Consider the following 72,089-nt stretch of genomic DNA (forward strand, 5'->3'; position numbering starts at 1 on the left):
AAATTTCATTCTAACTGACTGTTGAGACTAGAGTAAAACCTTAACGAATTAAGCTAGCATGTTTTTAATTATTTTCTACTTGATTGTATGTTTTTATCTTACTTGGGACGAGCAAGAATTAAGTTGAGGGTGTTTGTTAGCTCTAAAAAAGAGTTAATATTCCTAGCTTAATTCGGGCACATTAGTGAATTTTATGTGTTTGTTGCCCTATTTTGTAGGTACGAAGCGATCAAGAGGTAGAACTAATCATTTGGTGAAGAACAGGGTTAATTTGAAGCAATTCAGAATTAAATCCGGGCTTCAAACGAGTTCAAAAGTCCAAAATGCCATCGAGTTCCACCAAGTATGAGGCAGCCATCGAGCATCATCGAGTAAAAGGCTGTCGAGTAATCAAGAAAATGCTATCTAGCGAACGAGGATCAAGTATCGAGTTGTCGAGCAAAGAGTAGCGAGATCTGGAAATGGATGCAACGTTGCAACGCTACTCCAAGCGTCGCGACACTCTGAGTTGCACCACCACCAATGTTCTAATACATCCTGACGCTTCACTCCAATGCTTAAAAGCAGAAGCATCATCGTTGAAACGCTTCGAAGAATGACAAACATGAAGCTGAGCACGTGCGCAAGTGAGCGTTGGACTTCTTGTCTGACACTTACCTCACGCCGCATCAGTGTTGCAACGCTACTCCAAGCGTTGCAATGCTGCATTGATAATTATAAATTTCTCTTCTCGGCCGTAGGTTGAAATATGCTGAATTTTAAGGTATAGGCCGATTCTTGGAGCTGAATGCATAGAGGCCAAAGTTAGGCTTCCTTCTTCTTCTATTCTCTTCAATTTTTAGTGTCCTTAGGTTAGATTTATTTTATTTTTGGATTATGAACATGTACTGGAACGTATCCCGTCGATTTGTGGATGAATCAATGAGGAAATTTTTTGTTTAGTTCTTAGATCAATGTTCTTTGTATTTTGATGAGTTTCCAGTTCAATTTTTATGCTTTAATCTAGAATTATCTTTTCTTTAAATCTTGTTTAATTTAGACTTGATTTTATGTGTTGGATTGATGCCCATATCATGATCGCATGTCTTAGCTAGCTAAATTTAAGCTCGCACGCTTCCTTGTAATCGTCCATGCCTGAATTTACCCTTGTAGCACCGGTTAGATGAGCATGCTTAGGTTCTTAGGTTGTCCATGAATCTTTGCATCACACGTTGAAGCTAGATTTAAGAATAAATTGATTATTTGAACATGGTTTTCCTGACACTTAATTAACATTATTGAATCCTGAATCTTAATGTATGTGTTTCTAGTTTTTTATGGTCGCTTAGGACCCAATTGCATCTAGAAGCATGTGGGTTAGTTAGGGCATGACTTTCCAACCTTAATTACGAATTAGGACGCTCGATGGGTTTGGATTAATTGATTTTTAGGCTTATAGGGATTAGTTAATTCGCATCGATTGGGTAGCTATGTGTCACACCCCCTCCCAGATTACCCTTTTTAATTCAGAAGTGAATGTGACAACAGTGGTTACCAATTCTTTTGTGGCACTTACTGCCTAACTAACATCTTTAACCTGCTTAAATCCCTGGAATACATATATAACATTCACCAAACTAATGAAACTTTAAAAATTACCTCAGAACACTAGAGATCAACAACAACATAATTACATCATATTAACACATACAGAGTTCAGCAGTCCCAATATATTTTACTAGTCCCTAATATGAGCACACATATGTACAGACATTTACAGAGTAAATACCTAAAACTTCTTTCTAGACTTTGGACTTTTAACTAGAGTCCTTGAGTGGTAGAGCAGGATGACAACTAACCTCTGGGGAGATAACCACTACCTAGGAAAAGAAAAATATTTGAAAAAATGAGTTACGTGCCCAGTGAGTGACTTAATAAAAACATAAATTTCATGCTTAAATTGAAAGCTAGAAAACATAATACTGGAACTAAAACATGCCAAGCAACGTGTATATAAAACATTTAAAACCATTGTATTTGAAAACATAACTAAACTGATTCCCGGTTGAGAGAGAACTCTTTTGCTCGATCTCTCAACGTCAGATATCATGTTTAAGAGAGAACCCTTTTGTTCAACACCTGAGAGAGAACCCTTTTGTTCAATCTCTCAAACATTAACCTGGTCTGGAGTGAGAACTCTTTTGTTCAGCACCTTACATCCAATGCTAGGAAAGAACCCTTTTGTTCAATCCCACTGAACTGATTAACTGTCATACGTGCACGTAGAGCAAACTGGATCCTAATGTCAAGGATCATAACTGAAGCAGGGTACCACTTTTTATCACTGAATTGAGTGAATTATTCTGATACCTTCTCTAAGTACTTTAGTACCAGAATCATAACATAACTGAAACTAGGTAGTACAGCTTGGATACTTTCTCCTTGTACTTCAGTATTGAGCTGAAAATACTTGATAAGAAAACATTTACATAAAATATACTTACTGAAATCTTGATCTCATAAATCATAGTTTTCACAAGAACATCATTTGCTAACGCATGCTCAACAACATTAAGAGCACATATGCTTTAAAACATAATACAAATACTTGTAACATAAACATGTCATAGAATCTCCTTTTGAAAACTACCATGGTTCAACCATTGTACCAAAGCATATTTCATAAACTTTGTAACTAGCATGCATTTATAAACTTTAGATAAATGCGTTGCTTGGAACTTCTTGTAAAATAACCAACATAAAAGTAACTGTCAAAAGCATGAATTATTAAAATATTTATAAACCATTTATAAATCATTTATAGTCACTCACAAATCCTTCAAGTTTGCTTCCTTAAGGTTTGATAGGCTTTTCCAATGGGAGTTGAACCTACACATATAAGCATACTACTTAGTGTTTACATTAGCCTTCCCTTTAGGCCTATTCAATAAATCAAGCTCACATGCCAAACCATCATATTGTGCCTCCTACCATTCACTTTGAGGGGTAGAAACTTAGCTAATTTGGAGGGATTGGGTGTCAAAAGAATACACCATTTGATCGCCCACACTCCCCACACTTAGAAAAATTTTGGAGCATCAAACTGCAGATTCAATTCCAACAATTCATAACTAAATTTCCAAAATCGATCTCAAGGAAATTCCTTCTACGAACTTGCTTAGAATCAAGTTAGAAACATTACCTTAAAATTTCAGCTCGAAGTTTCTCATCGTTTTATCTGGAGATTCAAAACTTCATCATTGGCCCCAATTCAAGCAGCTGCCTGTTTGTTCAACAATTTCCAGTTCAAATTTCAAAAATATATAACTAGATTTCTAGGCCTCATCTTAAAAAGTTTCATTCTAAAAAGTTGTTTATAACTTAGTTAACAATATTACCTCAAAAGTTTAGCTAAAAAATCTTCTTGATTCATCCTAGAGCTTCAATTCTTCACCGATGGCCTAGATTCACTCGAGAAACAAACCCTTCGTCTTTATTTTGCTCCTTCGCCTTTATTCTGGCGAGTTTTCCCTCCAGCAGTACAGCCACAGAAAATAAACACACAGAGCTTTCGAATGCCACTAGAATTACACGAATATCCTAAGTAATTTATTCAAACCAATTAAATGAATTTGGCCTTTCTGCTTACCACCGCCCAAAATCCTACATGAAATCTCCTTGGGCCACTTAGCCCACTAATGAAGATTAATGGCTGAGATTTGATTAAGCCATTTTCTTCCCACTCCATCACAACACAATTCAACATTAAATCTCATAGGATAGCATGGTTTCCTCTTGGTTTCCCATACTTAGCCAAAATTTGACCATTCTGAGTTCTCTTGTTCTTTAGTTTACTTTCTTTCTCTATCACTCCTAACCAAAACATAATCTCATTACAACTCATTGGAAGATATCACATAACTTACACTTACTTATTTAAGGTAATTAGGGTTCGGGTTTTACACTATATATGCATAATTCAAATATATGATATGTTAGCTAAATAATGATTTAAATTACATTGAATGGCTACTTGATCCGAGAACTAAATGAATCTGTTACCTTTTCATATATCTATTGCACTTTATTTCAATTTCACGCATTTATCCTTTCCACCTCAAAACCCACCATTTATTGCTCTAGTTAGAAAAATTCTTAACGAAACCAATCGCGCTTCTCTGCAAATCGACTCGGACTTATCACTGTTGCTACGTTTTAGTAGTGATGGGAATAGTTCGGTATTTACAAATTTTCTTTTGATCAGACTCAAAGCTTATTAATGACGTGAGTTTCGGCCTTGTCACTTGTGGTCATGCATGTGCTCTATTTAAATGTTGGCTCCATGAGGTGCCTTGAGATAAAGAGCAAGTTGACTTGAGATGAGCAGGATGTGCTTTGAGGTGAAGAACAAGTGACCTAAGGTGTGTTGGGTTGTATGCCCTAAAACTCATAGATAATAAATGAACATTAAAGGGTTATCAATGTTTATTACAATAAATAGTTATTGCTTATCTTGTATTTATCTTACATAAATAACCCTAATCCAATAAACTAACATCCTAGACTGTTGTATGAGTCTTGAATTTTATGTGGAGACATACGGGGATTGGTGTTCAAGATACAACATGAAGGGACTATAGTATATGGATAAGACTAGGTACCTTATCCTAGTTACACTATGGATGCAAACCACTTTGTATTTATTACAAATGAAATAATCCAACGCGTTCATGTAGGGGACATACAAGTGGAGGTATCCTATGCAAAGAGTTTGTATAAGACCGGACCACGAAATAGTAACCTCTAGATGTAACTCCATGGATTAGTTAGGTTTCTATTTTACTAGGATGGCCTAGGTAACTTAGTCTTAACCCTGAGTGGATTATAGACTCCTGTTCACGAGAGATCGTCCTTTGATTTGTATGGGTGAGAGTGGCTAGTTTGTCGACTCAATAAGCCTACTATTTTAGGGACAAGACCGAGTGGGGAGTTGGAAACATCATTTCATGAGATGAAATTAATGCCTTCTCGACTTTAGGGTAAGTAGATGAGTGTTCCCTTAAGTGATATCTATCGAACTTGAACAAATGACTTTGCCCTCTCACTGGCCCGATAGAAGTTTCTGTTTAATGGTTGGACCGTAAACAGGTTAGTCATTAAAAGAGCACTGGTATTTAAGGATACAGAGGTAACCCAGGGCTAAAAGGTAATTTAACCCAGCTGGTGTTATGAATACCCGTAAAGGGCTAACTTGCTGTTATTGGTCGATATTCGTGGACATTGAAATATGTATGCAGTGAGAAGAGTGCAACTATGGTTATATATTAGTGTGTACCTACAATTAACGAATATTGATTAACTTGGTTAATGAGTTTAGCCAATTAATTTCATATCGTTGGAGCTTAGGTCCATTAGGTCCCACTAATAGCTCATAAAGGGTATTGAGGTAATTAAAGTAATTTGAAATGTTCAAATTTACTAAGGGAAAGAATATAATGTATGGTGATACATTATAATTAATTAAACTTTATAATATAAATTTATTTTGAATTTGATCCAAAATTAATTTATGGGAGAATTAAATATTAATTTAATATTTGAAGGAGTTCAAATATTAAATTTAATATGAATAGAATTCATATTAAAACTATAGGTTAAAAATTAATGTACATTAGATGACATTAACACTATAGGTAATATGAGAGAAAAATAATTTAATGTGATTGAATTATAAGGAGAAACTAAATATGTGATATTTAGTTTAATGATTGATTAATTATTTAATTAATTAAATTTAGGGACAATTGCAAATATAGACATTGGACCCAAAGTATTAACAGATATAATATAATGTAAAAAAATTTGCAAATATGACCAAATTTAAATAGACTATTAGTGATATACCATATTATTGGTAGGAGTCTATCAGTGATAGATCATATAACTAGTAAGAGTCTATCAACGATAGAAGTTTATCAGAAGTCTATCGCTGATAGAATTGTCTATATTTGTAATTTTTTAAAAATGATGTTATACACTTGGTTATTATTCCTAAAAATACTATCAATTACAATTACCCTTAAATTTAACTAAATTTGATTTAATTAAAACTATAGGTTATGGAGGAGGGATGTATTAAAATACGATTCTAATATACATTTAATTAAATATGAAATATTCAATTATTATTAATTAATTTGATTACATAATAATTATTTGATTTATTCTAATAAATTAAATTTTTATTTAATTTATTTTTTAAATTAAATGAATTTATTATTTTTTAATTAAATAAATTAAATTCGATTTAATTTATTAATTAAATAAATGAATTTAAATGAAAAAATTTAGTTATAACAAACTCCAATGTGGGGAGTTGGAGTGGGAGAGTTTTTTCTATACTTCCTCTTCTCTCTCAAAATAGCTCTTTCAATCATAGAATTCAATGTGGTCTTTCGAGATTTTGAGAATACTGGTGAAACCATTTTGGTAGTGTTCTTAATTTGTAGCAGAGAAATCAAGATCATATATCCAAAAAGTTGGTGAAGCCCTCTAGAGCCGTCAACAATAGTAAGAGTTTCTCAATTTTATTTTCTCTCTAAATTTGTTATTAAAATTTGAAAGTTGTTCGAAATTTTTTTTCGTTGTGCATGAGATTTTAACCCAGCAAGATGAACTAGAGAGGTGGCTTGGGATTTAGAGCAAGCTCTCATGGTTGGAAGTGGACGGATTTGTTCAGAGGCTCAAAGTGGTACTTTGTTCGAGAGAAGGATTCTTAGGAGTACAAACAAAGTCCCACATTGATTAGTTAAGAAACTGATCATTAGTATATAAGTAAGGACAATTATCTCCATTGGTATGCGACCTTTTGGAATGAAACCAAAGCAAACCATGAGAGTGTATGTTCATAGTTAATTATATCATACAATTATAGAGATATGATAGGGTCCATTGTCCTTATCAAAATCTAGAGCAAAAAGGAGTTTATTCTAAACTATTTTGCCCTTTGGGTTGGAAAGTTCATGAAACTCTTATGCACCTCTTATAGAAGTGCTCGGTGGTTAAGGTGCTTTGGCTCTCACTTCTTTTCTCTATTATTTGTTTGGTCTTTTTGGCGAGATGTTTTGGTTGGGCATCGATCATTTCAAGGGTTTCGGTTCGTGTGTGGACAAAGATGCTAAGGCGTACTTTCATGTGGTCAATGTGGATGCTTGCGAAATCAAGTTGTGCTTAACGGTGGGTGGTCTTTCTTCCAGTGTTAATTGAGTCTACACAGAAGTTTGTTAGACACTTGTCCTCCTCATGGGCGCTTTAGAAGGAGTCCGTGGAGACAGTTGGCTTAGGGGTGCACTTGGTGATTGACCTTACCTCATCTTTATCGCACTAGGTCCCACTACTCAAGGATTCAATGGTGTTATCCTCTGATATGGTTTGGTCAGAGTCGATTAGCAAAGGTAGCTTCGACTAGGTGTTTATAAGCACGTTCGCTACGTGGGGTTTAGTCCAATGTTGGGCTCTCTCTTCATTCTCCATTTGGAGTTGCTAGCTATAGTGGAGGGGCTTAGCCAATATAGCGCGTCCATGTACATGCTTTGGCGGATTCGGGCCATGAGGAGACTAATTTCACTGAGGTAGCTTCCATTTTTGCGAAGGAGTTGAGATTGGCATCTGGGTGGTGGCCAATATCTTTTTGACATATTAATCGGGAGCAGAACTTGTGTTGGCAGATGCTCCGTCTTTGTTGTTGATTAATGAATGGATTGGAGATATGATGATGGTGCTAAAGAGGTGTCAACCTAGTTGAGATATCCCGATACACCTACTAACTCCGGTTGTATCTTTTTAAAAAAAACATACAAATGTCAGGTCTATGTTGCAGAGCATGTCAAGAATAGGGCTTCTATATTATGGGGAAATGGGTACAACTGCCATTTACCTATAATCCGTATTAGAATTAAATCACCACACTTTATGGAAGGGATTTTGCAATAACAGAAACGTTCACATGATAGAGTAGCTTATAATTCATTTTCTAAGACACTAATATAATAACCATTTTCATTTAACTTTTCTTCCAACTTAATTGTTAATATTCCCATTTCATATATTTTGTTGCGAGAATTATTGTTTGCTTGATACATGTTAAGTCAATAAAACTTTGTATTTTAGGTTACAATTCAATTTTGAGAAACAAAATAACAAATGGATAATGATGATATTTTTTTCTTATTTCGTACGAGTGATGAAAATAATTGTGTAAAATTGTGATAAGTGTGCTAAGTTTAACGTTCATAATCATTGAGTTTTCATATAAAATATAGACAATTTTCTTTCCAAATAAGATTGTGATGCGTTCAATATATAATTGTCAGCTTTATATTGCAAAACATGTCAACAACTAAATGAAAAAAATAACTATAAAATAATGTTGAATGTTTTTCCTTATTTTGTGCGAGTGATAGAAAAAACCATGTAAAATTGTGACAAGTGTGTCGAATTCAGAGTTCATAATTATTGAGTTGTCATACAAAGTATAGATGAGACTGTTATTGGTTCATAAGAACTGTCTGTCCTATATTGCATAACCTATCAACAGCTAAAGAAGAAAATAACACCATTTAACCATCATTAAATGAAAATTCAGGTTCCTATATTACAGGATTACGAGTATAATTCCCATTTACTTTAAAATCCATATTAGCATTATTTAAGAATAATGTGAGATTTGATAAAGAAACGTAAAACAGTCAAAATACAAAAAGAGCCTATCCTAGAGCTTCAAACGTAAGAAGAAGACAAGCTAAAAGTCTAAGAGAGAATTTCCTCTTTAATATATTTTCAGTGTATTTTGTATAGTCGTGCAGGTATATATTTATACAAAAATAAGGGGAGCCTTAGGCTGCATAAAATTACAACAAAGAAGGGGACCACATACAATAACCAACTGTAATTTGTAACGGATTGTACAGAGGGGTATATTATACTATTGATTTGTTGGTGGAGTCCGTTCCTTTTTCTTTAAGGATGGGCAGGAGGTTTTGCTATTTTCCTTCACATCTCCCTGCAAACGAGCAGGTAATTCAGTTAGCCCGAGTTTGGAGCAAAGATAGGTAAACTGGGAGTGAGACAAAGGCTTGGTAAGGCTGTTTGCTGTTGGGAGTGTCCTAAAACTCGCAATTCGTGTTAAACATTCTATTATCAATAATAATTACTTGTTGATTTTGTATCTTATTATAGAAATCCAAAAAACATGTCCATGACTATAGTCTGGACATTGTAACTTTATGTAATGACATAAACAGGATCAAGTTGACAGTATATAACTTAAATGGTCTAATAAGTATATGGATGAAATTGGGTATTTCATCCTAGTAACACTATTGGATGTGGCCCACTCTATAGTTGTTGCAAAAAGTTGTAAAGTGCTACAAACGATGTGATCCATAAATCGTTCATGCTGAGACATGTGAGTGGGGACATCCTATGCAATGAGTTTGCATATAGACGAGACCACGAAAATAGTCACTTTTCTTTATAACGACCGTTTACTGTTAAAACTAACTATTTCTTTTATCAAATAACTTAGGTTAACTCGATCTTAATCTTGAGCTAGCTATGAACTCCTATTTATTCAGGATTATCCTTTGATCTGAAAACGGTGAGAGTGGTCTAACAGCATTGCTCAATAAGCTTTCCATTTTGGGGGTAAGACCGGATGAATAGCTGGGGACATAGCCTTGCAAGATGGAATTCATTCCTACCCGATTAAGGGTTAGCAGATAGGTTGTTCCCTTAAGTACTGATTCCAAGTCTTGAACAATCAGGGCCCCACCTACTCATGATAGAGAAAGGATTTGATTCATAGAGATTATGAATCAGAATTGTTCATTAGAGGGTCAGTAGAAACTTAAGGAACATGATGTATTCACAGGGGTAAAATGACAATTTTGACCTAACTGTGATTACGAACAACCTGTGAAGGATCAACTTACTGATTATGGTTATAAAGTGGACATAATATATCTACAGTGAAGGGAGTTCAGGGCTATAGTGGAGTGTCCCATTAGTTAACGAATGGGGGGTTAGATTGGACTAATGAGTTTAGCCGATTAATCTCGAATCATTGGAACCCATGATCTGTAGGTCCGCGAGGTCCTCCTACTAGCTCATAAATAGTTAAGCTTTATAGTAGCTTGAGAAATTAATTTGAAACGTTCAAATTAAACGAATAAGGAGAATATATATATGATTTAAATATATGAAAATGATCATTGTGCAAGAATTAATTTAATATTTGATATTAAATTAATTAATTTTTAAAAATTAATTTATGAAATTAATTTTAGAAAATGATTTTCAGTTATTAAAATCAAAATTGAATATTGAAATCCAGATTTTGTTTTAAAAGAAAAATGGGAAAAATCGATTTGCATGCACAAAATGGAAAAACTTGATTCTCCAATATCATCTTCTTCATGCTCACACAAAACCCACTTCCACCTCTTCATTAAAGCTCCAAGCATGAGCTGAAAGCCATGCATATCTTTTTTTGCATGTTCATTTGCAATAAATAATGAAGATTGGAGTGAATTGTAGGTAGGCAATACACAGAAAATTTTATAAAAAAATTTCAGTGGGAAGAAAGGGTTCTTCAAAGTGTGCTGCTGTGAGCTTTTCTCTGTTCTTCATCGTTTCAAGCTGTTCTTGAGTCCCACAACTCAGTCTAAAGCTCCAAGAGGATAGTGAGAAGATCTTGAGGTGGTTTACGGTGATCTTTGGTGAAGACAACTGCTGATTGATCAAGTTCTTGAAGAGTTCTACAAAAGGTATGATCTAAAACCCTCTTATTTAGATGAGCATGCTTTAGTTTCTGCCAAAGTTAGCGAATTTAAATGTTTATCGATCATTGATACTTCCGCTACATGTTTTCTTACTCTAATAATAACTTGGTCAGCAGAGGGGATGTAGCGGACTTCAAGGGCACCTTCAAGAACTTTTTCACGGACGAAGTGAACATCAATTTCTATGTGCTTTGTCTTTGCGTGAAAATATTGGATTTGTAGCTAGCACGCCGATATTGACATTGTCACACCATAGAATTGGCTTCGACGACAGGGAGACACCATGTTCATAAAGTAGTTGATTTAATCAGACTATCTCGGTAGAGGCATGGGCTAGAGCCCGGTATTCTGACTTTATGCTTAACCTTGTAACGACTGTTTGCTTCTTGGAGGACTAGGAGACGAGAGTGTTTCCCAAATACACACAGCAGTCTGCTATTGATCGACGATCTTCAATATTGGATGCCCGGTCAACATCAGAGAAGGCTGTGATGGCAAGTTCTTCGGCTGGTGAAATTAAGATGCCAAGATGTTTGGTACCACTGAGATAACGAAGCACCCGTTTCACACCTTGCCAGTGAATGTCGATGGGCTGTTTCAGAAATTGGCTTAAATACAATGTAGGGAATGTTCAGGCGTGTGGTTGTTTCGTATTGGAATGCACCAATTATGCTGCGGTAGACGAAAGGATCAGACAATGGAGTTCCATCGGATATCGAGAAGTGCTTGCCCACAACAGAGGGAGTTGGTGCTAGCTTGAGAGAGCAAAGGTTCAACCGAGTTAGTAGGTCCTCAATGTATTTTGATTGGGTGAGCAACAATCTGGAGCAGATACACGAGGCCTAAATGCCCAAGAAATAGTTGAGATGTCCAAGGTTTTTTAAGGCAAACTTTGCATCCAGGAGAGTAATGAGACTTCTGATGGCTTTGGGATTATTACCTTTGATGATCACATCATCAATGTAGACCAACAGAAGCACAACAGATGAACCACGTCGAGAGAGAAACAGAGAGGTGTCAGCTCGATTGTTTACAAAGCCCCATAAAGTCAGAGTATTCTTTAGCATGGTGTTCCAAGTGCGGGGTGCCTACTTTAGTCCATAGATGGTCTTGCGTAGCTTACAAACATGGTTAGGAAGGGAAGTATTTACATACCTGGGAGGTTGAGCCATGTATACATCTTCTTCTAGATTTTCATTGAGGAACGCATTGTTGAAGTCGAGTTGACGAACTTCCCAGCCATAGGATACTGCAACTGTGAGAACAACACGAATCGTGGAGGCTTTGACTACTGGGCTAAACGTCTCAAAGAAGGAGACACCTGGACTTTGGTGAAATCCCTTCGCTACAACCCAAGTTTTGTAATGCTGTATGGACCCATCAGAGTTTCATTTGATTCTGAAGACCCACCGACAACCAAAAATGTTCTTTTTGTATGGTGTAGGCACTAAATCCCATGTGTGATTTCGAGCGAGAGCTTGAATTTCAAGGTCCCTGGCTTTCTTCTAGGCCGGAGTAGCCAAGGCATCAGCTACATGAGTTGGCTCTGTGAGCGTAGAGTCATGACCCTCTGATGATGCTAGCCAAGCTTTGGGCTTGAAGATGCCAGCCTTGGCATAGGCTACCATGGGATGGCCGGAGGTTGGGAGAGGAGGGGGTGTTGAATCAGCAGAAGGTTATGAGGAGAAACTGCCTGGGTTTGGAGTTGAGGAAGGGCTGGATGTTGGAGATGAGGTAGGTGTATCTGAAGCAGGAGAAGGACACAGATGAATGAGGGAAGGAATCGGTGAGCCAGGTGTTAATGGAGGGGTTGAGATGTGTATATTTGGGCTTGATATTGGGCTGGTGAAGGAAGGATTTTGATTTGGGTTTGTGCTTAGGTTTACCATCCATGAGGGCAGCCAAGTTAGCATAATCCTACATTCTTTGCCAGAGAGTTTCCTGCACTTTGTTAGTAATGTAATTCTTAACAAAGTAAAGTATAACCTTACAGCTCTCCTCAATGAGTTGCAGGCCTACCAATCATTACTGAAAAATAAGAAGAGGAAGAAAGGTGAGGCAAATGTTGCTTCATCCTCTAGGACGTTCCATAGAGGTTCGACTTCAGGAACGAAGTCTGCATCTTCTACTTTTAACTCCGCAAAGGGGAAGAAGAACAATGGTGGTAAGGGAAAAGGGAATGCACCTATTAACCCGCCGCTTGTCGCCCCACGAAGGTTTCCACCACCGGTTGAAAAGGAAAAGTGTTTCCACTGCAACCAGGATGGACACTGGAAGAGGAACTGTCCTCGCTGGCTGAAGGAAAGGAAGGCCGCTAAGGCTAAGGCTAAGGCAGATAAAGATAAATATGATTTACTTGTACTTGAAACTTGTTAGTGGAGAATGATGATTCCGCCTAGATAATTGATTCGGGCGCCACTAATCACGTTTTTTTTTTCTTTTCAGGGGATTAGAACCTGGCGACAGTTGGAGGCTGGTGAGCGATGCGAGTAGGCATCGGGCACGTCGTCTCAACTGTGGCAGTGGGAGGGCTCCAGTTAGCTTTACAGAATAGGTTTCTAGTTTTGAATGATGTATATATTGTTCCCAAACTTAAGAGAAACCTCATTTCTGTAAAGTGCTTGTTACAATGTAAATACACCGTTTCTTTCAAATGTGGATAAAGCGTTTATTAATAAAGATGGTTTACTATTTGTATAGCTTATCTGGAAAATAATTTGTATGTGCTAAGGCCGTTAGCCATTAATTCCCTCCATAACACATAATTATTTAAAACTATCGTAGCTCAAACAAAATGTCAATGTATTTCTCCAAAAGAAAATGTCATCTTTGGTATCTTCGTTTAGAGCACATCAATCTCAATAGGATTGAGAGATTGGTGAAGAATGGACATCTAAGTGAGTTAGAAGAAAATTCTTTACTGATATGTGAATCTTACCTTGTAGGTAAGATGATTAAAAGACCTTTTACTGGAAAAGGTTATCGAGCCAAAGAGCCTTTTGAGTTAGTACATTCTGACCTTTATGGTCCTATGAATGTGCGAGCCTGAGGTGGCTATGAGTATTTTATCAGTTTCACTGATGATTACTCTAGGTATGGGTATGTTTATCTTATTTAATGGAAGTCTGAATCTTTTGAAAAGTTTAAAGAGTTCAAGGCTGAAGTTGAAAATGCATTGGATAAATGAATTAAAACACTTTGATGGACTTGGGATTCCAGGACTATTTGATAGGACATGGAATCGTTTTCCAACTCTTAGCACCAGGTACACCTCAACAAAATGGTGTAGCGAAAAGGAGAAATAGAACCTTGTTGGACATGGTTCATTCGATGATGAGTTACGCTTCCTTACTGGACTCATTTTGGGGTTTTGCAGTGGAAACTACAATATATATACTCAACTGTGTTCCATCCAAGAGTGTTGCGAGAATACCTCTGAAGTTGTGGAACGGGCGTAAAGCTAGTTTATGTCACTTCCACATGTGGGGTTGTCCTACACATGTGCTTGAGGCTAATCCCAAGAATCTGGAACCACGGTCGAGGTTATGCCTCTTTGTAGGCTACCCCAAAGGTACACGAGGGGGTTATCAGAAAATATGGTGTTTGTTTCCATGAACGCTACTTTCCTAGAAGATGATCATATAAGGGAGCACAGCCCACGAAATAAAGTCGTGTTGCGTGATCTTTCGAATGAAACTACTGAAACTTCAGCAAGAGTTGTTGAAGAGCCTGCTACATCAGCAAGAGTTGTTGATGGGAGTTCATCTAGTAGGTCAGTTTCACCTCAAGAGTTAAAGGAACCTCGAAGCAGTGGGAGGGTTATGAACTTGCCTGTTCGCTATATGGGTTTCACGGAAATGCTTGCTATGGTAGCAGATGGCGACGTTGAGGATTCGTTGTCTTATCAGAAGGCCATGGAGGATGTAGACCGGGATGAATGGATCTACAAGTGGAAACGGGGTGCTGATGGGAATGTGCAAACCTTCAAGGCTTGACTTGTGGCAAAGGGTTATACCCAAGTAGAGGGAGTCGACTATGGGGAGACTTTCTCTCCTGTTGCCATGCTAAAGTCGATCCGCATCCTCCTGTCCATTGCAGCTTATTATAATTATGAGATCTGAAAATGGACGTCAAGATGGCCTTTTTGAATGGCAATCTTGAGGAGACCATTTATATGGTGCAACTCGAGAGATTCATAGCCCAAGGTCAAGAGCAAAAGATTTGCAAGCTAAATCGGTCCATTTATGGGCTAAAATAGGCGTCTTGATCTTGGAACATACGGTTTGATACTGCGATCAAGTCGTATGGCTTTGACCAGAATGTTGATGAACCTTGTGTCTACAAGAAGATCATCAACGCTTCAATAGTATTCTTAGTGTTGTACGTAGATGATATACTACTCATTGGGAATGATGTAGGTCTACTGACTGTAGTTAAGAACTAACTAGCGACCCAATTTCAAATGAAAGATTTGGGAAAGGCTCAGTTTGTTCTGGGTATATAGATCTTTTGGGATCGTAAGAACAAAGTGCTAGCACTGTCTCAGGCATCGTACATTTACAAGATGTTGCTCAAGTACTCGATGCAGGATTCCAAGAGGGGCCTCTGCCGTTTAGGCATGGAGTCACTTTGTCTAAGGATATGTGTCCTAAGACGCCTCAAGAGGTTGAGGAGATGAGACGGGTCCCATATGCATTTGTCGTTGAATAAGAGATGCTATTGGCGATCGTTTTATTGTCGGGAAAGCTTTTACCGACGGTGTTTTAAACTTTAGCCGACGGTTTTGGTCGGCGAAAATATCCAAATTCTTGCAGTGACTTCTCTTACATGCATCTTTTGGTATTATTATTATTATTATATATAAAGTTAAATGATAAGGAGGGATGAAAAGGTAAATTGGACCAGACGTTTGTGTAAAATAATAGTCCATTAAACTATTAATATACAAAATAGAAAAGTTTAGATAGTTGCGTAATGAGATCTATCTATTTAGGCCATATGTGTAGAAGGTCCCTTTAGTTTCCTTTAAATTATGACAATCGTTTGAAAAGATAATTGTTGTATAAAAATTATAATGAACAAGTTTTATTCCAATATAAATAAAACAAAATGTAAGAAAAAAATTAATGTTATATGTTTCATTCTTATCAAATTTGTTGAATTTGCAACGTGGTTTGAAATGTAAAAACAAGTATTTGATAGGGGTGTTGAAAAAACTCGATGGCATGAAAATTTGATCAACCCAACCCAACCCGTGCAGTTTGGATTGAGTTATCAACTCATTTGGGTTGGGTTGGGTTCAAATAAATGAAAATTTTATGGGTTGGGTTGGTCATGGGTTCACCTAATATAACCCAAACTATCCTGAACCAACCCGAATTTATTATTAGTTTAATTTTTTTTGTTACTTATAACACAATTATTTATACATATATTGATTTTAATTTTATTTAATTTCAATATTTTCTAATAATTTATTCTTCAACAACTCTTAAAAGTAGTTTCTTTGCATTTTTGAAATTTTTTTTTTACATATAAATTGAAGTTGAGTAGTTAATCTTAATTTAATATATGAAAATAATTAAATTAGATTTTTACATATTTACGTTTTGATTCTTTTTAAAATAAAATTTTAAATAAATAACCCGATTAACCCCAACAAACCCAACCCAAGGGTTTATTTTTTAATAAGGGTCATTTGGGTTAAAGAAATTTACAACCCGAACAATTAGATTGGGTCTAAAAATTCTTTCAATCTAACCCAACCCAATCCATGAACACCCACTATTTGATAACCTTCTTTATATACAAAACATATTTATGCAATGTTTGCGGAAGAATTCTCAAAATATAATACCAACATTCAAAAACAAAGAAATAAAGATATGAGAGAAGAGGGAAGAAGATAGAACACGTGTGTTTATAGTGGTTCGGTCTTAGTTGACCTACATCCACCATGAAGAGCAATTTAAAGACTTTATTTCTCGAGGAAGAAACTCAATTACAATTCTAATTCTCATATTCACTCTATTAATGAACACTATTATATGATTTACTGACTTTTTCATGATTACAGGGTATTTATAGAAACAACAATCTAACTAACTAATTGTTTTAGAGAGACTTTTACCGATGTAATTCACCTTATTTACAGAGTGAAAATAACCTAAAATAATAGCCATTAGGCTATTCATATAAAAAATAAAGAAAATTAGACAATTGTGTAATCAGACATATCTATTTAGACCAAATGCGTAGAAAATGCTTTTAGTTTCCTTTAATTATATGACAAAAGTCTGAAAAAATTAATTGTGGTATAAAATTGCAAAGAACATATTTTATTTTAATATGAGTACAACAAAATGTAAGAAAAAGAAACATAATTATGTATGTGACTTACTTCAGAAACCTTGATATGACGCTTCTCCATTTACTCATTTAATTTAAATCTGATCTGGATGTCTCATGTTCTTTCTCTGCACAATTTTTTTTTTTTTCAAATTCAATGATGTTATAATCATGTAATTCTATAGAAGCTTCGTGGCAAGATCAAAATGATTTAAAAAACAAAAAGAAAATGCTAAAATAGGAAAAAATTGACATATTATTCGAGAATTTATAATCAAAAGCAATTATTAGGAGATTTGAAAATCAAAATATTTATCAAGTAATTTTGTGCAAATTTTTTTGAATAATCTATATTACCAAACATCTAGAACATTTAAGATTTTGTATATACTCCCAAGAAAATCCCAATCGAAACCTTAACAACTTCACGTTTAATAATTCTCTATACACCAAACCCAAAATTCTTTAACTTAAACTAAACATCCTCTATACTTCACATACAAATTTTTTAACTTTATCGACTTCATAATTACCTCAAAGAAACCCTTAAAATAAATAATGGTGTGTATAATATAAAAGAAAGGAAAAAGAAAACGTTAAAAGTTATGAAAATCACGAGCCTACAGTAAGAGAGGTACTCTTGGAAGGGTGGAGTTATTGTAACCATGCAAATCACACAAACCTAAGATCAAAACAAAAAAACAATATTGACGAGAACAATAAAGTACATCAAATAAAAGCAAGGTCCACAATATTAGGGTGAGGAGAAAAAGGCTCCCATGCCTGAATCTTTTCTTTATTCCACCCTTGTTTTTTGCCTAACCCTACCTTTCCAAAGGTTCAATTATGCAAATATACAACTCTTAAGCTTTAAGAGGATTAATATTGTTAATCATCAGGGTTGTGATCGATTTCAATTGAGTAGCCTGAGGTCCCGATGGGGGAGATTACCTCTTTATTTGAGGTCGTCCAGGTCGTGTCTTTTGTTTAGTGTCTGAGAAGGGTAAATGAGATGGTGCAATGGTTTGTGGTAATTTTTGTATTAGTTTTGTAAATCTCTCTTTTTCCTTCTCTGAAGAAGTTGATAAGGATTCTTTTAGGCTTCTTGATTGGTTCTCCTCTACTACTCATGAAGAGTTTCGGGTTTCTGACTATGTATAATTCGGTTTTCATTATTTACCTTAAAAAAATGAATTTCAATAATGCTCTTGAACTTAAAAAACAAATTAATTTCGGTTTTGAACTTTAAAATTGTTACTTCAATCATTTTTTTTCATTAAAATGAAAAAGAAAAAGACACGTGCGAAAAAAAGTACTAATTTCCATTATACTTTTATAATTTAAAATTTTAATTTTAACCATTATCTATTGAAATTGTTTCAAGACAACAATTTTCCCAACTTTTTCTCTGACTTTTTTTTTTTTAATGTTTTATTTATTTGTCATAACCAAAGAGGTTGTTGATTTTAGCCCCTGCATGACTTTTGTTACAATTTGTGGCCCACCTATTTCAACGAAACCTCCCTCTTTAATTTAATTCCCCAATTAATCAAGACCATTTTCTTTTAAGTTTGATTAAAATCCATCAATATAATATTTTTTTTATAGATGGACAATAAACCCATGTGAAACCTTTATTTTTTTAAAAGATAATATTAAAGTAAACTTAGTTTAGTAGTATTGACATGCACTTCAATCCAAGAGATCGAAGGTTCAATCCCCTATCCGATAATTATTGTATAAAAAAAAAAAAGGAAAAAAACTAATGAAATGGTTGGTTTGAAGCAATTTCGAAGCTTAAAATTATAAATGAAACTTTTTGATTGATAAAAGCGTAATTGATCAAATGTTACCTAAAGTTAAGAGATATAATTGAAGCCTATCACTTATATTATATGTATCAATGTTAATCCAAGTCATCACACCTGATTCGACACATCGTTTTCAGTTTCTTTATACAAGTTACATTTCTAACCACGTGGCATAAAATATCCTTCTTTTTAATGAGACACTATTTTTACTTTAATTTTGCTAGTTATTAAATATTATATTTTTATATAATATTAGCAAAAATTATCTGTCAGAATAAAAGCAAAAATGAAAGTAAAAGTATATTATACTTTTATCCTTTCAAAATAATAATAATAATAATAATAATAAAGAATTATACTTTTCATCAATTATTTGTACTTAAAAGGTTTGTTATCTTTCATTTACCCCCTGAGTTGGATACATTTTCTTTAAATAATAATAATTAAAAAAAAAGGAACAGTTTTTTAAAAGTGAAATATTTAATTTTATAAATATTTTTAGTGCACTTTCTATGAACGTTTGCGCTTTTTTTATCACTCAATCTTAAAAGAATTTTGTAATAAATTATGAAATTTAAAAGCATCTAATAAGCCATGTAACATTTAACTTTTAGTTTAATAAGTTTCTAAAATTTCAAATTCCGATATACTTCTTAGATTTATTTAAAGTATTCAAGGAGTTGTATGAAGTAAAAATCTCATGTATGATATGTAATAACGATGAGAATAGTTATATTATTATCAACTATGATTATTTAGCAGTTCGAGTATTGTTGATATAGTTGAGACTCAATCAAAATGTGGTTTTTTTGGTGAAATTTGTGGCGTCAACCTATAGGGTTTATTATTTTTCTAATTTCTTCCTGAGCAGAATACAAGAAATTACCTTTTGATTTACCAGAAGAAGAAGAATTAATAGCGGATTATCAAACCAACTATTCGGGTAGCAAATTTTATGTTCTTAACCTATTCCACATTTAAATAAATTTGAAATGGAAAACTTACACTTGCATGAGACATAAAACGTAATTTTATATCTAATGAAAATGTCAAATCATTCGAATATTTGAGTGACCAATTAACAAAAAAAAATTTAAACTTGAAAGAGCTAATTACATATTTTTAAAGTTCATGAATCAAATACACAGACTTGAAAATGAAGGAACTAAGTTTGTAATTTAAACATATTTAATCATAACATTATATTTATAATATTAATATTAACTCAGTAGAAATTAAATAATTTAATAAAATAATTAGAAGTTCATAATAATTCATAATAAAGTCACATCAATTTATAAAACTAACCATTATTTTCATATATGAAATGAGCTAACTTATTTACAAATATAGCAACATGTTTTTGTCTATTAGTGATAGATAATGATATGATAAGAACAACAGACCTCCACATATCTCCACATGATATTGTCCACTTTGAGCATAAACCCTCATGATTTTACTTTTGATACTACCCAAAAAGTCTCATACCAATGAAGATAATTGTTCTCATTTATATTCACATGATAACTTCTTTCTCTAATTAATGTGAGACTTTGTTTACACTTCTAGCATAATAATCATCTGGCACTGATAGATTTCTATCAATTTCTATCACTGTCTATTAGACATTATGTTGTATTTGTAAATATTTTCAGTAGTTTTTTATTTAAAATAATTATAATAAATTAAATTTATTTATTTGTATTTTCTAAGTAAAATAATTTGAGAATAGAGATTTGAACTTGACTTCAATGGAGGCGATATAAAGAACTAATAGTGAGCATGTGGAAAAATTTCGACTAAAACTTTGTAATTTAGGACTAGATGGCTTGAACTAAACTCCAAATTAACTAAGGGTAAAAAGGTAAAATTTTGAAATCTAGAGACCAACTAGAAATTAAACTCAAAAGTATAATGAAACATTTTGAAACATAGAGTCTAAATAAAATCTAAACTAAAAAACTTAGAGATAAAAGTATAATTCTTTGAAACTTAAAAATTGAACGAAAAGTCCATCAAAAAGGTTTTATTTTCCTAATTCTATTTATCAAAACGAAATCAATTTTGATTCTAAAATTGTCGTAAGTATCAATTTACACCATAATCTCTTTCAATTCCATCAAATTGCACCTCAAAATTAGACAAATAAAAAAAAATTCTTATTTACATTTAATGAATTATAAAGCATACAATATGAAATTCATAGATTTTTAGAAAAATGACATTAAAGCTAAATTCTTTTACTAAAATGTATAAATTTGCCAATTTTGTTCAATAGTTCATTTCTATCTTGTTTAAACTTATTTTTGTGCTAATTTTTATTTTACTGTAATTAACGAGGTCTTGAAAGGATTTTACATTTTTTTTTTGGTTAAAATCAGTGAGTAATTTAGCAAAAATTATTTAAATTTTTAGAGTCAAATTTGACAACATTGAAAGTTTAGAATCTAAACTAATATAATCAGACCAAGCCTATATTTAAAATAGTGTTTTTTTCCTTCTTTATATCTATCTCCTAATTATTTTAATATTATTGGTTAAAATTAAAGGAAAATTTTTATAAATGGAAAAATTTTAAAAATATTTAGCAAAAAGTTTCGAAATTAATTTTGGAATTTTTTGCTATAAAGTATAAATATTTTAAAATAATTTTTATATTTAAAAAATGTCATTAACTAAAACTAAATCTTAAAAACCACAAAAATAGTAAAGAAAAAATATTTGAATATACTTTCATGATAAGGGTGAGTAAAGAGATTTGATTGATCCTTATGATCTTTCCAACACCTGAGCATCAGAAACATCCAACAAAATTTTGAACTAATCAGTACTATCTTTGTCCACTTTTTTGTTTTTTGTTTTTTTTTTTGATGTGACCTTTGCTTTCACCCCAAGAAAAAAAAGAAAAGAAAAGAAAAAAAAAAACAGACTTTGCCCTTTTTTCTTTTTTTTCTTTTTTTCCCCAACATTTCTTTCTTTGGCCTTATCACTATGGAGTTTTCTCTTGTCTGAGATCAACCCATATGACAATGACAGTGGAGACTGGAGAGAAAGAAAATGAAATTATAACAAACAAACAGACCTTTTAATCTCTCCTAACTCTTTTATTCTTTTTAACAATTTTATTTCTTTATTCTTTTTCTTTTTTCCCATCTCTATTATATAGTAATATTATAAAATAAGACAAATGAAAATGAAGACAGATGGTCAACAAGTATTGGCTGTTAGGTACAGGGAGATGTTGGTCAAATAAGCAGAGAGATTCGCAACCATTGGCAGTATGAAAATAATAAATTATAAAAAAGATTAAAAAAAAAAAAAGATTTGGGGTAATAATTGTTTTAAGAGAAATTATTTTAAAGAAAAAACTGTTGAAAATATTTACAAATAATAGTAAAATATCACAATTTATCTACGATAAACCTCAACAGACTACTATCTGTGTTCATCATGACACCGATAGATATGGATAGTAGTCTATTGCAATTTATCACAGATAGATAGTGAAATTTTGTTATATTTGTAAATATTTAGTTCATTTTTCTATATTTGAAAACATCTCTCGTTTTAAATGGTAAAACTGTTGAAAATATTTTTAAATATAACAATTTATCACAGTGATAAACATTGATAGATGTCTATCAGTGTGTCTATCACTGATAAAGAATGTACACTGATAGATAATGATATTTTGCTATATTTTTAAATAAGTTGGCTCATTTTTGTTTTATTTTTAAAAATATTTAAATAAAATAAAAAGTCACATCATATCTCTAAGGTTAAAATATCATTTCGGTTTCTCTACTTTAAAACTTGTTCAATTATAGTTATGTATTTTTAAATATCTAATTTTAATCCATGTACTTTTAATAAATATTAAATTTAATCTCTAAAAGTTAAATTTATCAAAATTGATTAAATAATGATAATAATTTCTATGCAAGATAATATAATATAATATTAATAAATAATAAAAAAAATGTTTTTGAAAAATTAACCATTAGGACTAAATTTAAGATTTCTTTAAATAATATAGACTAAAATTAGATATTTAAAAGTTTAAGAACCAAATTTGAAAAAAATATAAAATACAAAGACTAAAATGATATTTGAACCTATTATTAATATAAAAGTAGTTGGGATGTAGCCTATGTACTAAAGTGTTGATGACATTAATGCATGGGCAACAATATCCCCTAAACTGCGGCTGATGCTACTTTGCAAATCTTGGTACGGTATTTGTATAGTACAAATTATTGTACTACAAAAAGATAGAATTGACACTGATTTATACTTTAATAAAATAATATATATATATATATATTTTAATCCTATCATCTTTCATTCTTTAAAAAACGTTGGGAGTTATCTTCTTTGTAGGATCTTTTTTCTTGACAAGAATAGATCTTCTGACCTCAAAATTAGTAAAAACTTAAAGGGATATACATATATATAATAGTATAATATATAATTTTTTCTTTTGAACGACCATATCTGTGTTATTACTAATATTTTGCACACATCTTGATATTTGGATGATTTTTTAAGATATATTTTTCATATGAAGTGGTAAATATCGTGGAAAATAAGAAAGAATGGTTGATAGTGCACAAATATAATAGGTCGATAATGTTGTGATGTTATAAGAAAGGACTGTGATACTATCCCAAAATTTTGAGTATCTAACAACTCGAGTGACGATAATGCTATTCTCCACCTTCGAGCATCATGACACTATGTTTCTTTCCAACAATGTTGTGTAGTGTTGTGCATGATCGTTGTAATGCTAGTCCCAAGGGCATTTTAGTAATTTTGTCTTATATTAATTCAATTGCTGAATTAGGATTCCAAATGGTTTATTTTAGCTTATTTTTTGTGAAAATACCAGATCTATCTTTTTAACATTTGAAACCTACAAGACCATCAAAACAACACGTTAAACATTAAAATGAACTAGAATTAAACTAACTAATATTCGAGCATAATTGGAAGAATTCAAGTGATAAAGAAAAGTTGTTAGTATCTAAAAACCAAAGAGAACAACGATGAGACGCTATTTAGAGTCTCAAGACACTCAAAATACAACAATCAAGCCAAATGATTGAGACTACATTACGTCATATCGCTGCAATGTTTGATAGGAATATAAGGAGAAAACGTATGTGGAAATTGAAATCTAATTAGAGAATTTGGGGCATTGTCAATACGGTTTCTATAAACATTTCTTTTTCTTATCTGATTGGAGAGGTCAACTTTAGAGAGTTTAGCATACCTTAATTATATTTCTACATTCCTAGGGATCTCCTAAACCTAGAACGTGAGAGATTTTCAAGACTAAAAATGTAGAGATCGCAACGGAATCGTAGATTGATACATGATGCATTAATTTTTCTATTTCTCTTCTATTTTGTAGTTCTTATTTTGGACTTTTCCTATGGTTTAAAGGATATTTTAGTGATGTTGAGTTGCTAGACCTTTTACTTAGAGATCGATGGTAGCCATTGAACTTATGTTTTGGTTTTATTTGAGTCGATGAATATTTTTATTTAATAGCCATTTATGCTTTTGAGTTCTTAATGCTTGTAATCTTTTGGTCAAAGTGTACTTGTTCTTTTTGGTTTAAATTTTATCCTAATAAACCATGATTTAGATTTGATTATTTAATTGCATGACTAAAGGTTGTTTTGGCATGAGAATGATTAGGACTGGTTTTACACATCTTAAAAGAGTTTGAGGCAGAATTGATGGTTTTTTTTTTTTTATAATTTTTGCATGAGATTCAATTGAGATTGTGAAAGTCGGCTTACCTGAGAAAACTAAGGTTAACAATATGCAAATTTAGAGACGTACTTTTTTATCATTAAACACATTCATATATCACTTGAGCTATGCTCACCTTCTCAGTTTGAATCTTAGTTAGGTATATAGTTTATGTATGTTATTTATAATTTTGTTCATTTTTTATTGAAAAATACTTAAGTGCAACTTGGACTGCACTCATCTATTGTATATATTCTACTGCACCCAATTAAAAATTATCATATAACAATTTTTTTTTAAAATAATGATTAAAAGAATATTTTTTTTTTTTTTTTGTGTAGAGGAAGGGAGAACATGAGATAAAGTGCAGCATAGGCTGCACCTAATCATTGTTTTTTTTAAATTTTTTTTCACGTTCACACCCTCACCTCCCACTCTCTCTTTTATATATTTATTTTAATATTTATTTTAAGCATGTTTTCAAATAAAAGGAAATGAATCAATTATTTATTCACAAATATAACAAAATGTCACTGTCTATTAGTGATTAACCGCGATAGACTTCTATCATTGAGCGATAGACCTATAGTGATAGAAGTTTATTACGGTTTGTTACTTATAGATAAGTGACATTTTGCTATTTTTAAAAATATTTTGAGTAATTTTACCATTTAAAATAATTACCCTTTATTTTATTCTCACTGCTTTTTTCTTTTCATCTTTTTTTTTTTTTCTATGGTATAATTTCTATTTTTTTTTCCCTATCTTTAGTCCACAAAACCCACTCGTCCCTTCTCTCTCTCTTTTCTATCTACTTCTCTTCTTCCACTATTTTCCCTCTTATTCAAAAACTATTTTTATATATGTAAATTCATATTTTTGTTTCTGTTCTTATTCGGTTTTGTATTAATCATAATACAACACTTTTATTGTATTATTGTTTAATGATATGCTCCTTCATATTGACATTTCTATTAACTAACCTGTAAGACGTGCGATACGTATGAAATTTATAGTTTATTTCAATACATTAGAAATATATTTTTATACTTTATTTGACCTGAATAATTGTAACTATTTGAAGATTAAAATTTACATAAGAATTAATGATATTTTAAAAGGTAAAAGACGTGATTGCCCATTCAAACACATTTCCATCATTAAATCGTGATGCTTTATATCTATGGTCTAAATCACACCCATACATGAAAGGATACAACACTTCATTGTGCAACCACTTTAGCACGAATATGTTTAATGGGACAAATGACGTGATTGTTTGTCTAAACATATTTCCATAGTTAGATTGTGATTTTTTTATATCTATGGTCTACATCACATACATATACGAAAAGATTTACCACTTTGACCATAATCATTATAACAGAACAAATATACTTCATACATGAAAGAATATACCACTTCAAGTGTAACTGCCTTGATTCAAATAGTTGTAACAAAGATATGAATTATGAAAAATTGCAAGTACAAAATAGAAATATAAAGATTCTCCTCTCATAATCTTCTACATATAGTTTCGATTAATAAATTAATCAAATTTATTGACCTATATTACATTAGTTTGTTTAAGTTTTATGTTTCATGTTTAACATGTAAGATAATGTTCACTTTTTCATCATATCATTTAATCATCGGATAGAATATTTTTTATATCATCTTTGTAACGTCTGAGTTTAAGAGAGATATATGAATGAATCGATACCACATCTGAGTGAAAGGGATCCTATAGATATGAAAATATGACTAAGAAAAACTTAAAAGAATTGAAAGTTACTATCCATTCTAATAAGGTGAACCTTTCTCTTTGGTGGCTCAATTATAGGAAATTTAGTTTGGAGTAATTCTATGTTAGGTGATCTCTTGAGAATTTTCCTAAGAAGCATGTGAGTGAACACAAAACATGTTGAAAGGACTTGTGTTAGTTTGTGAGGATAGTCTTCACTCTTGGAATTAGTTTAAGACAAGTAGCTAGGTAACACGATCACCTCAGAGGATGTAGGGGAATGTCAGGGTTATCAGCTGCGGAAACCATGGACCTGGGGCATTACAATCCTATTATTAAATTATGAATCAGATACTCATGGAATACAAAATCTGTTATGTAAAACGTCATGATTTGATGGGAGACACGTACCTTGCCTTGGACCCTCCATAGATCGATCCTTAGTTATTAGCTAAAATAACGAAAACTAACCTAATTAAAATAACAGAAAACTGACCGTAAGGATAACAAGTGAATTCTCCAAATCGCATAAGCTAAAATATATCTTGTTTGAAAACTAAAAAACCTAGCAACTAAAATAAAACCAAAGGGGTCTGGTTCATGGCTGTTTGAGCACGAACATAAGTCTTAAAGAAATAGTGTGAGTTAGTTTGCTTCAGATTAATTGTTTTCAATGTTTCTTGTAATTTGTTCTGAAATTAATGAAACTATTTTCTTCTATTTTGTCAATATATTTATTTTTGTTACTTTCCTCATTTGATTTGCGATTAATCAATATTGATATTGTTCTATGAACATAAATTTTTACATAGAGTAAATAAAGATATAAGTTTATAGTTATATATATATTAGATGAAACATTAATATAGAGAACAAAAATCGAATTATCAAATATGTTTTATTTTTTGCTTTTCAATTTTTAAAACTGAGAAAACCAAAAATAATTATCAAATGTGGTTTTGGTTTTTTGTTTTAAAATAGAAAATTAAAAACAGTATCCAAACATGTCTGGTTTTTTTTTTTTTAAAAAATGTAAAGCCAAAAAACTAAAAATCAAATAGTTATTAAATGGGGCAAAAAAACATTTAATTTTATATTTATTTTACAGCTTATAATGCTATCTAGGATTTAAAGATGTCCAGGAATTAAGAATACCTGAGAATAAAAAGCCTAAGAATAAGATTGTTGTGAATCAAATATGATTATGTTTGGTTGTATATAACAATGTTGATGAATCCATATAATTATGATGTATTAATTAATAAAAGAATTAAAATCAGTTTGAAAAAATAAATATGATATTTTGTGATTTAAAAAATAATGCATTATAATTAATCAATGATAAACTAACTATAATTAACTCATTATAATGATTAAAAATAATCTCATAATATATTAATCATAATGATAAATAATTAACTACATAAATAATTTATTAGTGAACTAATAGTATTTATGCATCGGTTCTTTACGGTGTATTATATAATTAATTAATTTATGAATTTGGAGTAGTTAAATTCAAATATTATAATTTAAAATTTAAATATAATTTTCTGAATTATAAATTTAATATTAATATATTAAATAATTTTAATAATATAAAATAAAATAATAAATTCATGTATCAAAAGAGGAGAGAAAGTAGACATAAAAAAATCCCACACTTTTATATGGGTATAAGGAATGTATGAAAATGGCTTATTCTCATGTCTAAAACTTCAAAACTTGTACCAAACAAGAGGGGTGACTCTTCCTTGCCCATTCTCATCCTTGTTCCCATCTCATTTTTCTCGGTCCAAATATCCTTAATGCATTTTTTGGATTCTAATTAGAGTTATTTTTACTTTCAATATTAGTTTATGACGTAAATAAAAGTGTTCCAAATTCTTACAAAATAATTCAAAATATTTTCAAATATTTGCGACTTCCACAAATTTTTTTCCCATAATATTAGTTAATATATCCGTAAATTTGATATTGATGTTCGATGATTGATTTTTAAGATAAGAATACTAACTTTAAAAAAATGCCAAAACCCATGATATATATATTTACTTTTAAGATCTTCTTAAGGTGTAGTTACAAAAACTACCTCTTCTTTTTTATTTTACAAAATAAATTAATAAACAATATTATAATTAATTAAATAATATATAAATATCATTAATCATAAAATAAAATAATATATCAAATTATTGAAATAACAAAAATAAAATAAAAAATAAAAAATAAAATACTGATAGACACTGATTTTTATCGGCTTTTTATCACATAGTAGCAGTGATAGATTTCTAATAGACTTCTTTAAACTTCTATCAAAGAAGATTGTAAATAATCTTTTTCATTTTCTATTTTTGAAAATCGTTCTATATTTTAATCATTAATAACTTTCATATTCCACTCCCACGTTACTTTCAATATGGCATGGAAAACACAATAGTTTACAACAATTTGGTCATATTGTGCATATTTGGTAGGAAACTATTTTTTATAGCAATTTACTGTTAGCATCAAAGTGTATGTTTCTACTGAACAAATGATAGTTTAGATACACTTAGCATCTAAGTTGAGTCCACTAATGTACCTTGATATTTTATAAAACAATGATAACAAGATTTTCATCTGATATTTATTTACAATTTAAGAAGAATTGTGGAATTTTGTCACTTTTGATCATGGTATAATCTCATCTTTGATCCTAATCAAGGAATATTTTCTTTCAAGCAAATGCTCTCATATTATTATCCACTCTATATCATAAAAGTGTTCAAAATTAACTCATTTCATTTGGTCATAAAGTGATAAAAGTGATTACTGTCGGACATACTTTCAATTACTGATAGCTCCTGAATAAGATATTTTAGGCATTCTAATCTCGCCAATTTAGATTGTTTAATGTGCTTAAATCTTCAAAACGGAGTTTTTTCTGGAGTAAATTGAAGAAAATTACCAAAATACTTTTAGAATAGCGTTGCAACTTTAGGCGGTGCTACAACTCAACACTCGAAGACAAAAGGTACCTTGCAACTTAATTTAGTTTCTAAAGAATACTGTTTCAGTGCTGGTGCTCATTTAGATAACTCAATTCTTATGATAAATTAATGAACTAATCTATAAATAGCTTAACGATCTCTTAATCAACAAAAGTTATCTCGTGTTATCCCCCTCTCTCTCACCCTTATCTTACATTTTTAGATTTTTTTTTTTCTGCATTTTAGTTTTGTCTATGAATCTAATCCCCCCACTTTACAGCTTTTCTTAGAGTAATTTACCTCAGAGAAATTATATGTAGGCTAGTTTCTTATGATTCGATTCGGTCTTCCTACTAATACTACTCAGTTTTAGTCGTTATAGATCGATTATTATAATTGTATTTGATTGATTGAAAGCCTCGATAATTATATATATTAAATATTTGGGTGCATGCATTATTAAGTACAAAATTTTATTTCATTATCGTAACGTCCTAGTTCATGAGGGGTACTTAAATGAACCAATATCACATTTAAATGAGAGAAATTCTGATGATATGAACATATGGTAAAGAAATACTTAAAAGAAATGAAAGTTACTACATATACCAACAAAATACACATTCCTTTTCGGTGGATGAATCATAGAAACTTAAGATTTAAGTGTGCTTTGTTTGTAGCAAGTCTAAGTTTTAGTGACCCCCTCAGAAAATACGTAGGAAACGTGCAAGTGAAAACAAAATATGTTAAAATGACCCATGTTGATTTGTTGGAATAGCTTCACTCTTAGAAGTAGTTTAAAACAAACAAGGATGACATCATCAACTCACAAGGAATACATAAGAATATTGGGACCATCAAATATCGAATCCTGGGATTAGGGCATTACAATTACTCGATTAAATATAACATGATTTGTTGAGAACTATATAGTAAGAACCTATAAGCTAAGAGAGAGTGTGGATAGAAAAGAGATTAAGGGTGTGTTTGAGGCAAGAATTATCCTATAGCTATAATAATCATCTCTTTTTATCGTAAATACTATTTTGTATTTCCTAATTAGCTACAGTCAATACTATTTCAAAACTCTCATTTATTACAGTATTTAGCTACAATTTTTACTATTTTACATTCGTCATTTTTTTTATTCTCTACTACATTATTTACTATTTTCTTCTCAAACTAAAATAGTTGACATCTCAAACACATACTATGATAATACAAACTAAAATAATCAACAATTCGAACACAAACTATTATAACTTCAGGACTATATTAATAAATTCATTGTCTCAAACGAGCTCTAAAAGGTAATAGTAGAGACAGAGAGTGCAGTGGGATGGGATGCCACATGAAACTACGAATCCATGTCTTACAAATGTGTACAAATGGAGAAAAAGAAGTCAAGAAAACAAAGGCACGTGAAAAGGGCAATAATTGAACTGCAAAAAACAGGTTAAAGAAAGATGGGGTTTTAAGACTTTCAAGTAAAGTGAAAGTGAGAAAGAGAAAATGAGGGACAAATTAAATTAAAAGGTGTGTGGCTGGGGAAGCTTGGGGGCAGTGGATTCCTCCTTAGCCAGCTTTATTATTAGACACAGACAATGGCAATATCTGCAGATATTTCTAACTCACTCTTTTCTATCTTATCAATCATTCATTCCTCAACCCCTCTTGTCTTTTTTTATTTATTTTAATGTAGTAACCATTCATTCTAGTCGGTAACATCTTTGTTTTCTAAGTTTGGACCAAATTTTTAGGTTAAACTAGGAATTTCATCTGTGTAGATTAGAGAAAATTAGAATTTAGTCTTTACGATTAGATAAAATCTCATAGATAGTCTCCATAAGAATTATTTTAAAATAATTTTTGTGATTTGATAAAATCTTTGTAATATGGACTATTTATGAGAGATTCATCAAATTAGAATAGACTAATTTTTTAATTCTAAATTATAGAGATTAAATTTTAACTTTCTTTAAAATATAAAAACTAAATTATTTTAATGTTTATTTTATTGATGGTGAGAAAATAGACATTCCTACTCAACCATCAAATGTAAAACTTGTTTGTTACATTTAGAACCGTACCTTGGTATGAAATGGTGTGTAGCTAAAGAAAATTAACCCATTAAAAATGTTGGTTTCATTACAAATAATTGAAACCTCATTAATTTTTTCATTCTTCATGATGTTGTTGATTTTTATTTTTACTACGATAATATATGCGATGTATGTGAAATTTATAGTTTATTTTTTACATGAAGGAAAAAAAATTCATTGGTTTTTTAGTACAATAAGAGATAGGAAGACTTGAGCAACAAGCATCTTAGTTGTTAGCACAAACATATGACAATTGAGATATGTTCGCTTTGACATTTTTTTTACATCGTTTGACCTATACTTATTTGAAGAGATCAAAACACAAAATAGAACTTTTAAAAGGCAAAAGACATGATTGTTTGTTCAAACATATCTCCACCGTTAGATATTGATGTTCCATATCCTATGGTCTAAATCACACATATACATGAGATAAACTACTTCCATTTGAATATTTGTAACATGGCAAATGACGTAATTGTTTGTTCAAACATATCTCCAATTGTCAAATTGTGATTTTTTTTCATATTTATGTACACCACACCCATACAAGTAATAATTGGAAGTATTTCAAGTGTTGAATCCAAAGGAATATATATAAAAATAATTCTAAGAATGAACAAGATTTTCTCTCAAGAATACAATTGCAAAGTAACAAAAAATAACGTGGAGTGTTGGTTCTTCGTAAAAAAAAAAATAAATAAAATAGAGGATAGATTCAAGTATGTGCATATCCTTCGGTCGGAGAATGTCACCTTTCATGCGATTATAATTTTGACTCAAACTTTAGCATGATCAATCGGATTCAACACCTATTTGGCATTTCTATGATGTATATCTTTTTAGGAGCCTAAGCCATGAAGCTTATATGTCGATGATTAACACAAGATTAGATAAATAAGAACACAATTCAAAGTCCTAAAGGTTTTACCCTATGTCTAAGATAAAAAAAAAAAAAAAAAAAAAAAAAATCTTATATCTAAGCTCTTTTCCTAAATTATGAAAATCAAGTTTTATTTAACCTTTTCAATGTTAAACTCAACTTTTATATACTAATCTTGGTGAACATTCTAGATTACTAATGAAAATAAGCTCAACAACAGTAAACTGCTGTTGGAGTGATCAAAGTTGTTATTATTATTATTATTATTATTGCATGAAAGACTTATTATTCTCCCTTGGAGTATTTGCATATTTGAATCCTTGAAATAAAAGAAAGCAGCGGACAAAGAGAAAAACATATTAAAAGTAAGGTAAAATAAGAGGAAAATATCAATGTGAATCTTGTATTAATTAACAAAAGTAAAACACTAAAAAAAAAAAAAAATCACTTTTCTTAACGTTTGCAATTTTAAATACTTGACGTTTTTATGAAAAAAAAGTCAAGAAACAAGTGATTTTAAAGAAAAAAAAAAGTCAAAAATTGATTTTAAAAAGCGGGGTTGTGCATTTTTCCTGGAAAATCCAATAATTGACGTTTTAAAAACGTCAAGAATTGTAGAATATATAGGGTAGCATTGCAACGCTACGTATTTTGATGGAAAAATGAAAAACACGCGCGACTCATGCATGCATCGTTGCAACTCTCTCAATAGCGTTGCAACGCTACGGGTTTTGACGGGAAAATTGTGCGCATTTTAAAAGTGTTACAACGCTCTTTTAGTAGCGTTGCAATGCTATCAGACAGATTTAAAAGATTTAGTTGAAATCTTCTTGGTTTTTCACTTCCCTTTGATGCATCTTTGTTATTCCATCAATCTTGAAGAGATTCTTCATTGAGGTAAGTAGATTTGAGGCATGAACTTTCAAAGTTAGGGCTTAATCTTGATTTTCTTGTTTAGATTAGACTTAATCTTATTTAGATTAGGTTTAATTCTTCATTTTCTTGGTTTAAGGCATGAAGTTTCAAAGTTTAAGGCATGAACTTCAAAGTTAGGGCTTAATTTTTTAGTTTGAGGCTTAAACTTTCAAAGTTAGGGTTTAATCCTTCATGTATATTCTTGAATCTCATAATAAACTCTTGTTTCATATTGTTCTTCAATGAGATTGAATTTTAGAGAACTTCCCAAAGTTGAAATTACCACTTTGCCAAAGTTAGGGCTTTAATTTTAGAGAACTTGCAAGAACTTACTATCTTTCTTTAATTAAATGCTTGCCAAAGTTTGATATGTCAATGTGTCTAATTTGTTAGGGATTTGTAAACTAAGTAATGTTTTACCAAACTTGGGTTCAATTTTTAGTTATTGGAATTAATATATGTTTAGCACATTAGAGCACGTGCACACCGTGGGTTCAATTTTTCGAGGTTCAATTGCTCATTGGATTCAATTTTTTTAGATGTGTTTGTCTTTGTTATCTGATTTGCCTTGAGGTTCTCTGATTTGTCTTACTTTCTTGAGGTTGGAATGTTGTAGAGCTAGAAATGATAATTGTATGTATTGGGAACTTGTTTGTTTTCCACAACTTGTTTTTTTAAAGTTGATCATTGTTTATCATCTTTTCTTACTAGATTTACAATCATGGATAAATCATGGATGCACAAGAGTAGGTTATCCAAAGATTATGAATTGGGTGTGGAAAACTTCATAAAATTTGGATTTTCTAATACAAATAGCTCTTATATTCATTGTCCTTGTTTGAAATGTGGGAATTGTGAAAAGCATAGTAGCAAGGATATTATATATCATTTATATGTCAATGAGATTGATGAAAGTTATCAAATTTGATTTTTTGGCATGGGGAAAAACTCTCTAACTCATCATTTTGTTGAGAATCTTCTAAGTTTGACACCCATAAGTATGAAGAGACTGGTGTTGGAAGTATAAAAAAAATGGTTGAAGTTGCTCACGATGAATATTTAAGAGATCCGAATGGATTTAAGAAGTTGCTTAATGATGCTGAAAAACCATTATACGAAGGGTGCAAAAGATACTCTAAGTTGTCTACATTAGTCAAATTGTATAATTTAAAAGTTAGATATGGATGAAGTGATACTAATTTTTCAAAACTACTCAAAACCTTAAAGGAATTTTGCCCACTAAAAATGAGCTCCCAAACTCAATGTATGATGCAAAGAAAACTTTAGGTGCACTAGGAATGGAATATCAGAAGATTCATGCATGCCCTAATGATTGTTATTTATATAGAACAGAATATGCAGATATAATTGAATGTCCTAAATGTGGTGAATCAAGGTAGAAAAACGGGAAGGATACAAAATGTAGGAAAAAAACAAATACCTTCAAAAGTGATATGGTACTCTCCACCAATTCCACAACTCAAAAGGCTTTTTAGAAATATTGATTGTACTAAAAACTTGACTTGGCACGTTGATGAAAGAATTGTAGTTGGAAAGTTACGACATCCAGCAGACTTTCCGACTTGGAAGTTAATAGACTCTAAATGGCCAGACTTCGGTTCTGAGCCTAGGAATCTTCTTTTAGCATTGTCAATTGATGGAGTAAATCCACATGGTGAAATGAGTTCTAAATATAGTCATTGGCATGTAGTGATGGTTAATTATAATCTTCTACCATGGTTGTATATGAAAAGAAAGCACATGAAATTATCAATGCTGATTTCGGGTCCAAAACAACCAGGGGATGACATTGGCACATATTTAGCACCACTAATTGAAGATTTAAAACTTTTATGGGAAAGTGGTGTTGAATGTTATAATGCTTATCTAGAAGAACTATTCCACTTACAGTCAGTTTTGTTGTGGACAATCAACGACTTTCATGTATATGGTAACCTAAGTGAATATTGTGTGAAAGGGTATAAGGCGTGTCCAATTTGTGGAGACAATACATCTTCTATAAGAATGAAATATGGAAAAAAATGGCATACCTTGGACATTGAAGATTTCTAACACGAAATCATCCATACCGGCACCAAAAAAAGTCGTTTAACGGTCAAAAGGAACTTGGTAGAATTCCAGAACCACTGTCTGGGGAGGCTATATATTTAAAAATCTTGAATTTCTTAAAAGAAAGAAGAACAATAAAAAACAAATCACAAAAGCAAGTTCAAATATTTGTTGGAATAGGTTATCTTCTTTTTTTCAGCTACCATATTGGAAAGATCTTCATATCAGGTATTGTTTAGATGTGATGCACATTTAGAAAAATGTTTGCATGAATATCTTAGATACGCTTCTTGATATACCAGGAAAAAGTAAGGATAGATTGAATGCTAGACGTGATTTAGTTCATTTAAAAATTCAACCAGAGCTTGCACTTGTTAGCGATGACAAAAAAATCTTCATTCCTCCCTCGTATTATACTCTTACAAAGGAAGAAAAACGTTGTGTTTTAAAGATATTGTCAGGAATAAAGGTTCTTGAAGGTTACTCTTCGAATGTTAAAAATCTTGTGTCGATGAAAAATTTAAAGCTTAATAGTTTAAAATCTCACAGTTGTCATGTGCTCTTACAATAATTATTTCCTATTGCGATAAGATCAGTGCTAACAAAACATGTTCGGTATGCCATAACTTGATTGTGTATATTCTTCAATTCGGTATTCAATAAGGTTCTAGATGTGCAACAATTAGAAGAGTTGGAAGAAGATATTGTGTTTATATTATGTTTGTTGAAGAAGTATTTTCCTCCTTCATTTTCTATAACTATTGTTGAGGAGATGGTAAGAATTTAGTATATGTTTTCACAATTCCTAAATTTATCATAATATCTAATTTTTTCTTCATTTGAATGTAGAAAAAAGTATCTTCAAATGAAAGTGGTTTCGATCGAGCTAACCTGCGGAAGAAGGCTCGATTTAATAAGAAAGGAGAATATGACAATGAAGATGTTCAAGAAATCATCAATCGAATAGTATGACAAGTATTAATTTTACATGAAGTATATGGAATATAACTTAATTATATTAAATTTCATTTCTTTTTATGATGAGATTTTAAAGAATAATATAGATCCATTGTGCTATAAACATCATTCTCCCAAAGATATCTTAACACAAGCTTTGGGTACTCAAGAAAGGCATGGGCGTATGTGTGGGGTTGGTGGTTTTATTACTCCAACGACTTACTTTCATACAATGTAACGAAAGTCAAAACATGGGAAGGATGAAAACAAGAAAATTGTAAGTGAGAATGAAGCACTTCGTCAACGTGTTGAGAATTAGAAGCTTGTCTTCAAATGTCATCTTCTACATCATTTTCTCGACATGGAAGTTGCTCCAAGCAATTTTTAGCAAATGAGATCGAATCTCAAGATAAATAAAAAGCTAAGAAGTACAGATACAGATACGGATACATGATACAGATAGAATACGATACGGGGATATGTTAATTTCTAAAAAACTAAGATACGGATATGTTGAAGATACGTATGTGTATATGTATATAATAATAATAATAATAATAATAATAATAATAATAATAATAATAATAATAATAATAATAATAATAATAATAATAATAATAATAATAATAATTAATTGTTATAATACTTATTTTATGTTAGATTAAAATAGGTTAAAAAAGAGAGTGAAAACTTGAAAAAAAATCCAGTAACATCGAGTGATTGTTGAGCGACTAGAGTAGACGGTAGAAAAAAAGTAGAAGATGAAGATTGAAGAATCAAAATGAGGATGAAGGGGGTGTGAATCATAATTTCTAATAGTGAGAGGGAATGAAGGAATGAAGATCTAATTACATTTTTTATTTTTTTTAATTCTTTTATGTTTTTATCATTTTTAATTTATTTTATTTTGGATTGCTCAATTTAAGTGGACTTTTATGCTTTGAAGTGATTTTAAAACGGTTGAAATCACTTTTGCCATTATCAAAATCATCGTGAAACATGTTTAATCCTTCAAAACTAATTTTGATGATATGAAAATTGCATTTAGAAGTGTAAATTTGAAAACTAAATTAATTTTGAGTAATTAAAAGTGTGTTTTCGAGTGATTTTAAAAATGGAAAAAATGATTTTTGATGATTTTAAAATCACTTCTAAACATGCACTAAAATAAAATGGGTTGTGAGTTGGGCTTAAATTTGAAAAAAAATGACCCACGTATCCTCTTCACGTATCTGGAAGCAGATACGCGTATCTAAAAATTAAAAATTTTTAAAAAAATTAAATACTTCAAATCACGTAACAGACACGTATCTACCACATATCTGAACGTATTCGTATCTGATACCGATTCTTTGCATAGTTAGAAGTATCTGTACTTCCTAGACAAAAAGACAAGATGAAGACTGCATATGAAAAGAAACAGAAACAGAAGATTAAGGTGGAGGAGATTAAGTCCTCAGAGAAACAAAGAGACAAGATAAAGGTGAATGTAAATTGCAACGCAGAAGATTTGAAAATCTTTAAGGTAAGTGGCACCAATAAAATAAATTAAGTTCATCAAATGTTTAGATTTTCTGCTTTATATACTTTTATTGCTATGATGTTGCTGCATTAGGAGAAATCTTCAATGGAAATGACTAAGAAAAAAGAAATTATTGACTCAACATCGATTCTTCCGGTATCTTTTAAATCCATTCTTAGATATGCTGAGAAGGTGATGGCCAAAGAATCTAGTATTTCTTTACAACTTTCAGTTGAACTTTTTAGCATCAGTCAAAAGACTTGTGTCTGCGAGAGGACATAATTAACTTCTGTAAGTTGGATGAAGTCAAGACAATGACTTTGGTCGCTTACATGGCGTAAGTAATGTTATTACTTTTGTAGAATTCAGTTATGATGTTTCTTTCCAATTTTGGTCGTCTATATTTATATTATAAATCTTTTGTAGGTATTTGCACTCATCCTTTATTGATTCAAAGGAAAGTTTACAATATACTTTTGTAGATCCATCTCTCATTTCCTCTGGACATAACTCTCAGGAAGTTAAAACTTGAAACCCATGTAGTAAACTGATGGTCTCGGAAGCAAACCAATTAGTTCTTATTCTTTTTAATCTTGGGTGAGTTAAAACACGTTTTATTTTTATCAATGTCCATTAGCAATAAAATACTAATTATATTTTATTAACTAGTGGTCATTGGGCACTACTTGTTATAAATGTATACGATGATATTGTGTACTACCTAGACTCAAGAAAGACAACATCACGGGTAGATATACGATATATAACTGACACGTAAGTTAAATTTTTTCATTTGTAGTGTTTGTTTTAAAATGTACTTTATTTTAGAATAATTTGTGGTTATTTCTTGAGAAATAGGACAATTTCGATGTTTCAATCTCAAAAGAATATTAAAAAAATCTGGAAGCAAACCTTATGGAGAACAGTAAAGGGAAGTATAAATTAACAATGACTACTTATTCATCATATTAAGTACATATCTAGTGCATAAGGATTACTTCATTCTTATTTACTGGTTTTTTCTCTGTAGTGTCCTCTACAAGTTGGGAGCATTAAATATGGATACTACGTCATGAGGTATATATGGGATATTGTGACGAAAAGAAATATTGTCATCTCAGATTTGGTATGTTATCATTATTTTGATATATCAAATAGCATAGAGAAAAATAGAATCCATTATAATATTTGGCTTTTATGTTTATAGATTGAACAAGGAAATCTTACTCACAAATTGAGTTAGATGAGGTGCGGTAGAGTTGGTTGAATTTTTAGGTTGCTACATGTGATCATGGTTGGTCATTTTAGATGTGTTTGTTCCGACTGATCAATTTTTGGATTTACTTCATATCTATATAGGTGTAAATATCTTTTGGTATTGTTCAAATATGCACGAGAGAGGGGAGAGGATAGTTTTGGATTGGTACATGTGTGGGTAGATGGATGGTTTTGTTGATAGAAGTTTTGAAAATGTATTTTTTGAAACTGTTCATATTGGGTTGGCTGTTGGAATTATGTTCTTTATATTATTTTGGAAGTGTCCATATGAGTTGAATGTTAGAATTATGTTCCTTGGGTTATATATATTGACAATGTTAAAGAAGTTAAGCTTTTTATAAAGAGATATTGGTGGTTTTTTGTTGATATATAAGTTTGTCAATGCATGTATATTGTTTATTTGATTGATGAATGTATGTCATATATATATACCAAATGTGGTTGTTGTTGGGTTTTATGTCCTAAAGCTCGTGGTTTGTAAATATTAAAACTTATTTTGAGAATCGATAAAGTTGTTATTGAATATATTGTTTTTTAGAAATCCAATAAATCTAAGTCCCTTGACTATTATATGAGTACTTGAACTTTATGTGGAGACATACAAGTGGATCAGATTCGAGTAAATAGTTAAAATGATCTATAGTATATGAATGAGGTTGGGTACCTTATTCTGGTAGCACTATTGGATACGGTCTACTCTGTAGTTGTTATAAAGTGTTGTAAAGTGCTACATACGAAGTGATCTTGTGCAAATGAGTTTTGTGCAAGATCGAACTACGAAACTTGTCACTCTTACTTTATAACATTGTTTAATGTTTAAGACTGACTATTTCAAATCGATGACCTAGGTAACTTAACCTTAATCCTAAGCTAACTATGAACTCCTATTTGTTCGGGATTATCCTTTGATCTACAAACGGCGAGAGTAGACAATTGCCTCTGGTCAATAAGCTTACCATTTTGGAGATAAGATCGGATGAATAGCTGGGAACATAGGGTGCAAGAGGGAATTCACTCCCACCCGATTAGGGTTAGTAGAGAGGTTGCTCCCTTCAAGTGTTGATTCTGGGTCTTGAACAAGAGGCCTCACCCTCCAATTGGCCTGAGAGGGATTCGATTTGTTGATTGGATCACAAATCAATTGTTCATTAGGTGATCAGTGGAACTTAAGGAACAAGAGGTAATTTTGAGGGTAAAACAGAGATTCGATCCAGCCGTTATTAAGAGCAACCTGTGAAAGGTTAACTTACTGATCATGGTTATATCGAGTGGATATAATATATCTACAATGTGGGGAGTTCAGCTATGGGTTTTAGTAGAATCACCCATTAATTAACCAATGGGTGTTAGATCGGTCTAATGAGTTTAGCCGATTAATCTCAGATCGTTGGAACCCATGATCTGTAGGTCCGCGAGGTCCCTTACTAGCTCATAAATGGATAAGCTCTAGAATAGCGTGATAAGTTAATTTGAAATGTTCAAATTAGAATTAAATGAATTTGGAGAAATAATATTTAAATATGATTTAAATATTTGAAGATGAAATTGTGTTAAAAATTAATTTAATATTTGATATTAAATTAATTAGAATTATTTAAATTGTTTAAATTAATATTTATTAATTTTATTAAAGAAAATTAATTTATGAAATTAATTTTGTAAAATTAATAATATTTTTAGTTTTATTAAATAAAATTGATTTTTGAAATCAATTTTGATAAATTGAAAAAGAAAAGAAAAACACAATTGGAAAAATTGATTTTTCATTTACTATATGAACTAGCTCACCAACAACCCACTTTAGCACTTCATTAACTCCAAGCATGAGGTGCATCTCATGCAACAAACTTGTTTGCATGAATGTCTGCAATATATAGAAGATTTTGGAGTGTTTTGAAAAGAGAAAAACCGAACAAAATTTTGAGAAAAAGTTGAGAGAAGAAGGGTGTTCTTCTACATGGTTGTTGTTGTGAGCTTCTCCAAATTCCCTTAATTTCAGCTTATTTTGAGTCCTACTACTCAATCTTGAGCTCCAAGAGGATAGTAGGGTAGATCTTGGAGTGGTCTACAACAAGATCCTGTGGAGATTTGCAGCTAAATCAAAGCTTAGAGGAAGTTCTTCAAAGGTATGTCACGAAACCCATTTTTTTCTGTCGAAGCATGTTTTCTTTTCTGCCAAAATTAATGAATTAGAGTGCTTATGGATCCTAGTTTCTTCCACTGCATATTGATACCTTCCAATTGGATCAAAATACAAGAGCAATTATAGGTAAAAACGTCAACATTATAGATTTTTCTAAAAAAACCACAAGCAAATTTCTTGACCTTTTTTAAATGTTAAGTTCACAAAATTTCTTGACATTTTTCCTTGTCAAGAATGCCCATATTATTGACATTTCAAAAATGTCAAGTATCTGTGTTTCTTGACATTTTTTAAATGTCAAATTCAGAAAATTTCTTGACGTCTTTTCTTTGGTAATAATGCTCATATTCTTGACATTTCAAACATGTCAAGTGTTTGAGTTTCTTGACGTTTTTTAAATGTCAAGAATGACTTTTCTTGACGTTTTTAAAATGTCAAGAAAATTGGCATTCTTGACACTGACTTCCTTGATGTTTTTAAAAACGTCAAGAAAAGTCATTCTTGATATTAAAAATGTAAAGAAAAGTCATTCTTGACATTAAAAAAATGTCAAGAAACAATGTTTTTGCAGTAGTGAAAGTATAAAACTAGAAATCAAACAAAACTTACAAACTAAGTAAAATGATAAAGAAAAATGAAGGGGAATGAAAAATAAGAAGCTAAAATAATGCTAGAACTTAAGTTGCAACGAACTGGAAAATACATGGTAAAGTAATTCCTGAACCCAAGAGATACTACTACAACTATCCTCAATCAACCCAACTTTCTTTATGAAGGATAGTTACATCCAAACACCCTATATCATTCAACAAAAAAGGACAAAGCAAGAGTAGCAAGACTTGAAAGTATTACAAAATAAAAGAGAACAAAATGCTGAAACTAGAAAAAGGAATAACCGCCACTTCAAGAATTTTGGATTCCCGACGACATTTCTCCTGACACCCAAAAAAGCGTCGACGAATTCAACCTATCCCGACGGTGGGAATAAGGGGTCGGGATAAAACAATATCCCGATGGTGTACTAACAAACTATTGGGCTTTTAGATACTCCCAACGGTCTACTAACAAATCTTTGGGCTTATTGCCTTTCGCCCGACGATTTTTCGATCGTTGGGCGTTTTACTTTATCCTGACAGTTCACAAAAACCATCGGGAGTTCTTATTTAAGCCCTACGGTGGTCGATCAATCGTCCGACGAGGTGTGCAGTATATAAAAACCATTTATTGGACTTTGTAAAGTTAGCCCGACTGTGGGCATCGAACCGTCGGAATTTTGTAAAACACCCGACAGTTCCGTGTAACCGTTAGGTACTCTAAGTTCAATGCATAAATATAAAAAGATTTTTATGGGAATTTGGGGAACTTTAGCCGATGGTTAAGTAAGGACCGTGGGGATAAGTTTAATAACTATCGACGGTCAGTCCTTACCGTCGGTCGAACATAGAAAGCCCAACAGTTTTCAGTCAACCGTTGAGCATTCTAATAAATATAAAAAGATTCTTTTGGGAATGTGGAGAACTTTTGCCGACGGTTGTGCCAGAACACCATAGGGAGTTCTAAGTTGGCCTGACAGTTAGAGGCGCTCGTCGACAGTTATTAACTTTATCCCAACGATTACAGAGGACTGTCGGGATAAGTTTAATAACAATCGATCGTAAGCTCAAACCATCGATCGAACATAGAAATCCCGACGATGTTCAGTCAACCGTTGGGCATTCTTATAAATATAAAAAAATTCTATTGGGGATTGGAGGAACTTCTGTCGCCGGTTGTGTCAGAAGACCATCAGGAGATGAAAGTTTTGTCGACGGTAAGTGAGTGACCGTCGACAGTTATTAACTTTAATGAAAGATTCGCACACTAGTAAAGAATTTTCTTCTAACTCACTTAGAAGTCCATCCGTCACCAATCTCTCAATCCTATTGAGATTAATGTGCCCTAAACGAAGATGCCAAAGTTGGATATTTTCTTTTGGAGAAATAAGTCGACGTTGTGATTGAGTTATGACAATTCTGAACAATTCAGTATTATGGAGGGAATTAATCGCTAACGGCCTTAGCATATATAAATTCGATTCCAGATTTTCTGTGCAAATAAAAACACCATCTTTATGAATAAACATTTTATCCATATTAAACGAGATAATATATTTACATTGCAATAAAAATTTTACAGAAACAAGTTTTCTTTTTAGTTCAGGAACAATATATACATCATTTAAAATAAGAAACTATTCTGTAAAGCTAACTAGAGTCTTCCTACTGCCACAGCTGAGACGACGTGTCCGGTGCCTACTTGCATTATCATCTCACCAGCCTCCAACTGTCGCCAAGATCTAATCCCCTGAAAAGAAGAACAAACATGGTTAGTGTCGCCTGAATCAATTATCCAAACAGAATCATTATTCTCCACTAAACAAGTTTCAAGCACAAGTAAATCACATTTACCTTAATTGGCCTTGGCCTTAGCCTTGGCTACTTTCTTCTCTTTCAGATAACGAGGACTGTTCATCTTCCAATGTCCATCTTAGTTGTAGTGGAAACACTTTCTCTTAGCAACCTGTGGACGCCTCCTTGGGGAAACAGGCGGTGGGTTAGCAGATGCCTTCCCTTTTCCCTTACCACCATTCTTCTTCTTCTCCTTTATAGAGTTGAAGCAGAAGGTACAGACTTCGTTCCTGAGGTCGAACCTCTATGGAATGTCCTGGAGGATGAAGTAACATTTGCCTCGCCCTTCTAACTCTCCTTACTTTTCAGTAAAGATTGGTATGTTTGCAACTCGTTGAGGAGAGTTGTAAGGTTATATTTCACTTTGTTAAGAATCACATTACTAACAAAATATAGGAAGCTCTTCTGCAAAGAATGCAGGATTATGCTAACCTAGCAGCCCTCATCGATGGTAGACCCATTCAACTCCGCCACATTAAAGTGGACCATCATGTTAAGCACATGTTCATGAATAGAGGTGTCTTCTTCTATTTTAGAGTTAAATATGTATTTAAGAGCCTCATGCATAAGCTGTTCAGACAGTTGTCCAAACATCCCTCGCAGGGACTCTATGATCTTATCCGTTGAGACCATAGGCTCATGTTTCTTGGTCAAGACATCGGAAAGACTTGCCAAGATGTAGACTTGGGCCTTCTCATTCGCCCTTGTCCATCGCTCGTATGCCTTTCAAAAATTTCGAGCGGCATTCGGAGCTGGAATAGGAGGACAAGCCTCCGTGAGAGCGAACATGAGATCCTCGATGACCAGGATCGTCGTGATCATGTGTTTCCATGTTACGAAATTATCGTCAGAAAGTTTTTCGGCACTTAACAATGCTGACGTGGTTGTTGCCATTTTGAAAATGTTGCTGAAAATACGAACAAAAATTTATTAAATTTTGCTAAACCAGTTTAAACCAATCAGTTTGCAAAACAATTTCAAGTACCCTAAGTTATAGACTTCTATTTTACAATGATGCCCCAGTGAGGCCGGATAAACATCACCGGTGGATGATCAGTTACCCCTTCGCTGGGATGGGACATTCTCAACTATTAGGCAGAACCAACTCTTGGAACTGAACCTAACAACCACCATTTTCCGGACCAAAATTGTTAACCTTTAACTATTCTGCGTAAGTGTAACTCCTCGCTTTCGGTACTAGAGTCCCACGCTAATGAGCCCACCGTAGGGAAGAAGCAAATTAGAACAAGAGACTAAGTTACCTCATTCTCTTACAGGAGATCAAATAAAGAAACGCGCAAAACTGCCATCCTTTAGGGGACACTCCCAGGGTGCCTCGAGGCGATGCACAGTAACTTTATTTAACTTATTGAGGGAAACTAAGGGATATGCTATTGCACTTCCCGCTCCTACTTACTATGAACACTCTCTCCATCCACCATGATATTGACCACCCAAACACCATCCGTTGAGGGGACAGGCTAAAGGTTCTGCGAGGCCGAGGATAGATCTCACGGTGTGGACTATTTAGGAGAAACGTGAAAGGTGTAAGTGAAACATCTTATGCCGTAAGTACCTCCCACTGAATGTTCTATCTAAGGATTGATTAACTTAGACAATCCGACTATTGATTTTAGTCTAAGTCATCTTTTTAAACTCTGCTCATAAACAACGTTTGTCTATGAAATATTAACAAGTTCAAGTAGTCACATTTAAACACTTTAATGGACTGTCCTTAACTTGCAACATGCATCAAATCTATCTAATTCACCTTTTCAGGTAAGTTTCCAGGTAGGGGTGCTACGTTTTCATCAACTTAAATACCCCAGCCTAGACAGAACCTGCCTTAGATAAAAGGTCCCTTATACTAATTGAAGGATCTCATATCGAAGAGTTCCATGAGCGTGTTTGGATTGCTCCGATCTCACAGTGACCGAAATACAAAAATTACATTCAACATATAGATATGCAAACAAACACTAATTATTGGCATGCTATGAACAAAAAAAATAACAAGGGAAAGAGTTCCATACCAGTTGAAGACGTTCTTCACACTTCGGAACTCCAACGTAGCGAAAACCTCCACGCGATCTATTAACACCCAGCAGCAGCGTCGACAACAGCAGAACGGACAATGCACGAACATGAACGCCGTGGGGACAATACCACCACTAAAGAGCCCAGAGTATTCTCGAAGTGAAAACCAAAAGGATGGTCTTTGGTGAATTTAGTATAGGAAGAAGGAAACATGAATCGTATAGGCGATAAGCAAGTGGGAGGGAAGAAGACGCTATCGCATAGCAGGCTGTTTATTGTTTAGGAGAAGCTACACGATCATGTAGGATTTACTGAACGATCGTTTAAGAAAAGGTACACGATGTTTAGTAAAATCGGCACACTATACGATCGTATAGAGAAGCTATCTGATTGTGTAGGAAATAGCGTGCGATCGTTTAGGTGCGAGGTAGACGATCGTTTAGGCGAAAAGTGCTATCGTATACGCTCTTGATTTTCTTTAAGCGATCGTTTTCTAATTCTCCGACGCGCGCTTGCGAATTCTCTTGGGTGATCGATCAAAATGAAAACTATTTTCATTTTTTAATATCTAAGTTGATATGCCAAGATTGATAACTACACATGTATACCAAATATATTTACAAAATTGATAAAATATTAAGAAATGACTATAATCAACAAAAATCCTCAAGTTTAAATTTATTATAAATTGAAGTGGAATCTAATTTTGATGAGTGAGATGTGGAATCTCAATTTTGGTCTATGAAGTATAGATACTTCATGTAAGCCAAAGAATCAGTATCAGACATGTATCGGATATCGATACTTCCAGATATTTCCTAGGTACGTATCTGACACGCGATTTGACGTATCTATACTTTCAGATACTTTCCAGATACGCATCTGACACGCAATTAATTTATATGCGTATTTTTTTTAAAGAAAAAAGACAATTAACTCATCTAATCTTTTCCAATCTAAAATTAGGCAACCTATTTAAAAATCTCACTACTCGAGTCCAAAACTAAAAGAAAAAAATTAAATAACGGACCAAACCTTAGACTAGAATCATTTAATCTACATCTTCACATTTGAGTCCTCACAAAATCCACCAAAATATAAACTTGGATATCTTCAATAATAAGTTCTTCGTTTATCTTCATACTTCTCACTCTAATCTTCTTTTTCTTCTTCTTCTTTGCAATATGAGTCACTTTTTTATTGCATTTTATTAACTATGTACTTCAACATCTTAGATGTTGCTTTTTTTTGTATTGTATTTTAGTATTTGTATTCTATTTTGGGCTAATGTTATTAACTTATATGCTAAATTTATCTATATCTTATATTTTTTTAAAGAAAAAAATGTATATTCAACGTATCATTATCCTCATTTTTTAAAAATATATATATTAAAAATACATATAGAAAAAACGACGTATCCTTACACGTATCTGTATCTTAGTTTTTTAGAAATTGATAAATCGTCATATCCGATTGTATCCGTATCGTGTAGCCGTATCTGTGTTTGTGCTTCATAAATTTTGGTGAATGCATATCCGTTTTAACAACCATACTTTTTGTTTGTTGTTGAAACCAAAGTCTCCACTTTTTTTTTTTTTTCTCTTTTTGCTATATTTGCAATGTTTAAAAAAAATACACGAAGAAATTTTTGTATTCTTTTTGCTATTATTGTAAACACCCCTAGATTTTTAGAGATAAATAAGTCCCATAAATGAAACTTATCACCCATGAAGAAATTGATCAACAATGAGCTTAACATAGTCTTTTTCACATCAAGGTTTCGATTCATCTTTGTGAGGTTTCTTGTGTCTTTTTTTTTCGGGATAAAGGTTTTTTATTTAGAAATTATGAGTTAAAAATTTGAATTTTATATTTAGAACAATCACAATCCAATTTACATTAAAAATGAAAGGCTAGTTGGGCAAAATAAGTTCTTAATATTAGGTCCGTAGTCCAAACATTTTAGAATTGCAAAAACAACAAAAAAAAGTCCAACGCATGATTTAAAATAGAAAATGTAAAAATATTTGGATACACTTCATATACACTTAATACATAATTGATACACACTTGATATACTTGATACATTTGATATACATGATACACATGTTACGCACGCGTGATACACCTGAGACACTTGATACCTCTTCATACGCTACTTAATACACTTGATACCTCTTGATATACATGATACTGATGTATACTTGATACACTTGATACCTATTGATACACTTGAATTAAAATGATACACTTAGAATTAAAAAAAAAAGAGAAGATTTGAACTTCTTCTTTGAAAGTAGCAGATCCCTCCCTTCCTTGTTCCACACCATCTACTGCTAGCCACCACTCCACCTCCTGCCGCTTACCTCCATCCATTGATGTATGTCTGATTATTGATCACCAGTTGTCGGTTGCCATTTTTCGCCATTTTTCTCTTTCTATCTCTGTCTTTCTTTTCTCCCAACATCTCCCTTTCACCAACTCCACACCATTTGTCGTCGACCACCACTCCATCTCTCTCCCGCTTACCTCCATCGACCATTATACGAACGGTCACCGATAACCGGTCGTCACTTTTCTCTCTTTCTCTCTCTTTCTTTCTCTCTCTATCAATTAATGGTTTAGGAATTTATATAATGAAAAATAATTAGAAATTCATATTTGATGTTTTTTCCATATTTACAAAACATCAAACATGTGTGATACACCTACAAAATAACATACTCAAATTACTATCGATTGCAATTTTCCGAAATTCAAATGAGATACGAACTCTATGGAAATGGCCAATGACACCTTCTTTCCAAACCAACAAAAGATTGCCAATGTTACCCACTTAAAAAGCGAACAAAAAGTGGGCATAGCAAAAGATATTTAAAACAGTGATTTTAAATGAAAGCATGAATTCATTCTCATCAAACTTCAATATTCCCCATGATGAAATTGGCAAACCATAAACTTAAGTCAGCTTTTTCAAATCAAGCTTTTGATTAGTTGTGTGGTTTTTGTTTCTTTTTTTAGAACTAAATATTTTTGGTTTAAGGATTTAAGGGTCGAAACTTTTTGAGGTTGTCTATCAATAACGATCTTTAACTATGAAACATAGACACATACGGATATATATTCGAGGATTTGATATACCATGATTCGTCCATTTTTAAAGAAATTAAGATATGAATACATATATATACATAAAGAAAGATCGTAAACGTAATCCATCGAAGCATAAAATTCCAAATTAATTACATAAAGATAATTTAGTCCTCCAAATACATATTACAAACTTGTTAGTACAAAGTAGAGAAGAAACTAGAAAAACTTGAAGCCTTCCTGGGAAGAAGATGAGATCGGTGAGGCATCCAAGCTGAGGCGCAACGGAGACTGAGAGGGATTCGAGCATAGGCACAGCTGACAGCAGTCGGATAAATGGAAAGAAGATGAGATTCGACGGTGGCTCGTTGAAGGCGAAGAGAAGAGCAGATGAAGAGAAGCTCAATTGAGGGATTTCAGGGTTAGCAGTCGAATGGATGAGACTGGGAAGAAGAGAAGATCACAGGGGTGGGATGTGCGTGAGGGAAATCCAATTGTTTTTCTTCTTTTTCTTTTCAGTTATTTGGTCATAAATAATTATGAAATGAAGTGGGCTAGAGGTTATGGGCTGCTTGGTAATTATGAAATGAAATGGGTTGGTGGTTGTGGGCTTCAAATTGAACCCAATTATTCAATTTTTTGCACTGCCGTACATGTGCAAATTAAAAAAAAAATATATATATATCAGATACTTCATTTTAGGTATTTGACACGTATCTCCCATATATCTAGAAGTATCAGTATCAATACATATTTGATATTGATTATCTACACATATTAAAGTATCTATGCTTCATAGATCTTTAACTAATATATATATATATATATATAGTACGAGCTCTCTATAAAAATGGCATATGGTACACCTTTCCAAACAAAGAAAAATGGCCAATTTAGAAAAAAAGAGAAAGGTAGTTGCAAGGCTGTAAAAAAATAATAATGAAATCAGGCCCATGGTCTATAGATATGAATTTTGTAGGAAATAGCAAAATAACAAGCCCAGTGCAATTGAACTAGCCAGATAACCAAAATGCCCTCATAGGTAAAAATGCGTTATACATTTGATTGTCCTCTGACTACCATCTGATTGCGAACGATACCAATTACTATATAATTGTTATCTTATTATTATTTGATTGCTATTTCATACTAATTGTTATTTGATTCCTATCTTATACTGATTGTTAATGATATCGATTTACTAGCTTATTGTTGTTTAATCATTATTTGATATTGATTGTTCTCGTATTGTCAATTATATTGATTTCTATCTGATTGTTGTCCAACTACTATATGATATTACTTGTCAAGAATACTGATTTTCATCTTATTGTTGTTTGATTACTATTTGATATTGTCTGCCAATGATATCTATTATTACCTGATTACTATTTGATGACGATTACTATTTATTTGGCTTGAGATGTAATAAAAAAAAAAAAAAGCAATAATCCTTGGTAGCTTATGATATTGTCTTCTAATTACCTTTTTTTTTTTTTTTTTGTCACATAGTTAGTAATTGTTGGGTTATTCAATCTTCACTAGGCCCAAATACTCAAGATCAACAATGAAATAATGAGAAAAGGCTAAGAAATATTCTGTCAAATCCTCAATGTTGGATACTCGACGCTCGATGTCTTCCTACTCAATGCTCGATGTGAATTTCCTTCTCTGTCTGACGAGTTTCTGTTGAATCCTCGATGGAACTCAATGAGAACTGATTGATACTCGATCTTACTCGATGAGTCTTGATCTTTATTTGGTGTGATTCAAAGGTGGAAACAATCAACTCGAAGCAAATCGATAGCGGAGATCGATGCACGATTCAACTCGATCCTCGGTATTCGATATGATTTGAAATGAGATTGTATGGCACGCGATCTTCAGAAAGATAACAGTCGAACGAACAAGAAAGATAAAGACAAGAAGAAGAAACACAGAGTTTTATTTGGTTTGGCAAAATTGCCTACGTCCATGGGAAGATTCAAGTTCTTTCAATAAGAAGATTGGGTACAACTTTTGTTTGTTTATAGAAAATTAGGAAAATGATGAACTCACACACTCTGTTTTTTTTTTTTTTTTTTTCTGATCAGAGGTATTTATAATGTATACGAACTAACCACTACAACACAAAGTTAGTTATAAACAAATAATAAAACGAGGTATTTGAGTCACAACTTCTTCAAGTTCTCCACTTTGACTCTAATGCCTTGCAATCTTCTGATCTTCTTGATTCTGACCATTCTGTATACCCTGTGTCTGGAAGCTCGAAACCAACCTGTTCTAGACATTTAACCAATTTAAGCTTTGAAACAGGTTTTATTAACATGCCAGTTGCATTGTCTGAAGTGTGAACCTCTAGAATTTCTATTTCCCCTATCTCAATTTTTTCTCTGATGAAATGATACTTGATATCAATGTGTTTAGTTCTAGTGTGATATTGTAGATTTCGAGATAAATGGATAGTACTTTGGTTGTCACAGTAGAGTTGTACCACTGTTTGATCTATTCCAAAGTCTTTTAGCAATCCCTTAAGCCACAAGGCCTCTTTGATTGCTTCTGTTAAAGCTATATACTCAGCTTCTGTTGTAGATAAGGCTACTATAGATTGTAGTGTTGCTTTTCAGCTGATTAGATTAGGACTATAAAGGAATAGGTAACCTATTAAGGACCTCATTTTGTCCAAATCATCAACATAGTCAGCATCCACATATCCATAAAGTTCTAAGTTTGGTTCAGCTGACTTTTGGTAGACTAATCTTGAGTTCTTAGACCAAATTAAGTATTTTAGGATCCATTTAGTAGCCTCCCAGTGTCTCTTACCTCAGTTAAACTTATATCTACTAACTAGGCTAGCTGAATATGAGAGATCAGGTCCGATAGAAATCATTAAATACATTAGGTTTCCGACTGCTTGATTATAGGGAATGACAACCATCTGTTTTTTATGTTCTTGGTCATAATCTTTAGGAGAGTTAGCTAAGGATAACTTGAAGTGCTGAGCAATAGGTAAGCTCACAAGTTTAGCATCACTCATATTGAACCTTTTTAGGATCTTTTCATAATATTGGATTGATTGATGCTTAGAATAGATTCCTGAATAGATTCCTTCTTGTTCCTTAGGATTTCAATTCCTAGAACCTTACTTATTTCTCCCAATTCCTTCATATCAAACTCCTTTTTTAAGAGGTTTTTAACACAGGTTAGATCTTTCTTGAACCTACTTGTTAGTAACATATCATCTATATATATGAGTAGGTAAACCTTGTCCTTGTAAGAATCTGTATTTACATAAACACATATGTCAAATAAACTTCTTTTGAATCCAATGCTAGAAATATAGTCATTGAATCTTCTATACCAACACCTAGGTGATTGTTTTAACCCATAGGTTGACTTGTTGAGTAAGTAATAGAGATTTTCTTTTTCTTTAACTTTAAATCCTTTAGGTTGCGTCATATAGATTGTCTCCTCTAGATATCCATGAAGGAAGGCAATTTTGACATCAAATTGATACAATTCTAAATTATTTTGAGCAACTAAGGATAGAAGAAGTCTAATGGAAGTTTGTTTGATGACTGGAGAGAAAATCTCTGAATAGTCTATTCCTTCCCTTTGAGTAAATCCTTTTGCAACCAACCTTGCTTGATACCTAGGTTTGAAAATTAAGTATCTTAAGTTTGAAAACCCATTTAGAGGAAACTAGTTTAGTGAATGCATCTCCTCATTCATAGCTTTTATCCAATCCCTTGCACCAACAAAACTTATTGCTTCCTTAAAAGTTGTTGGTTCTTAGTTAGTAAGAGCTACAACAACATTTAAAACCAGATTCATATAGTTCATTTTAGTATATCTAGCTGGAGGGGTAATGGTTCTCCTTTGTCTATCCCTAGCTAAGACATACTAACTTAAATTAGGCTGCTCACTTACTGTCCCTTTTTTTCCTAGTATCTTCCTCAACTTCTCTTGTGTCATTAGGTAGGTTAGATTCTATTGGTTGCTCAATGGGTAACTCCACTTCAATTCCTGTGTTGGATGACTCACCTTCATCCTCAAGCTTTTTCTCCTTTTGCGTAAACATCTCCTCTTCCAAGCGATGTCTCTGCTCACTATGAACTTCCTCTCAACTGGATGCCACATTTTAAACCCTTTGACACCCTCTGTAAAGTCTACAAACATGCACTTAACTGCTCTGGCTTTCAACTTTCCCTTGGTGAACAAACCCTACAAATCAAAAGACCTTGAGGTTATCTAGGTTAGGAGGATGATCAGTCCACTTTTCCTCATGCGTAAGTAACTCTAAAGATGTGTGAGGGCACCTATTCAAGGTATACACTGTGTAGGCTGCAACTTCTACCCAATAATTTTCACTTAATATAGCATCAGAAAGCAAACACCTAATCCTTTCCATTATGGTGCTGTTTAACCTTTCAACAACCCCATTCTATTGTGGTGTATCCTTCACAGTTCGATGCCTAGTTATACCATTCTCACTACAATATTTGTCAAAGAATTCATTGCAAAACTTGAGCCCATTGTCGATTCGAAAGTATTTTAACCTTTTAGATGTTTGATTTTCTATCATGACTTTCCATTTCTTAAACTTCCCAAAAACTTGATCCTTAATTTTAAGAAAGTATATCCAGCTCTTCCTAGAAAAGTCATCTATAAATGTTAGAAAATACCTTGAGCCACTAAGGCTTGGGGTAGGAGATGGTTCCCATAGGTCAGAATGGATATAATCCAATGTTCCTTTGGTGGTATGCTGAGATTTTGTGAAACTTTGTCTGTTTGCTTTATTAGAATGCAGTGTTCACAAAAGGAAAGGTGCTCACTGATATCTTTGGCAGTTTATCGTGTTTGGACAGTGCTTGCATCCATTTTTCACTGATATGTGATAATCTTTTGTGCCACAAGTCAGCCTCTGTTAAGCTTGCTATTGAAATTATGTAGGCACTTGTCATCATCTCTACTCATCTTACAATATAAAGGTCATTGACCTTGTCACCAACCAACACAACCTTGGAATCCTTAATCACCTCAAGGACTCCACTTTTTCCTCTACACTCACACCCAATCGAGTCAAGCATACCCAGAGATATCAAGTTTCTCTTGAGTAAAGGTACATGTCTCACATTTCTAAAAAGCTTGATTGATCCATCCTTTAGTTTCAAGGATACTGAACCAACCTCTTTGATTTTGAAGGCTTCATTCTTCCCTATATACACAGATTCTCCCTCCACATTCTTGTAAGTATTAAACCAAGGTCTGAAGGGTGTCATATGATAGGAAAAATTTGAGTCAAGTACCCAGTCATACTTCCCAAGAGAATTGATTTGGTTGGTTTTATTTCTAGTAGAGGCTAAGGCATCAGAATAAAAGTAGGAACCTTCAACCATTGAAGCTTTTGGTTGTTTTCCTTTCTGATTCTTCTCTTGTTTTTTATTTTTCCATTTCAAGCTGTAGCAATCTTTCATCCAGTGTCCTTTCTTCTTGTAATAGTTACATCTCAGCTTGATCTTGAGTTTATGCTCTTCACCAGACTAATTTTTATTCCCTTTAGATTGATTATGCTTGTTCTTGCCTTTGATAAACAACCCCTTTGCACCAGGCTACTTCTTTTTGACTAACTGAAGCTCCAACTCTCTAGTTCTTGATGTTGAAATAATGGCATCAGTGGTAACTAAATCTCTACCATATTTCAAGGCATTCTTCACCTCATTGTAGGCTTTAGGTAGAGAGTTTAACAAGACAAAGGCTTCATTCTCATTGCCAATCTTCTCGCCAAGGCACTTGAACTAAAAAACTATCCTCTTGAACTCATCCAAGTTGTCTGATAGTGACTTGGCAGAATCCATCTTAAAAGTGAAGAACTTCTCCCTTAGACACATCTTGTTAGGGAGATCCTTGGTTGTAAAAAGACCTTCCAGCTTAACCCAAATCTTGTAGGTTGTGTCTTGATCAATCACCTGTCTCAAGATGCTATCACTGAAATTTAGAACCAGAGTCCCATAGGTTGTAAGCTCCATGTCTTCCCTTTCTTGAGCTGTCAATGTAGGTGGCAGAGTTGACGGGTCTAGAAGGGCCTTATGAGCTATCTGTTTTCCAAGAATAGTTTTGATTTTGACCTTTCACAGGCCAAAATCACCCTTCCCATCGAACTTCTATATTTCATACCTTGCAATAGCCATCACTGATCTAATCAAGTATTGAGATTGGACTTCTTGAGTATCTTGATGCTCCAAGAATGTTGACTTTGATGATCTTCAAATGCTCTGATACTACAAATTGTTGGGTTATACAATCTTCACTAGGCCCAAATACTCAAGATCAACATTGGAATAATGAAGAAAAGGCTAAGAAATATTATGTCAAATCCTCGATGCTAGATACTCGACGCTCGATGTCTTCCTACTCAATGCTCGATGTGAATTTCCTTCTCTGTCTGACGAGTTTCTGTTGAATCCTCGATGGAACTCGATGAGAACTGATTGATACTCGATCTTACTCGATGAGTCTTAATCTTTACTCGGTGCGACTCAAAGGTGAAAACGATCAACTCAAAGCAGCTCGATAGCGGAGATCGATGCACGATTCACCTCGATACTCTGTATTCGATATGATTTGAAACGAGATTATATGATGTGCGATTTGCAGAAAGATAACATTTGAACGAACAAAAAAGATAAATACAACAAGAAGAAACACAAAGGTTTACGTGGTTTTGTAAGATTGCTTACGTCTACGGGAAGATTCAAGTTCTTTCACTAAGAAGATTGCGTACAACTTTTGTTTATTTACAGAAAATTAGGAAAATGATGAACTCACGCACTTTGTTTTTCTTTTTCTGATCAGAGGTATTTATAATGCATACCAACTGACCGTTACAACACAAAGTTAGTTATAAACAAATAATAAGCTGAGGTATTTGAGTCACAACTTCTTCAATAATGATATGGCCTTCTAATTGTTTATTGATTCTCATCTAATTACCTTCTATTTTTATTTTTGTGTTAGTTAGTAATTTTTGATAGCTATTTGATTTTTTTTATTTTTGTATTAGTTAGTAATTTTTGATAACTATTTGATTTTTTTCTGATTGACAATTGATTGTAATCTGATTGCCCTCTAATTACCTTCTATTTTTTTGTCATTTAGATAGTAGTTTATGACATTGCCAATTATCTTCTATTTTTTTTTTCTCTCGTAGCAATAACATAGAATTTACAAAATACTGAGTCAATAACAATTTCCATTAGCACACAAATTGATGGGAAAAACTGTCTTTCATCACTAAGTCCCTGTGAAGAATTCCAAATCTCAAACTATATATATCTTCCCATATAACTCAATAAATAAGTTCATCAACTATTCCACCCAAATGCAATCCATCTGAATCCAGTATTTATATATATATATATATATATATATAAATCTAAAGAATGGTTGAAAATTAAAAGATATTTGGAGGTTTCTAAACATCAAAAGTATTCAAGTAAATTAAGCCCAATGGCACTTTGAAAACAAGAATAATAGAGTAAGGTTAAATTCGTTCATGGAGGCAAGCTCTTTAGGGTTGCAGTGATGAGGAAGCCTCTAGCCCTCATTGCTATCGTCATAAACCTAACCTGCACAAAAATTAGTTTCATCCATCATTTTTTTTAGTCAATGTGGAAATTCAATAAGAAACAGTTCAATATAGTGGACTCACCTCATTCGCCATTCTTGAACTTGCTCTCTGAATTTGTTCACCAAATGAAAAAATAGAAATTCTTAGAAACATAAACTAACCTCTAATGGTGTCAAGAAAAAATAGAACGTGGTGTTGATCTTAAGAAAGAGAAAATAAAAAAGATGAAATGCACTACGAATGTGATCGATCAAGCACTACACAGTCGAAGAATAAGAAGGAATAATGCGAATGAAAATTGTAGAGGAAAAATAGGGGAGCAAAAAAAGAATAAAAAACCATGGATTTGTTAAAAGGATAAATCTGGAAGATAAACTAAACGAAATTGAATATTTTGACATTTTTGCAAAATTCCAAACATGGAAGATATGTGTGAAATTAGATTCTAAATCCACTACCCAATGCAAATCCCAAAAAAAAAAAAAAAAAAAAAAAATCTTTTGAGAGTTTTTAATGAATACAAGGTTTTTATTATAAATATTACGATAATAGATGCTAATTAAATACTTACACTTAGTGTTCATTGACCATATGTCATGCTCCCATTTTTTAAAGTATTCATGTGTTTCAACATTATACATTATTAGTGTACATGTAATTCACCTCCTACTTGCCAAATTACCTATAAATAGTGGCATTTTGTGGGTTTTGGAAGACACACATTGGCCAAATTCTATGAGAATTGGAGAAGATGGAGAATTTAGAGAAATTTCTTATTTTATATTTTGCTAATTTATTTTATTTTGTTTATTTATATATATTAAGTTTAATTAATTTATTTTATTATTGTATTATATTACATTTTATTGATATCCATGTTCTTGCTGTGCTTATCAAGTTCATAATACATTATCAGCACAAGCTCCTATTATTTTTCCCACTAAAAGTAGGTTCTAAAGGTATGTCGATCTTTCCCCCTTCGTTATAATTATTTAATGTTATTTTGCATATTTAATATCTAATAAATTTCTAATATAAATACAATATTTTATGATAGTGATGTCACAATAAATCTCACAAAATTAGAATTTTTCGCCCTTGATATTAATGATAATAATTATTTGTCATGAGTACTTAATGTTGAAATCCACCAGGAAAGCAAAATTTATGATTTTCCTTCCTCATCATCTCCACGAGGGATTGAAAATGGAATATCTTACGGTAAAAGATCCCTATATTTTGTGAAATTTTTTGAAAGGGGGGTGTGATCATAAAAAAAAATAATTATTCTTCCTAAAGCTCTTTATGAGTGGACGTACATGAGGCTACAAGATTTCGAATTAGTAAGTGATTGCAACTCTACATTATTTAAAATCAGTTCAAAACTGTTATGCAAATATGCTCCTGTAGCAGCAATATCGAGAGAAGAGTTTTAAATAGTATTCTAAACTAATTTCATGTGTTCTTGTGACCGAACAAAGTTACGAGTTATTGAGGAAAAAATCATGAATCTCGACCAACTAGATCGACACCATTCTTGAAAGTGAATGCTGTGAATTTTAATAATAATTATGATCGAGGTCGTAGTCGTGGTCGAGGAAGAAATAATTATTATTTTCGTGGTGGTCTTTCTAATCACTCAAATTTGAAAAGAACCACACAAAATGATGATCACAAAGGAAAAGCTCCACAATATAAAAGTTCAAAAAGTGTTGAAAATAAATGCTTTCAATACAAAATGGCTGGGCATTGTTCACATACCTGTTGTACATAAAAACACTTAGTTAATCTCTATCAAGCATCCTTAAAGGGAAAAAAAAGAAAAATGTGGAAGCAAATTTTGCATACTAGAATAATGACATATTTGATACATCCCATATATGATAAATTTGGATGTGGCGGACTTTTTTGAATCTCTTAAAAAGAAATTCGACAAAATTAATGAAACATGAAGTGTTTCCTTTGACTGTGAAAATATCTAGACTTAATGTTGATTTTTTCATTCATCTCCATTTTTTTCCTCTTAGTAGATGTGTTAACCTTTGTATATTCCAAATGTTGTTTTTTTTTATTGTAATTATTTTCTTTTAATGAAGAAACTTAGATCATTTTCATATGTTGGGTGACTAAAAAATGAGTAAAGAAGATCTATGTTTGGCAGACAATGCAATTTCAAATACAATACCTTCAAGTAGAAAATATTTTTCTAAACCGACAATATTGGAAGTAAAAATCAATACAATATCAGATTCTACAAAATTTATGATTGACAATACATTGTTCTCTAGTCAATCAAAGAGAAATCTACTTAGTTTTAAAGATATACATTGCAATGGTTATCATATTCAGACTGATAGAAAGAATAATCCGGAGTATCTTTATATCATATCTACTGTTTCATATGAAAAACGTATACTGGAAGAGTTGTCTACTTTATCTTCTAGATTATAGTATAATCATATACGAGTAATTGAAACATATGCAATAATGAACTTGAAGTTCATGAATCCTGACATATTTACAATTTGGCATGATCAATTGGGTCATCTAGGATCTATAATGATGAGAATAATTATTGAGAATTCTAATGGGCATCCATTGAAGAGCCAAAAGATTCTTCAATTAATGAATTATCATGTGATGCTTGCTCTCAAAACAAATTAATCATTAAACCATCACCAGTCAAAGTAGGGACTGAATCACCTGTATTTTCAGAACGAAATCATGGTGATATATGTGGACCTGTTAACTAACAAAGTGGACTATTTAGATATTTTATGGTATTAATAGACATATCCAATAGATGGTCACACGTGTGCTTACATCCAGTCGAAATCTTGCATTTGCAAGATTATTTGCTCAAATAATTAAGTTAAGAACATAATTTCCTGATTACACAATTAAGATCATTCGTCTTGACAATACTAGTGAATTTACATCCCAAGCTTTTGATAATTATTGTATGTTCATTGGGATAAGGGTTGAATATCCTATAGCTCATGTCCATACACAAAATGGTTTAGCAGAATCATTCATAAAACGTTTGCAGTTAATTGCTAGGCCATTGCTTATGAGAGCTAATCTTCCTACATCTATATTTAGGCCAATATCTTATCATCATAAGTACTCGCATTACCATTAGCTTATGGCCATGAGCCAAATATTTCTCATCTATGAATTTTTGGATATGTAGTATGTGTTCAAATTGCTCTACCACAACATACCAAGATGGGTCTTCAAAGGAGGTTAGAAATATATATTGGATATCATTCCCCAACAATTTTTAAATATCTTGAACCCCTAAAGGTTATGTATTTACTGCAAGATTTGCTGAATGTCATTTTAATGAGACATTCCAACTTAGGGAGAGGAATCAAGAAGTTGAAAAAAGAAATTACATGGAATGCATCATTTAGATCTAAGTACAAATTAATATGAATTGAAGTTCAGAAGATAATTCATTTACAAAATATAGAAAATCAGTTACCAGATGCATTTATAGATGCAAAGAAAGTAACTGAATCACATATACCAGCTGCACATGTTCTATAAAAAATTGATATCCCAACATAGCAAGTTGCCACAAATGAGTCTAAAATATGTCAGAAGCGTGGTAGACCAGTGGGTTCCAAAGATAAAGATTCTAAAAAAAAAACTAATAGTAAAAAAGAATTGGTTGAAGATATAAATATCCATGAAGAGATCGTTCACATGACTAGTGAAGAAGGTGAAATACCTAAAGATAATAATGAGATTTCAATAAACTATGTCATGACAGGAAAAAAATGGAATAGAACTCATGTAGTTATTGAAAACATTTTTGCATATATTGTTGATCTTGATACTGTATATAAAAATGGGGATTTTGAACAAAAATCTGTTGAAGAATGTTGACATAGAAAAGATTGGTTTCAATAGAAAGAGGCAATCAAGGTAGAATTAAACTAGGGTTGAAAAAAATCCCCGCGGGATCGGGTGTCCGCCCCGATCACAGTGGGGAATCCTCCGTTTGACCAGGGATGGGGGTCAAACCAAGGATAAAAATGGGTCTCCGACTAGGGAGGGGACGGTATCCCTGCCTTGTTCCCGTCCTCGACCCCGCCTCGAATATTTTTTGTTAATAATTTTTAATATATATATATATATATATTAATTTTTTTGTTTATTCTTTTAACTTTTTTTTTTTTTACTTTTTTTATAACTTATTTTATATTAAATTTAAAATATTTTTAATTATTAATTTAAATAAATAAAATAATAATAATACTACTTTTTTATATTAAATATCTAAAATTTGAATATAAATACCAAAATTTAATTGGTTTTAAATAAATAAATAATTAAAAATAGAAATATAAAACATTATTTTTTTTCCCACGGAGACCCGATCCCCAAGTGAGGATTTTTCGACCCGACTCCCCAAAATGGGGATTGGGGTGGGGACAAGGATTATAAATGAAGGAATTTGGACATGAGGAGATCCTTGAGTGGAAGCGGATCATCTGAATTCCATTAATTATTGGGTACAAAATTTACAGTAAACATACAAATAGATATGTATTCAAGGTTAAATTACAATATGCTTTTACATGTTTCAAGAAACCTCACCTTTGAGGAACTTTTCTTCAAGTAATCCTTCGTACTAGCCACGAACAAAACTTCTTCATCGTGGATCTCCTTCTTCACACACAAACACTACCAAGCGAGAACCCTCTGTATTCTCTTTTGGGATTAAAGGATTGAAGCAGAAGTTATGGGCTTTGCTTGAATCCTTGGAAGAGCGAAGAAGAATGAGAGGATGAGAAGGAAGTTTTCTTTAGAGAATCTTTCTCTTTCAGTTAAAACTTCTCTGTGTATTAATTTTTTTGAAGAAGATCTCTCAACTTCTTTTATCCCAAGTTAGTTATTCAGAGAATAATGAGAGGGAGTCATAACTCATTCCCTTTTATTAATTTCAAATAAATTAATAAAATAGAATATATAATAACAACTTTATTATATATACACTATATGTTACATCAAATATTACATATAGCCTAAAGTTTTATGTTGCATCAAATATAATATAAACTATAGATTTTATTCTCTCCTAATTATACATGACATTTAATATAAATCACATTTATATTAAATCTATTTAGATGAATCTCATCCATATAAATGATATTTGGACCATATCCAAATATTTTATTCTTCTCAATATAAATCATATTTATATTTAATTACATGAATCTCATTCATATAATTAGTATTTGAATTATATTTAAATTCCTTTCATAATGTATCAAATACATTATAATTAATTATATCATATATAATTAATTCCTTCAATTAATTTGAACACTTCAAATTAATCCAAAGATTAAATCCCTGTTGAGCTACAGTGGGGACCTTATCAACCTGTAGATTGAAGCTTCAACGGTACTCGGATAATTAATTAAACTCTTTAATTAAATTACCCAACATCCGTTAACTGTAGGACACTCCACTAAAGACCGACTACTGCAATCTTTGCATTACAGATATATTTTCATGTCCATTGGATATAACCAAATCAACAATGTGATGACCCTTCACAAATTTCTCGTAAGTACAGCTGGGTCAAAATACCGTTTTGCCCCTATAGTTACATCTAACTTCTTAAGTACCACTGATTCTTATAATCAACAATAAGTCATAGTCCCACTATGACTAAGTCCTCTCGAGCCAGGAGAGGGTGTGGCCACTATGTTCAAAACTCAGAATCAGCCCTTAAGGGAGCAATTTATCTACTTACCCCTATATTGGGGAAGGAGTGAATTTCATCTTGTGTAGCTGAGTTCCCAACTCCACAGTAAGATGAATCCCCAAAATGGTAGGCTTGTTGAGTTGGCAATCTGGCCGCTCTCACCCATACAAATCAAAGAACCCCCTTCATGAACAGGAGTTCACAACTTACTCAAGATGACTCAGGATTCAGGTTATGTCACCTATGGTCATCCTAGTAAAATGTAAGTCTCTATTATTAACGGCGTTATATAAAGAGACTAATAATTTCGTGGTCCGGTCTTATAAACACTCTTTATATAGGATACCCCGCTTGCATGTCTCCACATGAAGAATCAGGATCAAATCATTTGTGGCACTTTACAACACTTGTAACACCTACAAAGTGGGTCGTATTCGTAGTGTCGCCAGGATAAGGTACCTAACCTTATCCATCTGCTACGAACCGTTTAGGTTATTATTTAAACAAGATCCACTTGTATGTCTCTACATACTTGTTTAAATTACATGAAATAACCTCGGGTCTTAGTTTATTGGATTGAGTATATGCTTATAAAATAGCACTTATTTTATTAACAAGAATATGTTTATATAGAGTTTACAAACTACGAGATTACAAGAAGATTTAGGATATCATTCCCAACAATAAATCCCTATGCTCCTCAACCCCGCCCCACCTCGTTGCCAACTCTAAATTAAACTCACCTTCAAAACGTCAGATTTTTGGACTAGTAGTCCGAACCCCATAAGGTGTCAAACCTGTGAGATACAAATGGGTATTTGTATGAAAAATGAATGAAAATAATGAGGTCACAAGATATAAAGCAAGACTAGTTGCACAAGGTTTTTCACTATGACTTGATATTGATTATGACGAGACGAGTACATTAAAATATTTAATTGGCCTGACTTTGTATGAAAATCCGGACATGCATCTTATGGTTGTAGTCGCAACATATTTATATGGATCTCTTGATAATGATATTTATATGAGAATTCCAGAAGGATTTAAGGTACATAAAACATATAAATCAGATTCTCGATAATTGTACTCAAGAAAATTACAGAGATCGCTATATGGATTGAAACAATCAGGATGAATGTGGTACAATTGGCTGAGTGAATATTTATTGAAAGAAGAATATCAAAACAATCCAATATGTCCATGTGTTTTCATAAAGAAATCACAATCAGAATTTGCTATTATAACTGTATATGTTCATGACTTAAATACAATTGGGACTCCTAAAGAGTTTTCAAAGAAAATAGAATATCTTAAGAAAGAATTTGAGATGAAAGATCTTGGAAAAACAAAATTTTGTATGAGTTTGCAAATTGAACATTTTGCAGATGGGATATTTGTTCATCAGTCAACTTATAACGAAAAAGTTTTGAAAAGGTTTTATATGGACAAGACACATCCATTGAATATTTCAATGGAAGTTCGTTCACTAGATGTGAAGAAAGATATATTTCGACCTCAAGACGATAATGAAGAACTTCTTCGTCTTGAAGTATCATAGCTTAGTCCAATTGGTGCATTGATGTATCTTGCTAATAATACAAGAACAAATATTGTATTTTCAGTAAATTTATTAGCAAGATATAGCTCTTCTCCAACAAAAAGACATTGGAACAAAATTAAGCATATACTCTGTTATCTCTAAGAACGATTTATATGAGTTTATTTTATTTGAATAAATCAATCTTTGATCTAATTGTTGTATCGTGGTGGTTAGTGAAACAGACCATAATGACTACCTCCTAAAATCATGCAATTCATGAGACTAGTTGAGAATATGTATGGCTAAAATAATGACTCAACATATTCGTGAAACATGTGGTTTGTCTTTTAATAAAAATCTTCCAACAATATTATATGAAGACAACATAACATGTATATCCCAAATCAAAGTATGATATATTAAAGAAGATAAAATAAAACATATTTCACAAAAACTTTTATGCACTCATGATCTTGAAGAAAATAGTATTCGAAAGATAACTTGATAGACTTATTTACAAAGGCATATTAACAAGAAATTTGGTTGTTGCGACAAAATTTTTTTCCGAAGTTAAAAAAAAGCATCAACCGTTTGAGTTTTTTTAAAACTTTTCCCATACATTTTTATCATCGATTAAAGTAAAATTTCTGGTAGTGAAATCTCAAATCATACGTAACTCAAAAGCAAAAAAGATGTGATGAGGGAGAGGCACACGTCAAACCCAAGCAAGCAAAACCAAGTCAGAGAAGAGAAAAATGTATGAGGAAATTAATGAGAAAATAAATAAGGAGGAAGAATAACACTATTAATTCAAAAAAGAGCAAAATTAGAATACGCAACAAAACAAAAAATCGGTAGTTAATGTTTTTGCTATAATTACAAAGTTAAGAAGACAGTGCTATGGATGCAAATGTGCTAATTTCTTTTGCTACTCAATCCAATTTTCCTTTTAAAATAGTATTTTACAGGTGGGTCTTATATTTGTTATTTTGTAAATATGGTAAAATTTTTGACTCCCAATTTTCGTTTATTATTTTTTCAGAAATACCCTTATATCAAGAAAATCGAGATTTTATTCATAGCAGAGCGTCATCCTTCTAGTAGTCGTTTCTCATGATTCGATCACCATCACCATCACGAGCAGCAACATAGCAAGTTGAAGGCATCAAGAGTCGGCGATTTTGTTCCGGTATATATGGCGGTCGAAATGATCGCTCTTTCTATATATGTCGAATTGCACACGACGAAACAACAATTGGTTCTTTCGCCATCCGTTTTCTTTCACAAGAAACATAGAGAGACGATCTTGGAGGTGATGAAGCCGAAGCACATGGCGGTTGCCGGAGGAGAATAAAGAAGTTTCTTCTTCCTTTCTCTCTTTGATTTTGAATCTTTGTGCCCGAATTCGTCTGAGAGTGATCGAGAGAGAAGATTGAGCAGCGGCTGAACATTTCTTTCATTTGCATGGTCTGCGTGAAAGAAACTTGGTATGAATGAGTTAGATATGGAAGATTGAAAACGTGTGTCAACTCTTTATGCTTCCATGTTTATGAAGATATAAGTAGTAGAATTTCTAGTTTATCAATATCCAATATCAAAGTGTATTACTAAGCTTATATGTTGAATATTAAAATGTTAAAGTGTATCAATCACACAGTGGATATACCTAAAAGAGAGTACATAAGTAAACATGCATATTTCATTTTATAAGTATGATATCTTAAATGTATCTGCAATAAATCAAATATAAGATATGAGTGTAATAGACATTAATCAATAATAATACTTGAAGTAAAATAAGAGTGTATCAATAACATATCTAATAACAATAAACATCCTAAATATATTATTAATATATTTAACAATAATAAACATTCAATAAGTAACTTATTTTGAAGTAAAACATGTGTGTATCATTTTTCTAATTTGATAAATTTTTCAATCATGCACTCGTTTAATACTTGAAGTATAAATTTAATAAACGTAATACACTTAACTGATATCATATCTAAGACATGAGTGTATCAAACATTCAATTAGTAAATACTTGAAGTAAGACATGAGTGTGTCAATGATATGTCTAACAGAGAAAAGTTTACTTATTTAAAAAAAAACTAAAAATATATTTTATATCAAGTGTATCATTATCAGTATATCAACAGTATAAATCAGTATATATCAAGTATATCAACTCTATATCAAATGCATCATTATCAAGTTTATTAATAATACATTAGTCAAGTGTATCAGAAGTGTAAACGATTATATCTCTATCAAATTTATAAATAATATATAAGTAAAGTGTATCAACAGTATTAAAGAGTGCATCATTATCAACAGTATATTAGTAAAGTGTATTATCAAGTATATCAGTTAAGTGTATCACATTTATTAGCAGTATATACGAGTACATAATTGACAAATTTATCGGCTATATATTAGTTAAGTGCATCACAAGATATCAAATATATTAGTTGAGTGTATTAAGTACATATTAATAGTGAGGGCATTAATTTGCGACATTTTACATAATTTTTATGTGGGTTGGGTTTGATTTTTACAATTTATACAAACAAGTATGTGGCTATGGGCCTATTTAATATAATTTGTTTTGCTTTTTTTTTTTTTGCAAGTATCCTTCCCTTCTGAAAATAAAAATATAAGCATATACATAAGGATAAATTTTCTTTCTTTATAAGCATTTCTAAAAAATTATTCTTTTTAAAAAATAAAATTTAATTTATATGTGTCAAGGATGTTAAGGATGCCAACATATAAAATACAATCTTGCCTCTATACCAAAAGAATAGGGCTTACCAAAGGAATAGGTTGGTTACAACAAAATATCTACCCACTTATTTTGTTGAGTTATTTTTGCATTCCCAAATTAGGAATTCCATATTGTATAAATACATCACCTATGTACATTTCAATATATAATAAAATATAAAGGAAAAGTTGGCTTGTCACTGTCCTGTATTGTCTAAGTTATCGTTTGCCTGATTGAAACTATCGTTTACGTTTTTTCATACTATCGTGTACCTTCTGACGCTATCGTCTACCTCATGATGCATCGTCTATGTGATATCATCTATCGTGTACCTCCTGACGCTATCGTCTACACGATATCATCTATCGTCTACCTCCTGACGCTATTGTCTACACGATATCATCTATCTCTTGAAGCTATTGTCTACCTCCTTCAGACGTCATCGTCTACCTCTACCAAACACTATCGTCTATCTTCGACGCTATCGTTTATCTTGTCTAAGTGTTATCGTCCGTCACGTGAGTTAGCCATATCCTTCAACCTCACATTCTAACTTGGTGTCAGAGCCAATAATGACCAACGTCAATCAAGGAAACCTGGGAGCCACCCTCGGCACAGCCAACTTCAGCGGCCCACCCTTGAACCAACTCCTCAATCAGATAACCTCCATTAAACTTGATCGCAACAATTTCATCCTATGGAAAAACTTGGAGCCTCCAATCCTTCGGAGTTACCGACTTAAAGGACACCTGACTGGACAAAAGGTTTGTCCCCCAATGTTTCTACAACCTGCAGTCGGTGAGAGCATACCGACTGGAGCAAGAGCACTTGAGGTAAATCCTCAATACGAAGCGTGGATGGCTGTAGATCAACTTCTCCTCGGCTGGCTGTATAACTCCATGACACCAGAGGTTGCCATTCAAATGATGGGATGTGAATGTGCATCGAATCTGTGGACTAGCATTCAACAACTCTTTGGTGTTCAGACCAGGGCTGAAGAAAATTATCTAAGACATGTGTTTCAAACAACCAGGAAAGATAATTTGAAAATGGAAGAGTGCCTTCGAACTATGAAAATGAATGCTGACAATCTCGAGCAAGCTGGTAGTCCTGTGCCACCAAGACTCTTGTTTCACAGGTACTACTAGGACTTGATGAAGAGTACAATGCCATAGTGGCCACGATCCAAGAGAGAGCGGACATGTCATAGCTTGATATGCAGTCAGAACTTCTCCCGTATGAAAGGAAATTGGAACATCGATCAAACTAAAAGACGACAGTAGGCTTCAACCAAGTCAGTAATGCATCAGTGAATATGACAAACACTAGACATGTCAACCAAAAAAACAAGAGCAATAACAGCAATCAGTCTACTGGGGGAGGACAACGAGGTGATGTGGCCATGGCAGAGGTCGAGGTAGGGGAAGAAACAACAACAAACCTGTGTGTTAAGTCTGTGGAAAGGTAGGACACATAGTGTTCTATTGCTTCAACAGGTATAACAGAGATTTTGTTCCCAATTCTCCTCAAAACAAGGGACAACCCTTCCCCAACAACCAGACCAAAAACACACAACCTCATCCAATAGCTCTAGCCACTGCTTATGGAAGTAACCCCTTTCTGACAAGACAAGAAAACATGACTGATGCAAATTGGTATGTTGACAGTGGTGCCTCCAATCATGTTACCTCAAACTTCAATAATCTTGGCAATCCGACTAAATACTTAGGTACTGAAGCAGTCACTGTAGCTAATGGTAATACTCTAGAAATGTCTCATGTTGGAATTGCATGTCTGTCTAGTGATGCCTGCAATTTGAAAATGAATGATATGTTATGTGTGCCTGCCATAGAAAAAAATTTGGTCAATATATCTAAGCTAACAAAAGACAATAACGTGTTTATTGAATTTCACACGGATTACTGTCTTGTTAAGGACAAGGGTACGGGACAAATAGTAATGAAGGGAATGACTAAAGGTGGACTATATTAGTTAGAGGGTGCAGAAGTCAGCTCAAAGTCAGTAGGAAACAAAGTACCATCACAACCAGTGCACAAGAATAAAGATCTGTCTACTCTTAGTATATCTTTGAAGCATAGGGTGTCTAAGGTTACATGGCATAGAAGGCTTGGCCATCCTTCATTAAAAACACTAGAGTTTTTTATCAAAGGCTGTTATCTCCCTATGTTATCTAATGAAGAGCTCAAATTTTGTGATTCTTGTAGTTATGACAAATCACATTCTTTAGCCTTCTCTAACTCTAACTCAAGAGCATCTGCAACCTTTGAACTTATATATACTGATTTGTGGGGTCCAGCTCCTCTCTTGTCTACAAATGGCTACAAATATTATGCTATCTTTGTTGATGATCACAGTAGGTACACATGGATCTATCCTCTGAGGTTAAAAAGTGACACACTGGTAGCTTTTCAACACTTTCTCATCATGATACAAACTCAGTTCAATACACTGATCAAGTCCCTACAGACGAATAATGGTGGAGAATTTGTCAAGATACACAAATTCTGTCATCAGCTTGGCATTGCCTTCAGGTACATCTGTCCATATACGTCAGCACAAAATGGAAAGGCTGAGAGGAACCACAGACACATAGTGGAGACAGGGCTAACCCTACTAGCCCAAGCACATCTTCCCTTACATCATTGGTGGGATGCTTTCTTATACTCAACTCTGCTGATTAATGGCCTTCCCACCTTTGTCCTAAATGGACAATCTCCAATGGAAGTGATGTTAAAAAAGAAGCTCAGGTTTGAGGAGTTTCGAATATTTGGGTATGCATGTTTCTCCTGCTTGAGACTGTGCAATTCACATAAGTTGAGCTATTGCATAGAGAAGTGCATCTATCTCGATCCAACTGTAAATCATAAAGGCTATAAATACCTCAACCCCAGTGGTAGGCTATTCATCTCTTGGCATGTTGTGTTTGATGAAACTGACTTTCCTTGTCATGTGTCTTCTTCAGCTTGCAAACCAGCCAAGCAAGCAGTTGCCATCCACCCGATTTCCTGGCTGCTCCTCAGTCAGGACATGCTGCAAAGTGACTCTATGCCCTCTACGTTCACAACCTCACCGTCATCAATTGTCAGAACAACCCACACCCAATCACCAGCTAATACCTCTATAGACAGCCCAACCTTCCCACATTCTCCTTCTGATTGTCTACCCACCAATTGTGTACCCAACGACCGTTTACCCTCATCGTGTAATGTCCAACCCACCGATCATCTACCCACCGATAGTTTACCCAGCGATCATTTAGCCAGTGATTATTTACCCAGTGATCGTTTAGCCAGCGATTATTTACCTAGTGATCGTTTACCCAACAATCGTTTACCCGCCACCCACTTACCCACCGATTGTGTACCCATCGATCGTTTACCACCTAACTCACCATCGCCTACCGCCCAACCCAACGATCGTTTACCTTCTTCGTCCACTGTCCAGTCTTCACCTGATACTGTCCCACACCCTGTACCCGTGTCTACTCATCCCATGATTACTTGAGGAAAGGCAGGAATCTTCAAACCCAAAATACTGTCCTCCTAAACCAAAAAAGACTAGTCCCTAACCAAACCTACCTGCATCAGTGATGCGCTTAAAACCACGAAATTGAATAAAGCGATGAGTGATGAATTTCAAGCACTGATGAAAAATCAGACCTAGACTTTGGTTCCTTCGTCACTGTCGATGAACGTTATTGACAATAAATGAGTATTCAGAATCAAACGAAGTCCTAATGTCTCCATTCTACGCTACAAGGCACTCCTCGTAGCAAAATGCTTCCACAAAGACCCGGGCATTGATTTCTTTGAGACATTTAGTCTAGTGGTAAAGGCATCTACCATCCGGATCGTCATTAGTCTTGCTGTATCCAAAGGATGGCAGCTGAGACAGTTAGATTTCAATAACGCCTTCCTTAACGGGGTCCTCGATGAAGAAGTTTACATGTGCCGACCGCAAGGATTTTTTGATCCTCAACTACCAAATCATGTCTGTCGCTTACACAAGACCATATATGGCCTCAAACAAGCACCAAGGTCCTGGAACAACACACTGAAAATAACACTATGTAGCTGGGGCTTTCAGAATGCTAAGTTTGATACATCTCTCTTCATATATCGGAGCACTTCTGCCTTGATACTCTTACTGGTATATGTTGATGATGTAATTATCACCGACACTGATCCGCGAGTAATCAACAAGCTTGTTACAGCCTTGGACTCCAAGTTTGCTCTAAAGGATCTTGGACAACTCCATTACTTCCTTGGAGTCCAACTGCACACTGTTTCCAATCGAGTTATACTAAATCAGGAAAAGTATGTCTAGGACTTACTTTACCGCCTTGACCTTGGAGATCTAAAACCAGCACTCTCTCTGAGTGTTCTAAACAAGTAACTCTCCATCTTCGATGGTATTCCTCTTGACAATCCTATATCTATCGAAGCACGATTGGCACCCTACAGTACTTAACCACCAGAAGACCTGACATTACATATGCGATTAATCATCTAAGTCAATACTTAAAGCAACCTACGGACGTTCACTGGCAAGTGGTGAAGAGAGTACTAAGATATGTAAGTAGCACTTGACACTTTGGCCTCTATATTCAACATGAGTCCGACCTGTCTGTTTCGGCCTTCTCCGATGCTGATTGGGCAGCCAACATAGATGATTGAAAATCAATTGCTGCTTATTGTATCTTCCTTGGAGGTAATCTTTTCTTCTGGTCCTCAAATAAACAATCCACTATCGCCCGGTCTAGCACAAAGTCTGAATATAGAGTGCTCGCTCATGCCTCTGTAGAAATCATTTGGGTGCAACAACTACTGTTTGAGACTGGTGTCAAACATAAGTCGGCTCCAGTCATGTGGTGTGACAACCTCAGCACTGGTGCTCTAGCCGTCAATCCGGTGTTTCATGCGCAGACTAAGCACATTGAGATCAACATTCACTTCGTTCGTGATGAAGTCCTCAGTGGTGAGCTTGATGTTCGTTATGTACCATCCTCCGACCAAATTACTGACTGCCTCACCAAGACCTTAACACACTCATAGTTCTTCAACCTTCGATCCAAACTCAGTGTAGTAGAACTACCATCTCGTTTGAGGGGGGATGTTAAGGATGCCAACACATAAAATACAGTATTGTCTCTCTACCAAAAGAATAGAGCTTACCAAAGGAATAGATTGGTTACAACAAGATATCTAACCATTTGTTTTGTTGAGTTATTTTTTCATTCCCAAATTAGGGATTCCATATTGTATAAATACATCACCTATGTACATTTCAATATACAAGAAAATATAAAGGAAAAGTTGGCTTGCCACTATCGTGTACTGTCTAAGTTATCGTCTGCCTGATTGAAACTATCGTTTATCTTTTCTGATACTATTGTCTACCTTCTGACACTATCGTCTACACGATATCGTCTACCTCCTGACGCATCGTCTACACGATATCATCTATCGTCTACCTCCTGATGCTATCGTCTA

At 32.9% G+C, this 72,089-nt stretch overlaps 1 pseudogene; it reads left to right on the forward strand.

Annotated features, from left to right (window-relative positions):
- The first annotated feature begins 12,446 nt into the window (after nt 1-12,446).
- LOC150033535 (uncharacterized) lies at nt 12,447-39,196 on the forward strand (annotated as a pseudogene).
- Nucleotides 39,197-72,089: the final 32,893 nt, after the last annotated feature.

This window comes from Benincasa hispida, chromosome 10 (genome assembly GCF_027475165.1).
Source record: "Benincasa hispida cultivar pf3 chromosome 10, pf3_genome.v1.1, whole genome shotgun sequence".
Classification (NCBI taxonomy): Eukaryota; Viridiplantae; Streptophyta; class Magnoliopsida; order Cucurbitales; family Cucurbitaceae; genus Benincasa; species Benincasa hispida.